Genomic DNA, 72089 nt, shown 5'->3' on the forward strand with positions numbered 1-72089 from the left:
ATTTTCAGCTCGTAAATAAATTCATAGAAATGAATGGATTCAAATGCTTCAAAAGAGAAATAAACTAATCCTTCAAAATAAAATAACCATGCAACAGTGTCAAAAGAGAAAAACAAATTGTGTAACGGATAAATCAACTATGTTGTACCTTAAACTGATGGTATAGTTGTGTCTATAGAGATCAATACTTTTATAGACTTAGCAACAGCAAAAACTATATCATGGAATCATTAGAAAGTAATTGGAAAAAGTATAGAGGACTAATCCAAGTTGATAAGTCTACAGTATGCACCTTTCAACTGCTACAATTCATCAATCAAGTTTGCTACAAAATTCAATAAAAAAAGGCAGCAAAATAGAGAAAAACCAGCTTAATGAACTAGTAACTCAAGTGATACTTAAAATAGAGAAAAACAGAGCATTAACAACTAAATCTATCCAAACACTAAATGAATTCATGAAAATAAATGCAATCAATTAAAAAATAATGACAAAACATGTAAAACTAAGAATGTAAAGTATGAGAGAATCAAATTGAACACTTAGAAGGAGAGAGGATCATCGTTCATCAAGTTCTCATGCATGGATCATTTTTGCCTTCTGGATTCAACTTTAATTTTGAAGATTTAACTATACTGTACAGATGGAATTTGAAGCTGAATTTTTACTAGATTGTAGCCTTTTGAACTAGGAATCTAGGAAAAATTTTTGAAGTAAATCAAGGTAGAATTCATTAAGTTTTGATCAAAAGACTGAAGATAGGTCAGGTGTGCGATTTTGAAACTATATTTGAGTTCAATGTGAATTTTACAGATTTTGAAAAGGAATCCATGAGAATTTGTAAATTTCATTATGAAAATCTTAAAAAACATTCAAAAAAAGGATAGGAAACCTAAAATTGTAACAAAATTCAATTAAAAAAATTAAAATTAAAAGCTGTTTGGTTGGAGAGAAAATGAAAATGATAGCAGATCAGGTTCTGATAAGAAAAATTAAAGGTAAAATATCAGTTTGTGCTCTAAGTTGCATCAGGAAAGATATATGAAAAGCATAAACTTCTTATAAAATAATTGATTGATCATAAAATATGACTTAAACAAGGTTCAGGAAAGTACAAACAAGCATCAACAAATATTATACAGATATTCATGTGAAACCATAGCCTCCCACCCCAAAACCCCTCAGCTTCTGACGAATTATTAAAAGAAGTTTTTTTTGCAATAGAATACAAGATTCAAGTACATTCAGTTATCATGAATTTATACTTTTATACAGTTCTCTTGATTCGAAAGATTTTCTTTCAAAACAATTCTGTTTCTCACTTCCTCTCATACTCACCCAAGCATATTCAACACGTTAAATCGAACAGCAAGCAAAGATTTCTATATTAAACCAACAAAGATAGAGTAAGAATCAAGGCAAAGCATTCACATGTAAATATGAGATAAGTGAGAGCAACCTTGTGCTGGAGTACTCAAACCATTTTCTAGTGGCTGAAAAGAGTAGAAAAGCTATCTTAGCATTGCAAAGAGTGGAAAGCTCATGAGCTTTCTTGAAAAGTCCTCAATTCCTCTTTGAGAAAGTCACCTGCCTCATTGCTACATTGTCAATCTTCTTGATTTGAATTTTCTTTCTCGCTATTCTCTTCCAAGAAAAAAGCTGAGGAAAGAAAGGAAATTACAAAGAAGAAAAAGGGGGTTTAAATTTTGAGGAAAAATTTTAGGCGCATCATTTTTTCACAATAGCGACGTTTACTTAAAAAAATATCACTATTTACAAAAAAATATTATTAAAGGTGTTTTAAACAAAAAATACCTTTAATAATCCTCTTAAATTTTTTAGAGAGGATATATTGATGGTGTTTTCTGCAAAAAAATACCTTCAATAATACCTTAAAATTTTGATAAAAAGATTATTAAAGGTATTTTTTTGTAAAAAAAATACCTTCAATAATCCCCTTAAATTTTGATGAGGAGATTATTGAAGGTATTTTTTTATCAAAAATGCCTTCAATAATCCCTTTTTATTTTTTAGAGAAGATTATTGATAGCGTTTTTTGGCCAAAAATGCCTTCAATAATTTCATCTAATTTTTTAGAAGGGATTATTGAAAGCATTTTCTATATATAAAAAAAAAGCTTTCAATAATCCCCTTCATTTTTTATGAGTGTATTATTGAAGGTGTTTTGTGCAGAAAATACCTTCAATAATCCATTGTAATTTTTTATGAGAGATTATTGAAGGCATTTCAAACAAAAAACACTTTGAATAATCTGCTCATAAAAAATAGAGACGATTATTGAATGTGTTTTTGGTCAAAAACGCCTTCAATAAATCTTTTTGTCAATGAATTTATCAAAAATAAAGTAGCATTTTCAGTTAGAACATACGATTATTAATCATAAGGTTGTAAGTTTGATCATTCTCTTCAGCATTTTTTAGATTTTTTAAGTATTATTGAAGGCGTTTCTGGCCAGAAATGCCTTCAATAATCTCTTAAAAAATTCATAAAATGCTAAAAGAAAGGATCAAACCTACGACCTTATGGTTAACAATTATATACTTTAACCAACAACAGTATTCTATTTTTTATTAATTTATTGACAAAGAGATTTATTAAAAGCATTTTTAGTAAAAAAATACCTTCAATAATCTTCTACAATTTTTTAAAAAAATTATTGAAGGTATTTTTTTTATAGAAAATACCTTTAATAATCACTTCTATTTTTTATGAGCAGATTATTCAAAGCTTTTTTTGCCTAAAACACCTTTAATAATCCTTCATAAAAAATTGAAGGGAATTATTAAAAGTATTTTTTTTACACAAAATACCTTTAATAATCCCCTCATAAAAATGAAGGAGATTATTAAAAGTGTTTTTTGATCAAAAATACCTTTAATAATCCTCTACAATTTTTTAGGGGAATTATTGAAGGTATTTTTAGTAGAAAACGCATCAATAATTGCTTCTATTTTTTATGAGAGGATTATTCAATACGTTTTTTGTAAAAACAAAATACCTTTAATAATCATTCTAATTTTTTAGAAAGGATTATTCAAGGCATTTTAGTCAATAAACGCTGTTAATTTTTGTCTTTATTGACGTTTATAAGTAATAATACTGCTATTTGAATATTTAGTGACGTTTTGATAATAAACACCTTAAGTTTTATAAAAACACAGAAGCTAGCGACGTTTGTAAGTGAAAAACCGCTACAAAACTGTTGCTAATACACCATTTTCTTGTACTGAATTGAGTAAGAAATTGAACTTGCACATTTCATGATCATATTAATCCATCTGTCCTTAAAGCTTACTTTTTTCATCACCAATTCAAGGAAAGGCCATTCCACTTTGCCATATGCCTTACTCATGTCGAGTTTAAGAGCTGCATACCCTATCTTGCCTGTCTTTTTCAATTCAAGGAATGTAATCATTTATAAGCAATTAGCACATTATTACTTATCAGCTACCAGGGATGAACGCGCGCTTTGGTTTCCACTTACACAATGAGGTAAAATATTTTTTAGCCTATTAGCAATGAGTATTAGCTATAATTTTATAACTAACATTACACAAGCTAATCGGTCTAAAGTTAGTAATGGATCTAGGATTTTTCACTTTCAGGATGAGAACTATATTGGTTAAGTTAATACCCTAAAAGTTATGTTGGCCATTCAAAGATGATAAACATAAATCAATAATGAGAACTATATAATGTGCCAGTATTTTTTATAGAAAAGTGAGGGCATAACATTAAACCTTAGAGTTTTGGAATGATGCATATGTCTGATAGCCTCCCTGATATCTTCTACTTGGAATTCTACAATCAATGCACCATTCATTTCATCAGTTATAATTGTATCCACAGCTTCTAAGACCTCACTATAATTAGACTGGCACTGCTCTCAAACAATTCCCTAAAATATTTCACTGTAATATCTTCTAACTCACTAGGATCTTCACACCAAAGCTCTACTTCATTTTCTAGGTATAAAATTATTTCTTTTCCTACTGGCGACCTGTGCATGAAAAAATTATGTATTTTTGTCTTCCTCCTTAGGCCACATAACCTGCAACCTTTGTTGCCAGAATACATCCTCCATTTCTAGTAGCTTATTTAGCTTATCACTTGTTAGGGAATGAGGTAGGCTTTTTAAAATTAAATCATTGACTCAAAAAAAATTTAATTTTGGGTAATTATAAATAAATTACTCTATATTTTTATTAAATTCAATCAACTTTTTAGTAGGCTTATAAGATAACTAACAAAGTAAAAAACTCAAACTGTTAACAGATAATGGGAAAGTGGAGAAAGTGACTGAATATTAAGAATCACCCAGCCATGTATAACAACTACTACTAACTATATCCTAAAAACCAACGTCTACTACCAACTATATCTTAAAAACTAGGACATTAAGTCCAAATGTGAACTCAATTTTAAATCATTTTTCAATACTTCCCTTTGGTTCAAAATCACATACTCCAATACGTAATCTAAAGTAGAAAAATTCTCTTTTGAAAATACTTTGGTGGGAAGATTTACTAGCTGCTCGTCCATTCCACAATGCTCTATTTTGATTATGCCATCTACAACTAAGTCATGAATAAAATGAAAGCGAATGTCGATATACTTTGTTCTCCTATGACATACTGGATTCTTTGTCATAGCAATTGCTGACTTGTTGTCATAAAAAGTTTAGTTACTCTATCTTGAACCTGACAAAGATCTGTTAGAAGTATACTAATTCAAATTGCTTGACAAGTTGCTTAAATTACTACTACATACTCAACTTCTAAAGATGATAAAGTTGTTGTAGCTTGTTTTTTTGAACTCCATGTGATGGCACTTGATCCAAGAGTGAAAACATTTGCCTAAGTACTCTTTCTATCATCCAATGAACTTGCCCAATCACTATTTGTGAATCCATATAACCTAAAGTTTGTAATTTACCAATACTAAATTCCAAAATCACTAGTTCTAGTAATATAATGTAAGACTCTTTTTGTCACTCCAAAATAATGTTTTGTAAGACTTTGCATAAACTTGGATACTACACCAACAGAAAATGCAATATCTAGTCTAGTATGGGTCAAATAAATCAAACCTCTTACTAAGCTTCTAAAAGTCTTTGCATCAGCCTTTTCTGAACCATTTTTAAGTTGTAACTTATCATTCATGTTCATGGGTGTGGCAGCTGGATTGCAATTAAGCAAATTAAATCTTATAAATAGATCCATTGCATACTTCTTTTGTGAAATGAAAATTCCATCCTCGCCTTGCTTCACTTCAAGCCCTAAAAAATAATGCAACAAACCCATGTCTAACATTTCAAATTCCTTCATCATGTTAGCTTTAAATTCAATAACAAGAGAATCACATGAGCCCATATAAAGAATATCATCAACGTAAACCAAACAATTATAAATTCATCTTTTTTTTTTTTATAATAAAGAGTAGGCCCATTCTCACTCCTTGTGAAGCCATTATGATAAAAATAGCTATCAATCCTACTATACCATGCCCATGTGGCTTGTTTCAGCTTGTAAAGTGCTTTCTTTAGCTTTTACACCTTTGTCTCCTTGCCTTTGATCACAATCCCTTCAAGTTGACTAACATACACATTTTTTTTTAAGTCTTCATTTAAAAAGGTAGACTTGACATCAAATTGATAAATAGGCCAATGAAGTTGTGCAACCAAAGCTAAAATAATTCTCACAGTTTTAAATTGAGCAATTGGAGAAAAAGTTTCTTTAAAATCAATACCTTGTTGTTGCGAGTATCCTTTCGTCACCAACTGGACTTTGTGCTTTTATATGATTCCATCAGTGTGGTATTTCGTTTTGAACACCCATTTAACGCCAATTGCATTCTTGTCTTTAGGTAAATCTACCATATTTTATGTTTCATTTTTTTGGATTGCCATCATCTCTTATTGTATTGCATTATGCTATTCTTCTTGGTTTGCCACTTTTTTAAAAGTTATAGAATCTGAAACAAGGATAGCAAATTGACAAGTTTCATAAATATCATTCAAAGATCTAAACTTTCTTAGAGGTGTTTCATCCAATAATTCTTTCAAGAAAAGTGAACTACTGTGTCATAAAGTTGGAAGTGAGAAGTGAGATGAGGAAGCCAATGAATAAAAATTGCTTAGAGAATTCGTGATGCTTGATTCAACATCTTCATTTGCTGCATTCTCACTTGGATTCTCACTTTCACTTGAAATCATAATTTGAGTTGTCTCATTTATGCCATTCCACTCCCAACTTGTATCTTCATCAAAGACCATATTTTTGCTAATAATCACCTTACAATTAAGAGGATTATATAGAAGATATGCTTTAGATTAAGTGCAATATTATACAAAAATACATTTTTTAGATTTTTCTTTAAGTTTGTGACAAGCCTAAGAATTAACCAAAGTATATGCAACACAACAAAAAATCTTTAAATGGCTTACTGTTAGCCTTGTACCTTTTCAAGCTTTATAAGGTGTCTGATTGATGATTATTTTGTAAGAAAAATATTTAGCAAGTAAATAGCAATTGCCACAATTTTAATCCAAGAATAATTCGGTAGTCTTTTCGCTTGTAATAAGCTTTTGGCCATTTCCACAACAGTATGATTCTTTCTTTCAACTATACCGTTTTGCTCTAGAGTGTAAGGTGCAATCATTTCCCTGTGAATGCCATTTTTTTCATAAAAAAGTTTGAACTCATTAGATAAAAATTCTCTTCCTTGATCAATATAAAGAGTCTTTATGAAAGCTCCATTTTGTTTTTCCACAAAAGCCTTAAATTTTTTGAAACTCTCAAAAGTCTCTGACTAATTGGTTAGAAAATAAACCTAACTCATTCGACTACAATCATCAGTAAAAAACAAAAAATACTTACTTTCACAAAGTGATGTAATTTTCATAGGCCCACATAGATCGACATGTATCAATTCAAGACATTCAAAGGCTTTCCATGACTGTCCACTTGGAAATAACTTTCTTGCTTATTTCTTATAAATACACCCTTCACATAAATCAAGAGATCCCATTTTAGACAATCCAAGAACCATACCTTTCTTACTTAGTAACAGCAAGCTTTTGATATTAAGATGTCCATATCATAGATGCCACAATTTTGATTTATCCTTCCTACTAACAATAAGAGCTAACTTTTTCATGTTAGAAATTTTAAGTGGAAACATCTTATTTTCTATCATATGCACATTCACCATATGTTGCCCAAATTTATCTTTAATCACACATACTCCATTTTTAAACATAAATGCACATCCATCAGCCATTAGTTGTCCAACATTCAACAAACTATGTGCCAAATTAGGAACGTAAAAGACATTAAAACGTAATTTTATTTTACCATTGCTTACTTCCACTGTAACGGTACCTTTTCCTTAAACTTACATCTACTTGTTATCTTCAAGTCTGACTTACAATTTTTTTTGACTCATCAAGATCCTTAAACAACGATCTATTGGGGGTCATATGGTTCGAGCACCCATTATCAACAAATCAAACATCATTTGGAACTTCATTAGTAGGTAAATGGGTAATGAATAACTTACTCTCTTTGCTTTCTTCCTCCACATAGCTTACTTAGTTCTAATAATTTACCTTTACATGCTTAAATTTCTTACAATTGTAACACTGGATAGCGCCCTTGTTCCTTTTTGCTCATCAATAAATTACCTCTCTTATCCATTAGAATGGATTCTTTTTTTTACCTTTGCCATGTCTTCTTCTATGAAAGCCTCCTCTACCACATCTTTTGCCAATAGACACTTTCTTTTCTAGTTTCTTCCCTTTTCACTTGAAATGTTTTCTTATCAATTTTTTCTTGTGATCTGTTTAGCCTTACCTCATAAGCTTACAGAGAACCCATTAGTTCATCAAAGGAAAAAATAGATAAATCCTTAGACTCTTCTATTACTGCAACTATATGATCAAACTTTGGAGTTAGGTTTTGTAAAACTTTAAAAATAACTATATTGTCAATAATCTTGTCACTATAAGATCTCAGTTGAGTAACAATAGAAATTACTCTAGAAAAAAAATTTTACACTGTTTTCTTACTTCTTATCATCAAAGTTTCAAACTCATGCCGAAGAGTTTAGAGTTTCACAACAATAACTTTTGAAGAACCTTGAAACTCTTTTTACAAGGTTTTTCAAGCTTCTTTGAAAATGTTGACCGCTACAATCCTGGAAAAAAGTGTCTTATGAACTACCTGTTGAATGATAAATTGGGCTTTGAAATCTTTTTTCTTATTGTCTTTCAGCCACCCTTCATCATTATCATTCTCGTTGTATCCGATGTCTACAAAATCTCAAAGATCTTGAGATTTGAAGAGTGTCTTCATTTTAATGCTTCAGAAGTCATAACATTTTCCATTGAACATAGGAATGAGAGGTTGGGCTACATTTGAACTATCATTCACTACAAATTTAGTGATACAAAAAATAGGTATTGATCTTAAGGTTATGATACCATATTGAGAAAGGAGGTAGGCTTTCTAAAATTAAATCATCGACTCAAAAAAAATAACTAATTTTGGGTAATTGTAAATAAATTACTCTACATTTCTATTAAATTCAATTAGCTTTTTAATAAGTTTACAAAATAACTAACAAAATAAAAAAAAAAAACTCAAACAGTTAACAGATAATGAGAAAATGGAAAAAGTGGCTAAATATTAGGAATCACCCATCCACGTATAATAGCTACTACCAACTATATCCTAAAAATCAATGTCTATTACTAACTATATCCTAAAAATCAGGACATTGAGCCTAAACGTGAACTTAATTTTGAATCATTCTTCAATAGCCACATAAATTCCTTGCTTGCAAGCTTGTTTCGATGCTTGGTTCTAGTGCTTTAACCTTTTCATATGCTTGTGCTATCCTATCAATGTCATTATGGAGAGTCCTAAAAGTTTTTTAGTGCCATGTTCTCAACGTTTTCTTCACGGTTTCTAGCTTTGCATGAAAATCTGCATGGTTGCTACTTTTTCTTCTTCCACGTATGATTGGTTCACATGTACTCTCCTTAGTCTATATGGCCTCAAAGAAAAATCTCCTCATTTGTTTACGTCCCTTCCTCTTTTTGCTTCATTTTATGTCAACTAGGACTAGATTATGATATGATACAATGCATGTTAAGTTTCACACGATGTACAAAGGAAATAGCCCATTCCAACTTTTATCCTTCAAAGCCCGATCCAATCTCTTGTGAATCATATATGGTCCTTCACCCTTTCCCAGGTATACCAGAGTCTCGTGTATCCAAAATCCTCAAGACCCATATCTTCTACCACTTTTTCGAAAATCTCACATTTGCCACTCAACCCCATTGTCGACCTCTTACCTTTTTGTCATCCCATATAATTTCATTAAAGTCCCTCAAGCAAAGCTATGGTTTCCCAGAAGTGGGTGTTAGTGTTTTCAATATGTCTACACATCATTCCTCATTCTTACATTGGGGTTACCATAAAATTCTATCAATCTCCACTCCCTACCCTGTATGTCCACAACGTTCATAATGATATGGTGTTTCGACTAACTTATTAGACCGAGTGTCACCTCCTCTTTCCATAATATAGCCAGATTTTTGCTTGTTCCAATAACACTTACCTCGAATTCTAATTTCGTTTTAAGTAGGATCGGCAATCCAATTCGTCCCTGACGGGTTCTGACCCGACCCTATAAGGTCGGGTTTTTTTTTAATTTGGGTTTCGGGTCGGGTAAGGTTAGGAAACAATCGGGGTCGGGTCGGGTTCGGATTTTAGGCAAACCTGATCCGACCCGAATCAATATTATATAAAAAATTATTTTTTAATTAATTATTTAATTTTTTATTTATATATATATTTATATAATGATATTTTTAAATATTTATATTTAAAAAATAATATTTTATATTTAAAAAAATAATATTTTATTAATTTTAGGTCGGGTCGGGTATGATTTATATAGTATTGGGTCGAGGTCAGATTCGAGTATGAAAAAACAAAAAAAATTTTAGATAAGATCGAATTTGAATTTAATAACACATAAAGTTGAGTCAGATTTGAAGCAAGCAAAATCTGTCCCGAACCCGACCCGATGCCAATCCTACTTCGAAGGCTCTCTACCTTTGTTTTTAGTACATTTTATTTAAAATTTTTCCTTGGTTTACGTGATTCTTGATTCCCTTATCAACTCCGCGCATTTCTCTTTCAATATCATTACGATCTAGGATCTCTGCTCCATATGAGAAACTTTCGTAATTATCCTTTGTTTTTCTTTTTCTGTTTTCGATCACTTGATGAGAACCAGCCGCCTTGATTCGATCACTCCCTTCGTTCATACAAGTCAAATCAAGAGCTTTTTCATGGTGCATTGCCTTCTTTGTAAGCATAAACATCTTATTTGACTGAGTCCCTACGTTTTTTGTTTTCAAGGGAGACATCTATAACTAATCACTGTATTGTGTTCTCCCTTTGGGCTTAAGCAATAGTGTTTGATTATTTTCACAATCAGTGTCAACATGTCCTAGCAAGCCACACGACTAACAGAAATTTGGTAATCATTCGTAATTTATTTTTTCCCATATATCGGGTACTCCATTACCACCTTTAACCAACACTGCCCTTCTTAATGGTTTGGTTATATCAATATCCACCTAGAATCTGATAAACTCCGACCATCTTCATTCCTCCAGACTGTCATCTGTGGATACTAAGAATCCTATCTTCCTTTTAATACTTTTAGCAATCTCCTGGGATCTCATTCCCAATGGGAGCCCTTAAACTTTAACCCAAAACCATACCCGAACAAACCGGTAGTCTTGTAACCTTAAAATTGCCTTTTATGGCTCCATCAGCAAGATTTTCTTCTCGAAGTACCATGGTGAACCTCCAACGACTTTGTTCTTATCCGTTTTTGAATGGAATTTAAATAGGAAAGGTTTTCTTCAAGAACAACTATCTCCACCGATTTGCTAACCTCCAAACTATTTTAACGTACTCATCATAGCCTTTTTGTTGAAAGGCCTTGATGTGTGAATCCTCCTAACCATCCATCTTTGTTCCTCTCCATTTGAATCAATCAAGCCATTGTCTTCTGGTATCACCCCTTCCAGCTCCTCCTCCGTGAGGATAGATTTCCCTACATGTCTTCTATGTCGTCCACCATGATGTTCTACACCTGTACTGAACTCGAAGCACTAACTTAAGTCTACTATTCCTTAGAGATCCACAAAGAGTTGATCTCAAAGAGGTAACTTTTGTATCTTACAAGACTAAGGCTATTCCCATAGAGAGACTTTAATGTTGGAATCAAATTTAAAATTTAAGCCAGTGCAAAAACAAAATCAATTTAAAAATAATTACAATAAAATTACACTAAATTAGCCAAAAAATATTTTAAGTAAATAGCATTTAAAATACCAATTAAGGCTTAAGCTTGATTGCATGGAAATAAGCCAGTTCTAATCTTCCACTATTCTAGTGGGCATCAATTTTAGAATTTACTGCGATGTTTGAAGTAGTTTCAAATCTTAAAAATATTTATGGTTCGTGTAAAGGAAAAATAAAGGCAAGGAGATGAAGAGGGAAAACAATGTGCTGGATTTGGTTAGATAGGAAAAAGACAATTTTGTGCCGTTGGATCTAAATCGATTTCGTCAAATCTTACATCCATCGTTGATCTTGTTGCTTGTGTTTCAATCTACTGAGAGGTTATGGGAAGAAAATTTTTTTATAAATTTATTAAATCCTATGTAAATAAACCTGCTTAGACTTACCTGAAAAAGGTATATACTGGATAAAACCCAAAAAGCCTTTATAGTTAGATAAAAAAAAAAGGATCAACTATCAAGGGACTAATGGGTGTAAATAATGGAGAGCAAAAAGGGAAAAAGAAAGAGTAAAAAGATTAGAAAAGGAAAATGCAGGCTGTTGGGATGGCAGATGCGATTGGGAGAAAAAGGATACAAGCATCGCTTGAATTGGGATAGGGAGAGAAAGGAATCAAATAAGAAGAAATGAGTTAAAAATTAGTGTTGAGTAGTTCTAAATGCAGCAAGTTTTTGCTCACTACAACGAAAAAAGGCCTTCTAAATGCATCCTACCTTTTTTTCTCTCTACACCTCAATTTTTTTTTTCAAAATTTTTTATAACTAAAATTACTTAAATATCATTCTTAAAAGTTTTTGAATATTTACCATTTTTGAGAAGTCATAACATTTCTTAAAATACATTTTCGAAAGTGAAAAATTAAATTTTATTAAAAATTATAAAAAAGAAAATTTTGTTAAAATTATTTATAAATTAATGTAATGAAAAAGTTATAATTAGAAAAAAAATCATAAATTTTAAAATTAATAAAAAAATTATTTTTATTGTTTTGATTTTAGAAATGCATAGGGGACATCTACATTTTTTAGCTAATTAAGCACTCTAAAATTTTAATGAAGATAATCATCCATCTAGTTGTTGAAAATGCAAATGAATTCTTCAAGCCATTGATTGGTGGAAGCATAACTAGTTGAGTTAAATAATGAACTTGGTCAACATCCTTGAATATGATTATTATATGTTTGTTGTGTTTTTTTATAACGATTCAACAAGTACGAAAAATAAGGAAAAATCATCATTACCATGTTTTTAACCTCGTATGAATTTGAGAACTAGTGGGAAGGGTGTTGGAAAAAGTAGAACTAACTCAAATTAAAGATTTTTTTGACCCGCATTGCATGAAGAAAGAGATAATATAAGTAATATTATTGAATATTATATAATTTTATCAAGATTATTATAGGTTAATTGGAAAAATTTATTGTGACAAGTAGATGAAGAGATTTTTCAAAGAAGTTCAGTTTAATTAAAATTATTATAAAATTTTAATAATCAATACAAAAAAATACTTATTAAAAAATGATAAATTTTAAATTTATAAAAAATATTTGTTTGCTATTTTATCTTTAATTTAATTAGGGTCTCATAATATATTATTTGTTATCTAAGATGAAAATAGTAAAAGTAACTTTTAATTAATTTTAAATTTTATTATTTTTTTAATAATAATTTTTTCATTACACTTATTTACAAATAATTATTCGTAATTTTTCCTAAAATTTCACTTTAACACTATCGAGAAAATACATTTCGGGGAAGTGTTATAACTTTTCAGAAATATATTTTCAAAACTTATAAAATTTGTGAGAATTGTATTGTAGTAATTTCATTTATAAAAAAATTTTGAAAAAAAAAAAAGTGTATAGAACAAAAACGGGGGTTCATTTAGATTTTCCCCGACAAAAAAACTTATTTTTTTTGACAAAATACCCATTAATAGAATTACTTAATTATTCTTATTGCAATTATATTTTTATTCTTCAATATGACCCACTTATTATTAGTTTATAGTGCATATGAAAATGTATATTTTAAAAGTTTAAAAATTTTTCAGAAATGCATATCCAATTACTTTAAAATATTTTCGAATATACATTTCTAAAAAGTTCTTAGACTTTTCGAATATAAATTTTTGAAAAGTTTATACAATTTTCAGAAGTATTTATTCTGTGAATAGTTAGAGATGAAATTAGGGCGTCTGGCATGGTGAAACATTATAATATAACCTTATCTGGTATGGTGGTTCGGCTTGGGATGCCTGGTTCAGCTGTGTGTCCAATCAAGTACCTTTTTCGATATCCATTACGCAATTATCCTTAACTATCAATTCGTTTCATCATTTTTTCTCTTAAAGGGACAATCTTCTTATTCCGTTTGTTATAGGTGGTGCAAGTGCTGTTGACACTACCTTATTCCTTCTCTTAATTAGGTATGTTGTCAGAAATTTGGTTTAGGTGTTCTATAGACTGATGGGACCTGGGACTATATATCTCATTAGTGTGCTCTATATAGAGTATAGACGTAGGAAGGAGAAGGAGAACGTCAGCTTCAAGAACCATGTCATCCTGTTTGTGTTGCGTGTCCAGAAACCTGAAACCCATCCACCACCATAAAGGTGCAAGTGCTGTTGACACTGCCCTATTCTTTCTCTCAATTAGGTATGCTATTAGGAATTTTGTTTCAAGTATTCTATGGAATGATGGGAAGTTGGACTCTAAACATTTCATTATTGTGCTATATATAAAGTATAGAAGGAAGAAAGAGAAGGAGAACGTTAACTTCGAGACCCATGTCACCGAGGTTTGTGTAACTTGTCAAAAAACCTAAAACCCACCCACCACCACTGATACTTAATCGTCCTTCCACAGCTTTCATATCTGTATGGTTTCAATTTCATATGGACATATCCATATGCCTTTTAAGTCATACAGTTACCCGTCTTCGTTAGGCTTAAAAGATATACGGATATGCATATCCGTATGATTTCAAAGATGTATGGATTTGCATATCTTTATAACTTTTATACCTTACGGAGACAAGTATCCATATGACTTCAAAATCCTATAATGTTTTGCAGCATCGCAATATGTCAACCATATTTGATTTAAAATAGGGAAAAATATACCTCAATCTTGCTTATGATTTGCCGATTTCGTCATAACCAGCCTCAAGATCGGGATTAAGAGTCTGAAATTTTCAATTGAGAGAAACAATGGAAATTGTTGAAAAGAGAAGAGCTAAAGTTTGACAAAAGTGAGACGTGAGAGAGATTAAATGGTTTGAAGGTAATTTTGTTTGAAATGAGCTTTGTTTTAGTTCAAATGAATTTGAAAAGTAGGTGTATTTAGCATATGGGTGTAAAGAGCAAAAATAGAATTGTAAATAAAATTTCTCATTAATGTTTAAGATTTTTTATTTATATATGTAAGGGTAAAATTATAATTTATTAATTAAAATAATAAAAATATATATTAAAATAAAAACTTGATTAAACTTTCAAATCTCTTGAATCATGTATTTAAATATTTGAATTTATCTCGAATCATAAATCAAATTATTTAAGCTCTTGATCAATTCAATAATAATATAATCAAATTCGATGAGTAGCCTGCAAGCAAAGTGTATGATTTACACTTGCATACTTATAGTATGTTTAAATTTTTTTTTGTGCCAAAATTTAAAAGGGAGAATTAGAAAAAATATGGTCTATTATAAATTTTTATCAATTACTACTGTAAGAAAAAATATTTATTAAGAAGGAAATAAATAATTTTAAATTTATTAAAAAGGACTTTTTTTTTACTATTTTGAGCCTAATTAAAAAAAAAAAGAAAAAAAATCTTTTTCTTTCATCTCCCTAGGCACATTCCCCACTCTCAGCTCGTATTTCTTTCCTTGCCTTCCTCAGTTTAATCTTCCAAAGTAAAGGTTTTCAAAAAAGAATAACCATAAAAGAAGGAAAAACTTCAAGAAAATACATCTTCTTTTTTCTTTTCTCTCTCATTTATTTTCTCTTCCATTGTTTTTTGTTGCAAAAATTTAAGCAAACAAAAAAATCTTTATGTTTGTGTTGAGCTCCGAGGGTATTCTTGTAAATACAGAAGGGAAGAATAGTTAGAGGTAAAGGCAGACAGTATTTCCTGCATTTGCACTCTGACGTGTAAGTTAGTAAGGATCAAGTCATAAAAAAAAGTGAGAAAATAGAAAAAGAAAAAAAGAAAAAGATCAATCAGATGAACCAGATTACATGGTGCCTGAGTCTCCATATTTATAGGTAAGTTGAAGGGGACAAAAAGCAGACAATTAGGACAAGGCCGAGCTAAGGTGGCACTGGAGATGTCAAACAACCAAACATGTCAAGTCGACACAAATGACCAAAATACCCTTGATTATTTGTTGAAGACTGAGAGAAAAGAAAAGATCATTATATCTTTTTAACCATTATATGCCCCTAACACTCTGTCTCTCCATCAAGTAGTTTGAGTATCAAATTACTAAATTTATTACGGATGTTCCTGGTGTAAGGTAAGTGGTTGCATATTTCGTTGAAGGTCAACGTTGTAGGGGGAGGTCAGTTCTAGATGATGACTAGTTTTGAGCCACAATCTGACCTAATGGTTATTTGATCTCACATGTGTGTTTTGAGATGAGTGCATAATCGATTTAAAAGTTACTGAGGTGATAATTGTGTTGGATGATTCGAGATTATTGCTGGAGTTCGTATGGCCGTGGTAAAACTTGTGTTTTCTCTTGAAAATTTAGACTTGAGTCTCTGTTTTGAAACCTCGAAGTGAACTGGGCTCTATATTTATTTTTTAAGGTTATTCAATTTAGCCAATCTGATCTGAGGTTCATCCAGTTAAGCTGATCTGATAACATTAAATGAAGAGAAAGACGGTTTGAGCGTGAAGATTTAAAGCAAAAAGATGAAAATAATTCTACCCACTTATACTCTAACACGTGGCAAAGATTATACGTTTATTTGGTTTGCAATACATCTATATATAAGAGTTGGTAGGGTTTCAGCCTTCCACCTTTACTTTTTTTACTCTCAATCTAATCTAAAATTTTTTATCTTAATAGCTTTTTAGACTTTTAAGTTTTTTCTGCTCCACTTTGGTATGTATTTCTAACCATGTCTTCTAGTATAAGTTTTGAAAAGGTTGAGAGTTTTAAAGTAAGGCCAAAGAAAGGTCAGCGAGGGCATCAAGATAACGACTTGATCCCTCATATTATTAGTGGTCGCAACTACAAAAAGATGGCTTATTGGTTCAACCCAATGTTCAAGGAAGGGTAGTGGCATAATGAAGAGAATGCTTAGGCAAGAGGCAAACGAGTTTTGAGCTCTAAAGAGCTATGTGCTTAGATTAACTTCTAGCTTAAAATCCACTAGCTTTCTTTATCTCTCAACTTAGTCCATCTTTTCTTCATTCCTCTTCAGGTATTCTTTTTTCTGAGGTTTAATCTCCTCCACCTCTTGCCATTTCTATTTTTCTCTCTCAATCAATTTTTCTTAACATATCATCTTCTCCTGAAGGGTCTTCACTTTGTCCCTCTATCTCCAAGATCAAGCTACTTTCATCCTCTATTTTTTCTTAGGATCCATCTCCCACCTAAAAGTCAGATTCTTTTATAAAGAGGGTTTCGATGAGGGATAAAAAGAAAAGAGTACCTTGACCAGAAAAAGTGATGATGAGAGAGAGAGTCCTATAAAGTAGGATAATTCATTGTGGTCTCTGTATATACTTCAAGTGACCTCGATGTGATCTTTAAAGATGTGATGAGTGAGCTAAAGAGTAAAACAAATCCCGAAGATTATCCTAACATATACTCGGCTCATCATATTCAAACTTTAGGTATCAATTTTTTTTTCTCAAAAAAAAGTACAGTATAATAACATCGAACTTTTAGACCGAGTCACTAATAGACTAAACTCACATTGACTATACGTATATTAAGATTCTTTCATGGTCGGTTTGAGGTTTTCACTTCATCCTTTATTTATTTCAATTTTTAATTCTTACAATTTAACCATCGCTCAATTTACTCGTAATTTTGTTTGGTATATAGTCTTTTTTTCTTTGTCAATAGTTAAATATTCTTCTTTCTTTCTTTTTATTCAGGGAGTTTTTCTCTCTTAAAAAATATCATAGTGATAGTAAGTGATTTTATATCACAGCTAGGCCAAATAAAAATTATTTTTGTCAATTATTCAAGCTCAATAAAGAATTGAAGGCTCTTCTTCCTATGCCTTGAGAAACAGAAGACTAATAAAGATGGTGAGCCTAAGGTTGAGACTTGAAAAATAAAAAGTGCACCTGATTCTTTTATGGATGTATTGGTGGCCCTCCCTATCTTTGATCTATCAAATCAAGATAAAATTTTAGATTTTACACATAAAGGGGAGCTCGTTATCGACGTTCACATGCTGACCTCTCGGGAAGTAATAAATAAAATAAAGTATTCAAGTAGGTTTGAGGTAACCTTGTCGAATTTTGTTTTAAGTTAATTTTTCATCAATTATTAGCTCGATTTTGCAAATATGGCTAAAGCTAGGGAAGACTTCGACGTTGCCCTATATCAACACGTCTTGAGGCCTAATAGGAGTAAAAAATTCAGCTCGAGGCCCCATCACATAGGAAAGACAAAGTAGTCAACACAATTATACCTCGTACTTTTCCAAGTCAAAAATCAAAGCTAGGGTAGGTCAAGACCTATCCTCTATGTCAACGTTGATGCCACCACTTCCAGCCAAAAAACCACGGGTGGAGATGTTATCTTCTACTCTTAAGAACCCCAAGGCTAAGGTGCTGAGACCTTGCTCAGAAAGAATATCTATGAGGTTAAAGTTTGCTCTAACAAATGACTCTCTAACCCCCAACATTGTTAAAAAAATTTTTAAGGTCATGGTTCCTTATCTTGGTGAGTATCTTTTAACCTCGCTCAGTTTCTTGCTATTATTTTTGTTTTTATTTTTTTAAGTCTAAGGTTTTTCCGTATAATCAAGAAGAAATTCCCTCTTTAGTTAGTAGATAATAGCATTTAGGCCCTCTATTATGCTTATCTAGCCATGAAGAATATGCTGAGGGTTGAAAAAGATATGGCTACCCTCATCGAGGAGCACAAAAAGAGCTTGAAGGCATTGGATAACATCAGATCGAGCCTCATTACATCCCATACGAAAAAGGCAAAGCTAAAGAGAAAAGTAGATAACCTGATAGCGAAACTAGAGGCCGTTTCGGTGGATAAAGCCTCAACTGAATCAATAAAAAAATAGGCTAAGTTGAAAATAAATAATGCTCAAGCTAAATTTGTAAGATTGAGGTCCGAGCTAGAGGCTCAAGATAAAAAAGAGAGAAAGCTAAAGATAAAAGCTGTGAAGAAGTACAAAGCTTCTGATGAGTGTCTATAAGTAAAGGTAAAATTCTATAGGAAGAACGTTCTTGGTGTTTTCTAGCTAACCAAGAAAAAAATGCAATTTAAATTCTCATCTATCAACCAGGACCTCTCTGATACTAATATCAATGATATCATATTGAGGTTTGTTCAGAATTAACCCGATGAAGATGAGAAAATGAAAAAAAAAAAAAAGGAGGAGGAGAATGAAAATGAGGCCCTAAAAAAAGAATTGAAAGTCATTATAAAGATAGAAGAGGAAGATGTGGAGGTGGTTGAATCTGAGGTCATTCTTCCTACTGCTATTGATGAGAGACTCCTCCTACTGTTGCTACTACCGCTAATGAATGAATTTGATGATTTTTGTTTTTGATTTTCTAAATTTTTTGACTTTGAGGTTAGATTTTTGTAAAGACCTCCCATACTTCAACAGATGTACTTTGTTACATTGAAATTAAAAAGAGAATTTTTTAAGTTTCAGCTTGGTTTTACTATTATTCTTTCTTATTTGCATTAGTTCAATAACAGTTTATCGATCAAAAAGCTATAAACTATAAACTTGCATAATTGCTTTAGATTAGATTAACATAATTACAAGTTCTAGGTCATATTTCTTCAAATGACTTCAAATCACTTATACACAAGCTTACTGAAGATAATTCAATTTATGTGTTCACATGTGAAATAATGCAAATGTAAGCTAAATTTGCTCTGATCGACTAGTAATTGAGTTGATTTGTATTTCACATACTTGGGGTGGCAGTGCCATCCATAAAATAGTACAAGTGTGAGCTCAATTTATACCAAGCTATTGATAATAAACCTTTAGGTTGTCTGTATTCCATATCCTTAGGATGACATTGCCATTCAGATCCTATAATTTATAGGTTGTATCATGAACAACCTTTTTAACAATTTATAAGTAATCAAGGTGGGCAACCAACGTGAACCTGAAGTTAATGTAAAAATTTGAGCACCATTCCCTAAACCTCAGATTATCAAATTATTTTTCATTGTCTGTTATTACAGATCAAGGTAGTCTAAATCTGTAGACTATGTTTTTCCATACAAACTTCTTAACTTGTGCTTTTGTAATGGTGGCTAGGGCTTTAACTTTTTGTTAAGTAATTTACTGCCACTAAGATGAATATTCGTTAGCCTGTGGTCTGGAGTGAATGATCTGAGGACATATATTCCTCACATATGAATGGCCATGGACTGATGATAAGAGTGAGCTTGATTGAGGAAAGATGTTGCACATGCATACACTTATTATATTTTTCATCAGTTGGGTCGTATCCCTTCTGATGGTGGGCAACTATAGCCCTACCTTAGCACTTTATAAGCCAAAAGTAGAGGTCCAAGGTGATTTTCACATATTTTTTCATGGATTTCTCTCAAGATGTACTCTACCTTTTCTTAATCAACACATCTCAAGTAAGATAGACTAAAGGATCTCCTGTGTAATTTTTCTTCTATCATTGTATATTGAGAGGCCTTTCTCATCAATGCCTTAGCTTAGACTTTTTCATCGGATAACACTTTCTTTGTCAAGTATGCTTAATTGACGTTATCTAGGTTTTTTTTTTTTATGACCTGTCCTATGAGCTTGTCCTCGGTGCTTTTATCCACTAGTTTCTATACTATGACTTGGTTTAAGCTTCCCATTACTGCTTCTAAAGCCAACTTAGATAATAGTCTATAATTGACTTTTGTAATCTCGGTATCTTTTTCACTTCGATTTTCTTGAAACTAGCTATCAAAGCTAGAGCTTTGTTGAGGTACTTTTGAATTTCATCTTCCTAAGCTGCAAACTTCCTATTTACCTCTACTAGTTAGAAGTCGCTATAAATGGTTATGTATTAAACATTTAACTCAGTTGGCAAACTTAGGCTAACTATCAATGCCTCATATTTACTTTATGTTAGATGCCCTAAACTTGAATCTCAAGACATATAGATATTGTAACCCTTATGGATCGCTTAGAATGAGGTCAGCTCTTTTATTCTAGATTGTAACGAATCCATTGATATAGAGCTTCCAATCATCCTTATCCAATTTTTTTCTCAAGCTATCTTTTCAATTGCACCGAGGTGCACTTTACTATGAAGTCTGTTGGCACTTATGATTTTAATATCGATTTAGGTAAAAGTGTAGATCAGATTTGCTAAGCTTAACTACCTATTTTGATTAGCCTTCTAACATTTTAGGCTTCTGTAAGACTTACCATAATGGCTGATTGATCAAGATATAGATCGTGTGAGTCTGAAAGTATGACCTGAGTTTTTTAGCCAAAGTGACTATAACATAGGCTAATTTTTCTATACTGCTATAGTTAACTTCAGGCCCTATCAATACTTTGCTTACAAAATAGATTGATCACTATTTTTCCTTTTTTTTTCAAACTAAAATCAAGCTAACAGCCTGATTTATACTGGCTAAGTATAAGTACAATATTTTACCAATCATTAATTTTAATAGGACAAATGGAGAGGATAAAAACTCTTTCAGTTTATCAAAAACTTTTTGGTATTAAGGAGTCCGTCTGAAGTTAGAGAAATTCTTAAAAATTTTAAAGAATAGTAGATATCGTTCCGTCGATTTGGACATGAATCAACTAAACGCGACTCTTATACTTATTAACTTTGGTTTCTTTTTTATTAAAGTCGGCACCTTCATTTCTATGATTGCCTGAACCTTTTTTAGGGTTCACCTCTATCCCTTTTTTATTGATCATATAACTGAGAAACTTACTTTATGTAATCCCAAAAGCATATTTGCTTAGATTAAGTCTCATATTATATTTTTTCAAAATGTTGAAAGTTCTTTTGAGGTCTTCTAAATGCTTGATCAAACTCTTACTCTTAACTATCATGTTGTTTAAATATACCTCCATGTTATGGTTGATTTGGTTCTTAAACACCTTATACACCAGTCTCTAATAGGTCATCCTTATATTATTCAATCTGAATGGCATAACCTTGTAGCAATAAAGACCTTTTTTAGTAATAAAAGTTATTTTGTCCTTATTTTGTTTCAATATTTTGATCTAATTATAGTTGAAATAAGTATTCTTGAAGCTAAGGAGGCTATGCTTAGCACTATCATCTACTAGCCAATCTATACTAGAGAGAGAGAAAATGTCTTTCGGATAAGCTTTATTTAGGTTAGTAAAGTCCATACGCATTCTTTATTTTTCATTATGCCTTTTGATCATGACCACATTGGCTATCCATTTGGAATAGCAGACCTCCATAATAAAGTCAGCTCATAATAGTTTATCCTCTTTCTTAATGACCTGCTATTGTTTAGAGCAAAAGTTCTTTTTTTACTCGAACTAGTTTGACCTTGGAATTTGTATATAATCTATGGATCATTACTTCAATATCAATCCTGGACATATCGAATGGTGTCCAAGCAAATGATCAATATTATCTTTTATGAGTTGAATTAATTGGTCCTTATGTTGGAGTTTACTTTGATCTGCATGTATTTTTTAAGAATATTGTTCCAGAATAGAATTGTCATGAGGTCCTCAGTTGGCTCGGGTCAATTTGTATCTAAGTTCAATCTTTGATTGATTATCTCTTTTTGTTCCATTAGGTTATGATCATTTTCTACGAAAATAGGTTTTGACGTGATGATTAGTATATTAAACAACTTGTTGAATGTATTAGTAGAAGTAAAGTATGTTATTCATTTAATGTTGTATTTTGGTCGACATGTTAACTCGATCCATATAACATCAATTTTTTATGTCGGCTTAAAAGCTCGATCGTTTCTATTGTTGTTTTAAAAAATTCAAAAAATAAAACAAAATTAAACTTTTACAAAGCTTAAGAGCTCAGAGAGGCTTAAAAACATGTTTTTTCTAGATTGATCTTACATTCTGTAGTTTTATCAGTTGTTTTTTACTGCTTGCCAATTCTCTGTGTCAGTTTTTCTTTGCTTTCCACATTGATATCGATCGAGTTGCTTGTCTACTTTTTAGTCATACCTTTTATCGTTATGACATAATTTGTCGTATTGTGGATTGGTTTCTTTGTACTTTTTTAACCCCTACAAATGTTGAGAATTTCACTTTCAAATGAGAAGTTAAGCTTATGAGTTGCATAACAGATTGGCTAGATCGACCTAATATCATATTATAGGTAGATATGACATCTACTACTATGAACTCTATGATCAGGGTAATAATCTTTAGCTCTATCCTTAGGGAGATCAAGAGCTTGATAGTTTCTCTTACTGGCATCTATTTATTTCTAAACCCCACTAATGTTGTGGTGATCGACTTCAACTGATCTTCATCAATCTCTATTTTTTTAAAACAGCTATAGTACATAATGTTAATCAAACTCTCATTGTCAAATAAAATTTTTTTGACTACATAATTGTACACTAAGGTTGTGATCACTATGACATCATCATGTGGGTGTTCGATCCCTTATAAATCTTTTGAGTTGAAAAAGATTAGCTCATCTCTCCAGTCTTTTTCTTTCTTAGCCGAAGTGTCTATTGTCATTACTATGCTTGGGTTAAACTTTCTTTTCATCGAGGTGGAGTTACCTCTTGTGATCATGTTAATCATCTCAATGATTAGCCTACTACTATTAGCTTAGCCTTCTTCTTGATTTAGCTCTTCTTGATTTAGCTCTTCTTTTTAGGTATCTCTTTTTCGTTGATCTAATCTTTTTTTTACTCTGAGTAGGTGCTTTGTGGTCATTTCTATAGTCTCTTTTAAACTGATCTTGTCTTTTCTATCCCATAAATTTTTTCAGCTAACCTTACCTTTCAGAGCTTTAATCTCATTTTTCATGTTGACACAATATTCAGTATAATAATCGATGTCTCGATGAAAAACACATTTTTTTGTAAGATCTCATCTTATATTCTATCTCAGTGGCTTAGGCCATCTGAAGTCAAGATTTTTTTTTATTTGTATCAAAATCTTCTCTCGAGAGGTATTCAAAGCAATGTAGCTTTTTTTTATCGAAACTTCTAGCTCTGTGTTACCTCTCTCTTAAAAGAAGATTGTAAAATTTTTTACCTTTTTTACAATCGAAGAGAGGGGATGAGTCTCTTTCATTTCGATCATCGAGGAAGAAGGATGAGTTTCTCTTATCTTGATTTATTTTTATTGTAATTTCAGTATTAATGTATTTCTTTACTATTAGCAAGATGTCGATAAGAGTTTTAGGTGATTTTAGCAACAATGTCAACTTTAAATGGTACTCATTATCATTAAGTCCATTAGTCAGTGCAACAATAGCAACTATCTGTTATAGGTCTTTAACCTATAGAGCTTTCATGTTAAATCATGTGACATAGCTTTTTAGAGTTTTATTCTGCCTTTAGTGAATTGATATCAAGCTTAAAGTCATTTTTTAACTCTTCAGCTTCTTACAAATCTAGATAGGAATGAGTGGATGAGCTTCTTAAATATAGTGATCGATCTTGGCTCTAGATTGCTATACTTGGATTGAGTTACTCCTTTCAGTATAATATCTAGACCTTTACACATCAGAGCCTCATTTACCCCTTGTATCATCATGTTAGTTCTATAAAGTTTTAAATGATCAAAAGGGTTAGAAGTATAATCATATGTCTCCGAGGTTGGCATTTTAAATCCCTTGGAAGGCATGGCTCTATTAATCTCTTTACTAAATGATGAGTTCTCTAGGAACTTGAGCTCATCTTTAAATGTTACTGGTTTCATTTTTAGCTCTTTCTCTATGGCTTACATTTAAGCTTCCAAATCTCTATTCAGTTGATGTTCATAGTCTGTTTATTCATACTTTTGGGTTGTGACATGCGTAGAATTGTAGCTGGGATGGTGAAGAGTTAGATTGGTGTGTTTTTTTTCTTTGAAGGCTGAGAAGGCTTTCGTCTTTTCGTAGCTCAGCTACTGACAATAGCTTTTCGACCCGATGTGACTTAGTCTAGTACTTTGGAGACTTGTGGTGGGGTTATAATTTGCATCATTAGTTTGAAGCCTTGTATTTGCTTGGTTTGGGCTTGAAATTGCTTCATAGTTGGCCTCACCTATGGTTAAGTTGGGTGAACAAAATGGTAATTTTGGTTAGTTTTCGTTCCAGTTGGGGCGGCTACCTCTCATTCCTTTTAGGATTTTTTTCTTGGTGGCATTATTTTATGCTTGGCTAATATAAAATGTTGTCTTCTACCTGGCATGTCAAATGTTGGTGTTAAACTCCAACCTAAAGATATTCCTGTAAATACAAAAAGAAAATATGGTTAGAACCAAAGGCATGGGTTGTTCCTTATGTTTGCACTTTGACATGTAAATCAGTAAAGATCAGGTTAGAAAAAAGTAAAAAAATAAGAAAGAGAGGGAAAGATCAATTAGATAAACCTAGCTTCATGGTGCATAAATATTCATATTTATAGGTAAGTTGAAGGGGATAAAAAGGGGACAATTACGATAGGGTCAAACTAAGGTGGCACTGGAGATGTCAAATTGACTTGACATGTTAGGTCGGCACAAATGACCAAGATACCCCTGGTTGTCTACTGAAGACTAAGAGAGGAAAAAAGATCACTATGCTCTTTTTTACCATTATATGCATCTAATACTTCAAAAGATCATCTCGTCTGTCACCAACATCCTCAAAATCTCATAGACCAATCAAATTAATCCATTTTATAAGAACAAATGAGATCTTCCATCACTATCATCACAACAACCACTAAAGCCATAAAAACATGATAAAAGTGTTAATCATCAATAAGCAATTTAACATGATAAAAGTGTTAATAACAACATGAATTATACACATGATAAGTAGAAAATTTTAGGAAAAAACAGACACAAAGTAAGTAAGCAAATATTCTTACAATCTATGTAAGAATAAAAAGACACAAAGTATGGACAATTCCAAATATCTACTCAGGAAAGGCATAAAAGAAAAATGTTTTATTTTTTTACTTTCTTTACATTAAGAAATGTAGATATAATTGTTATACCTACACTAAAAAAAATTGCTTTATACTGATGCTGAAAAAATCATTAGTGAAACTTAAAAAGCCATCGGTATAGCACAACAATCCTTATACTGATGGTTAAAATATTTATTCCAATGTATATATAACCGTTAGCATATCTCTTGTTGGTGTGGACCTATACTAATGATTTTTAAGTTGTCAAAATATGTAACATATATGTACTGACGGTTTTAGTTCATCACTATATGTATAACTGTTGGTATAGCAACTATTATGTTTTTCGCATTATACCTTTTACCAATGGTTATTCATGTTAGTATAGACTTGTATGTTTTAATTTTTTCAACTTATACTGACATGTCTCCATCAGTATATCTTTTATCAACGGTCAATGCTCATCAGTATAGCCTTATGTGTTTTAACTTTTATCGACGGTCTATGATGTTTGTCAATATAGCATGAGATATTTCAATAGTAAAAAGCGTCAATATAAATTTTAAGGTGTTGATAAAAGCTTTTTTTTTGAATTATATTTTCAATTATTAAAATTAATTTATTTATAATCATAATATGATATGGTTTCATATAAAGTAAAAATACATAAAAAAGTAAAATATTTAATAACATTTGACATAAAACAACAATCAAATTGTTTTATAATCCACAAATTTAAAATAAGTCAAGAATTATTGTCATTGTACCAAATCTAAAAAAAAGAACATTAATATCTATGATTGAATGCCTACAAACATGGTGCTCAAAATAAATAAACAACTCCCTAAAGTAAGATGATGCCATCCCAAGTTGGCCCAAATACTTGTTTAATTAGTAAAACCTAATAAAGAATTTCATGTCAGATTAAGCTTTTACCAGTCAATTAACATAGGAAATGTTTCAAAGGTCAAGTCAAGCATACCAAAAACTATAAACAAATGAATTGTTGACAAGATTTTATCCACTGTTATAAGCTCCCCTTATTTCACCACCCCAAACAACTACTAAAGTTGTTGAATTCTTTATAATTGTTTAAAGGTCTCTAAAGGACTGCTACCCACTATCTAGATAAACTAGATCCAGGATTTTGTTCATAAATTGATTATTATTACCTACATACAAGGAAAATATGTAATTTAGTAACTGAATTTTAGGAAATATTTTTTAAATAATGCAATTTACTATTTTGTTATACCTATACCAAGGTTGTAAATGTGTTGAGTCACTACTTGCAGAGATTTGGGTGTTTTTTGTACAAATTCTTCACAAAACATTCAATCATCAAAGCCAGCACCATTAGAAGAATAAAAAAAATAGGCATGCTTGATAACACAAAATTGAAATGCAAAAAATAAAAAAGACCTTTGAGAAATAACTAGAGTCTTGATGCTTCAACTTTGATTCAGCTTTAAAACAAAATGAGTGCCAATAGATTTAAGTTTGTAGAGTCAGTGAGAGGTGGAAAGAGTTGGTAAGAGATGGAAATTATGCTATAAGTACCGATGAGTAGAGAGAGTTGGTGGGGGGTAGAAATTAAGTATGTAGAGTCAGTGGGAGGTGGAGGAAAAAAAATGATTTAAACATTTTAGGGATTATTCAAGGTATTTTTGGTTAGAAATGCCTTGAATAACCCTATTCAATTTTTCATAAAGGATTATTTAAGGCATTTCTGGTCAAAAACGCCTTGAATAATCCCTTACATTGAATAATCCCCTTTAGTTTTTTATGAGGAGATTTTTTAAGGCATTTTTGGCTAAAAAATGTCTTGAATAATTCCTTACAAAAAATTAAATAGAGTTATTAAAGGTATTTTTTTTACCAAAAATGTCTTAAATAATCTCCAAAAAAATGGGAGGAGATTATATAAGTACTACTTACTTATTATATAAGTATTTTTTTTGTACAAGTGTTTTTGGGATTGACATAGTAAAATATTTTAGAAGATCTTATTAGCCATAAATTCTAATGTTAAAAGTTCTCAAATATCAATAGAATAATTAATATACTTATATTTTTCAAATTTTCATACTTTTAACAACTGAACATACAATTATAGAAGCATGCACATATAATTATAATTTCATTTACATATCATTAACATACATATATACTTATGTCTGTCAATAAAATGTACATATATTTTTTTTCAATGTACATGTACTTATGAGATATTTATATTTGTTATAGTTTTATGTATATGGTTGCATGCTACTTTGTCCATCAACCATAAAAAATTCTTGGGTAGAGTACTTTTCAATGTTGCATCAATGTTTATTATAAATTCCAAAATGGTTAATATCATGAATGACCTCTAAATTATAGTAAAATATTTAATGTGGTATTTGAATTTTAAAAATCTTTAATAGGTATATGAATTATAAATTTATTAACTAATGTGGTACTTAAAAGATTATTTATCCACCATGTGTCATCATTTAAAACTAACCACATAAGGGTGAAGTACCATATTAGTTAACAAATCCATAATTCAAGTATTACATTAAAGATTTTTAAAGTTTAAGTATCACATTAAATATTTCATTATAGTTCAGAGCCATTCATAACATTAACCCATTCCAATATTTAAGATCTCAACATATCAACAATATATAATTAATTTTTTTTATTTCTTTAAAATACATTGCACATACTGAATTACAGGAATCCAAAATCAATTGATTGTTTTCATATGCTTTTCACTCTTTAATTACCAAAAAATTCCTATAATTAGCTAGAAGTAAGCTATACAATGAGAAAAAAAAAAAAGGAAAACTTTACATATAATTGGAAACAAGCTATAATTCTTATGAACTTTAGATATAGCTAGAAGCAAGCTATAATTCTTATGATTTAGCATCAGAATCGTTAAACTTTACAATGAGAAAATAAAAACTTTATTCTTACTATATATGAATCACACACATAGTGTCCCTTTTGCATAAAACTCCATGTTTGTCACAAGAAATACAAGCCTATTACATTAGAATAATGTAATCAAGACAACTTGGAATAAAAGCACTGTGAAGTTTTTCTTTCCTTGAAGTTGAATAATAAATCTCAATTTCCTAGCAGAATTGGCAAGGTACAACTCACACCATAAGAAAAAGAAATTAGGAGATGGAAACCTCTTCGAGCAGTAGAAGTGACACTCAAATTTTTTTTTTGCATATGGAAAAAAGAAAGGAAATGGGGCTACGACCAATTAAATTTTACTGCAATGGATAGGAATTAAGAAACTTAAAAGCAGAAAACATGCTTAGGAATTTGAATACCATCAGAAAGTGTTTACCATATTTCAAATAATTTCATTCTTTAAAAGATAGATTGATGAAACAATCGTATATTATTGATGTCATCCATCTTAAAAAAAAATTGCAGAACTTTTGGCAGCAAGTCAATAAGAAAGAATACCTTTCATCTCTAGCTTCACCTTAAAAAATGTAAAGCTTTTCGCACATTGCTGCAAATAAAATCAAGAATGTGGCTTAAAAACCCATTTATAATCAATAGTTTTAAGAGCACAAATCTAAAGAAGTGAAACTCATTTATAACTCATTGCTAACAATTATTTTGGCATAAAAACAAAGAAACATTGTGAAGACCTTTCAAAACACCATTATGACAAAAAATTACATCATCTATTTAATTCATTTGAGATATTAAGATAATTAAAGCAGTAATCACTAAAAAAAAAAGAGTATTTCATGATAGCTTTTTAAGTAACGTTTCTCAATAAATGTCATTACATTTTATTTTTTTATAAAGTTAATGATGTTTTTATCGTAAAAGCTATTAAATATATATAATAATGTTTATAATAAAAAATATCACTATTTAGTAACAGTAAGGGCGTTTGTTTACAAAAATACCATTAATCATTAAAATAAGTGATGTTTTAGTATAAAAACTTATCAAATGAAATTATCAAAATTAATTACATTTTTTTTTTTTGAAAAAGAGGAACCGTTTTGATTAATTTTAGCTGCGTTTATAAAAATAAATGCTACTATTAATATATTTAGTGGTGTTTATCTTTGTATATGCCACTAATGCTCAAATTTAGTGGCGTTTATTAATACAAACGCCACTGAATTTTCGTAAAATTATTAGCATATCAGTCCAGCCCCGCGTTTTCTCATTCCCCCCCTTTTTCCCTATCCCTGGATTGTTTTCATTTTCATTTCCATTTCATTTATATTTCCTTTTCAATTTTGTTAATTTCTCTTTCATTTCTATGGATTCAAGGGGTCTAGAGGCTATTGAAGAAGAGGTAATCTTTATATTTCACACTTTAGTTTCTCTTGATTTGTAATTTGTGAATACTTCACATCACCAAGCTTGATCTGTCAAGAAAAACCAGCACTTTTTCGAAGGCCTTGGGGCTTTGGGGCTCAAAATCGAAATTAAAAAAAAATTCTATCCATTTTTGTCTCTTCAACAGAAAGCAATCGCACTCATGCTCTCTCTCTTCGCCTCTCTTCAGCTTCGATCTTTTCTTCTCACACTTGGAACGAGATCGCATTCTTTTTCAGAGGACAGTCTTATTCTTCGCTTCTTGATCTCAAGGTTAGGGTTTTTTACGGTAGTTTCGTAAAAGATCTTGCTTTGAATTGGTTTCAATGGTTGATTATATAAACTGTATTAATTTAAAGGTTTGGACTTTATTACTTGCTATCATTTTCTTGAGTAGATAAAAATGAACTCTTTTTTTATCTAAAAAAAAATGAAAACTTGAGGCTATTTATTATAAAATGAGATTAGATGGTTGGCTAATTTTCTGGGATTTGAGGTTTTATTACTTGTTTTTCCAAGGAATTACCATGTAAGAATATGTAGAAATTTGATATTAACCAATGCTTGAATGTCTGGATTTTGTTTTTCAGCAACTTGTCTCAGAGAAAAGATTTGATTGTGGGAAAGGAAGCATGCCGCATTGGTTCACTTTCGGTGGCTTCACAGGATCATACCATGCTCTTAGATGTTTACTAAGAAACCTGAGCAAGAAAGAGACATATGTGAATGTGTAAGTTTGCCATATAAAGCCTAACTTTGTCTTTTTTGTTTTGTTTTGTTTTTAAATGGCCGACTTCCATTAGATGCATATCTCATTGTTGTTTATGCTATGTGATTAGTTGAATAGTTGAAAACTTTGGATGCATTCTAGAGCCTAATTCTATCTTTGACATTGTTTAAGATCATGATGGAACAGAATTTTAGCTGGATTAATTGCGGGGTTGTCTATTTTAGCTTTAGATGAATTTCCTTACATTGACTTTACAATTTGACAAATAGGATTAATCATTGCTTGCTCTGTTTGGACCAATAATACTCTATTTGACTCTTCAAATCCTGAAAAACACTTTTTTGGGTGTTTCACTCAATGTAATTGTGATTTCTTATGCATGTACTTGCTGGCAATGATGCATGGAAGCTTCGTGCTATGTTCTGCTTGTTAGACTTACAGTCATTACTTTCTGTTGGCTCCATAGTATTTCTTTTGTCCTTTTCATTGAAAGAGCAATCATCTTCAAGTGTATATGTGAGTGCCCATGTAGTTAATGAATGTGAGATTCTGGCCTGGAAAAATAAAAGATGGAAGAATATCTACCTCATATGGATATTAAAGCTACTGTATTCTCAGCATTTTAATTTATCAGATAGTATGATACATGGTAAGTTAGACTTGTTATTTTTCTTCAAGGCAACCCATGAGTTTTATGTTCTTGTAGTTATGCCAGATCCATTATGTCTTAGGAAAAAGAGTATTTAATCCACACAGAGATTGGATGAACTTGGAGTGCATCATTCATCAATTTTTTTAAAAAACCAAGCAGCTTGGTTATCCATTACCTAGAACTATGCCCCTTTTTTAAATGTTTGGAAACTGTGTGATTATTCACCTGAGGCATAGTAGTAAACTTCATGATGCTTGATATTTCTCTCGTGCTGTTGAAATCTTTGAATGAGCTGTGCAATTGGCAACATACTCTGTTGGTGTTTCGGTTGACTATTGTGGTTTTGCTATATTAGTTTTTGAAGATGCTAATGATATTCATAGGTAATCTTAATGCTGATATTGGTTTAAGGTAGAAACACATCTATTTAGGCTTAACCTTTACAAATTATTAAATTTTATTCTATTTCTTATATGTTTGTAAACTGATAATAAGATGTGAATAATTTCCTTAAGATACAGAATTTGTGTTTGTTTGTCACTTCATGTAGAGATCAAGAGTATGACATATCAATTAGTTTTCTGAAACATACAGCTCAACTGAACTCAACCAAACCTTAAACCAAACTAGTTGGGTTGTTGTAATAGCATGTAACTTTGTTTTATCTTTCAATATCTGTGCTTCAACTTGATATAATGCTTTACTGATAGAAAGCATTTATCATGGCCCTACCTTGCTGTGATTTCCAAAGTCTTGAATATTCTTGCATTATGATGTATATATGATATATATTATCTTTCTGAAAATTATTGACAGGCTATTTAAAAGAGCCTTGTCCTTTGTTGGAAAGGATTACTTATGTCATATCTTGTGGATGAAGTCTCTACATGTTATACTGATAATAAAATTTCTTGTATCATCAAAGACTTGCTGGATCCTTCCACCAGCATGGATGGTACTAAAGCACTAGAAATGAATGATAGAATTGCTGGATCAAGTGCTATACATTAAGAAATGAATGATAGAATTGCTAGACTTCAATTTGGAAATAAGCTAATAAGCAGCTTTTTCTTTTACCCAAAATTTTGAAGGTGGAAAGAGAGGGCTGACCATTTAATAAAAATCTATGGAATGTGTGAGATCAATTTTTTCATTTTCTGTTCCAATATCTTAGATTCTTCTGAGAAAATAAAAAGATATGATTGTAATAGATTGCATAAAGAGAGTGTGTAATTCATTACCACTAAACCTATTAAGTTAAATTTTTATTAAATGTCTCAATGATTTGGATATAAGTCTTTTAACTTTAAAATTTTGTCACATCCTAATTTTGGATTTAACTCTTTCTATCTTACTCAATTACTGTCTGTATGTATGGTGTGGAAAGCATAAGAGATGGTATGAAAATCTGCCTTGAGTGGTTAATGATTATCAGTGGTTTACTTTAAATTATGAAAACTGATACTTTTGTCTTCCCCATTCCCCTTTTCTTCAGTCCTGAGTTTGTAAATTGTTGTTGTTGTATTCTAATTACATTTCATTTTGAAATAGAGTTTTTTTGGATGGTGAGAATTTAAGGTGGAGTCTAATCAAGGAATCTGATTACCTTGTTAATGGGGAGTTTCATGTTGACAAAGGTGCATCTCCTAAAATGCCGAATTGCCTCATGTAAGGTCTTTTTTTTTTTTTTTTTAAATGTAATTTTTATTAGATCAACTAGTTGAACATTCATTAGAAATAACATCACGGGAGGGGATTCAGCATTCCTCTACCCAGTAACATCACATGGTGCATATTTTGCAAGTCTGTGTGCTGCTCGTGTGAACGGCTTTACTCTTCACTGTGCTTATAATTATGCAAAGTCAAAAAATAAGTTTCACTTATGGGGAAGCCATTGAAGGCATGGTAATTCTTTTCTCTTTGCTTTAGCATGTGCCTAGGTAATACAAAACTCTATTGATTTTTGTGGCTAAATGTTTACTGCAGATTTTTGGACTCTTTTTTTTTTTTCTCTGTACATCAATTAATGATAGTAAAACATTCATAATGCCAGACATTACTTAGTTTGGTCAGTAAAAGGTAGGTAGGAGTATAAAGAAATATCTGAGCCAAACCACATAGGATATAATAGGTAGGACTATAAATGTAATCATAGGCTCTTCATTATCCTAACATTACCTTGTTAGCATATCTTTTCAAGAAAATTGAGTAGAACTTTTAATTCTTGGTTACATGAATGACTAGAGTAACCTTTTCGTTTCCATTTTTTATTAGTATACCTTCATTGCAATCTTAGCTATATTTGCTTCCTTCTCTCTTCAGATTTGCCTTTTATTCCCTTCTAACTCTTAAACTTTCATCTCTGGTTCATAATATCCACACCCATTCTTTCTTTTAATAAAAAATTATTATGGGGTTTTTACTGATGGCAGATCATGATACCTTTTTCTTACTCATAAATCTTAATTTTCTTTTTCATTTTTTAATAACATTAGATTTGGCTTTTGAGACTTAGTCTCAGATCTAAGGTTAGAGATTTAAAATCTAAAACTAAGACTAGAGATTGTCGAATATGAGATTTCTCACCTTTAGGTGAATTTTGTAATTATTTATTCAAGAACAGTGAATTTATAATTTATTTTATAAGTCATATCTGCAGTTGATTATATAATTGTTGTTGCAAAATGTAATTTTTAGTAACCAATTTCAACATAACACTTTTATGCTAAAAAACATGTACCCACTGCAAAAAAAAATTGTTATTGTGGCATCATCACTGCTCAACAATCCATACTTTGTTTAGTTGTCACTTGTCACTACTCTTGTCTATGATTGGTCAAAGATAATATTTAATTTCTTTTCTAAGAAAAAAAAAGAAAGTAAAGAAAATTTAATTCAAATTCAATTTGAAATGGAGGTTGCCAAAAAAAAAAAAAAATCCACTGATAATTAATCATGAGAACAAGAACCTTGTTTGATTTCCATAAACTTGAATTGTTAATTGTTGGTAATTTTTAACCTAAAAAAAAACTTGTAATCATACTGCAACTACTTTCAATATTTTGTAGATAAAACGCTAACACGATTGGCATTTATTGTTTTATATTATTTTTTTTATACATGAGATTGTCAATAATAAAATTTGATTACTAAAATAAATAATTTAACATTTTATCAATAAATCAAATAACTTAGTGGAGTAATAATTTAACATTTTATCAATAGATCATATGAATAGAGATTATAGCTGCTTAATAATCATATCTGCAATTGATATGTGGAATGGAAAATCCAATAAATCGAACCAAAAAACTGAGTAATTTTCACTTAGTTCATGAACTGTTCACTTGGTATTCATTGAAGTTATCCACATTAATAACTTGGGTTAATTTTAAACAGGTGATGACCACCTTTATGACCCCTCCTCCTACAGCCACATTCTAGGCATTTCGTCCCCAATATAATAAAATTATTACCATTGGCATGGAAGATTCCATGATTCAAATTTATAATGTCAGAGTTGATGAAGTGAAGCATATTTTTTAGCTTTAATTAGTAATAGAAACTATTTTGGTTTATATATGGTCAAGTAGGACAACTTTGTTGAAGTAGGAGAATGCTAATTTCTTGCATTTTATCATGCCAACTATATTCTTAGAACTTATTACTAAATTCAAAGGCAACAGGACTTGCCTTTTCCCCTAACACATTTAAAATTTTTGATGTAATTTTTAAAAGTAAAATAAGACATGTAAGTTCAATTTTTTGGATTAAAAATAAATTTTTTTATTTTAAGAGAATTAAATTATCTTATATTAAAATGATGATTAACTCTCCTTGTAATCTCATCTTTTTTTTTTAGATATAAATCAAACATAAGATAGGATGATTATCATTTTGTCATATCTATCATTTTATATACCAAATATGACAAAATTTTTAAGGGATCAAACTACTTCTAAGGTCAAAGAAAAATTAAAAATGAAAAATCCCAATTATGCTTTATATATATATATATACACACACACACACTTTATATTGCTTTGGAAAACAAGGAGGATGTGAATTCTACCGGAATTTTGCTTTCAACTTTTGCTATAGTCAAAATTCTCCTTTAGCAATCTATATTCCCTTCGATCATAAGCAATACACAAGGAAAAACAATATGAATCAAATTTCCAGTGTTGGGATATGCTCAAGACTAAAAGTTTTGAAGAAAAATGAGATGCCAGAGTAGGTTTCTACTGTCACGTTTACCATAAAAAATTCATCTTAGTAAAAAGAAGGGTTAATAGCACTTGTAATCCCCAAATTTTGACACAAATTTTATTTTGATTTCTAATCTTTAAAAAATTTTAATTGGATCCTCAATTGTTCGAAGTTATCTTATTGTGATCTATCTATGGAAGTGTTTAAATTGATGGTAAATACCAATTGATACAAGATTACGATGTCAGTTTGTACTTAGTGACAATGAGAGATCAAAATAGAATTTTTTCAAAATTTAAAAATTAAAGATGAAAGTATATCAAAATTTTATATATTTCATACAATCTTATGAAAATATTAATTATTAAATAATATTTTTATATTTTTTTGTTGTAATATAATTTATTAGTTAGATTTTTTGTTTTAAATAAAAAATAAATGTTCAAAAGTTAAAATTAAGTTAAAATTTTCAAATTCATTTTTTTTTAAATTCAATATATTTTAACATAAAAAATTATTTTCTATTAAAAATTTTTTTACTCATAAATCATAATAAAAAATTTTTTTTTATCTAAAACCTTATTTTTCAAAAATACTAAATATCTTTTATTTTTCCTTTTTAAATATATTTTATAAAATATGTTTTATAAAAAAATAAAAATGTTTTAAATTATATTTTTTATTTTATATAAATATAAAGTTTTTAACAAAAATTAGATTCAAATTGGACTTTTGGGATATAAAATAAATTTTTGAATAGATTAATAAATCTATTTTTCAAAAATGGTATAACAAATTTTACATAATATTTTCACATGATATAGAGTTCTTATTAATTTCTTAAACTGATATAAAAGTTTTTAATTGACTTTTTAAAATGATATGCAATTTTTAAAAATTATTTTTAAATTTTCATCTTAATTTAATTTTTTTTAAAATATTTTCTACTAAAAATGTTATTCTATTAATAAATCATGTCATAATAAAAATTAAAAAATATTTCTAATTATAATATTTTATAAAATATATTTGGAATATATAAAAGTCAAAATTTTCTTAAATTATTTTATTTTTTCCTTTTTTACTTTTTATGAAATATATTTAAAAAGGAAACTAAAAGATATTTAATATTTTAAAAGATGTATATTTTGGGATAGAAAATAATATTTTTATTGTGATTTATGAGTAAAATAATATTTTTAATAGAAATATATATTTTTTGTTTTTAAAATGATATTAAATCTTTAAAAAAAATTTGAATTTTGAATTTAATTTAATTTTTAAAAATTTATTTTCTAAAAATATAATGAGTAAATTATATTGCAACAAAAAAATATAAAATATAATTTAAATTTAATATTTCATAACATATATATGAAATATATAAAATTTTGATATAGTATTATTTTTTGTTCCTAAATTTTGAAAAAGTTTTATTTTGATCCTTACTCTATCAAATAAAATATTAACTGATGTCATATATAACGTCAATTGACATTTATTATAAATTTATATGATTTTATAGATAAAAAAAATTAAAATAAGATAATTTTAAGTAATTAAATATCCAATTAAAACCTTTAAAAATTAAAAATCAAAACAAAATTTGAGTCAAAATAAAATAAAAACATTAGGCTAAATAAAATCAAAACTTTTAAAAACATTAGGCTAAATAAAATAAAAATCCAAAAACCTACTTTTGATAACAAAGATTAAGAGGAAGAGAAGACCTTGAAAAGTTAGCTTGTTGAAAGAAGAGTGATGATCAGATGGAGCGTACCACCCATCAACCTAATTGGAGGATACCTTGGATAAACGGAAATAAGCCTTTTCTTGAAGCTTTTCCTTCTCTAATGGTTATTATTATTTTTAGACCTCCACTTTAGAGGATTAAAGATGATGAAGGCAAGGGAAAAAATAAGGGTTGGGAGATCAAAATAGTAAAAATAATTTTTTTAATAAATTAAAAACCTTTCATTTCTTTCTTGGTAAATACTTTTTCTTAAGATAATAACGAATAAAAATTTATAATACTTTTTTTTTAATTCCCAAAAAAATTACCTTTACTGACGCCAAAGATTCCCACATATTTATTTGGCCGTTAAGGAAAAACCCGCGTGCAGTCGAGCGTAATTATGTAATTGCTCCGTTCTCCGACCTGTTTTTGTTTTTGGTGCCTCCATCACTATTCCTTTCCCAAACTGTAACTGCCCTATTAAAATCTCCCGAAAACCCCAATACTCCCTTCGTTTTCCAAAATTCTTTCAGAAAAAAAAAAATCTCTTTTTACAAAAAGAATAATAATAACAACGAATCTCAAAACTCAAAAAGTCTCAGTTTTTTCTTTTTTTTTTTTTTTTTGGCTTATGCTTCTTTTCTTTATATGATAAACGCCAGGCCCTGGAAGGATCCGGATCTCCTACTGGAACCGACGCTCGATTTGCTTCTGTAGCTTGGGGTTCCCGCTTTGGAAGCCGAAACTGAACTGGCTGTCGTATGAGTGGATGCAGCATATGCAGATGGCGTGGTTCCGGCATATGATCAGCGGTTGCTTCAAGAGCACAGAGCTGCCGCCTAAACAGGGGATCAAAGTCGAAGAAAACAGTGGCGGCCAAGACGTTTTTGACGCTGACGCCATGAACTCCAAGGTTTCGCCTGAACATCTCGTTATCATGGTCAACGGCCTCATGGGGAGGTATCTTCCATCTCATAAGAATTTCATATGAAATTAAATTTTTAAATTCAATAAGAATTCAATTAAACTTATACTAGAAAATTTTGTAATTTGAAAGGTAAGATAATTCTTTTTTTTTTTAAGGAATGTAGTGACAATTATTAATAATATTAAAGCTAACTTTACCAGTACATCTCTTCGTATACACATAACACAAATTTTGTCCAAAGCGTAGTTTAGCAATCAAAAGCTGTTTTTACACAATATTAATGTTAAACATGATCTTTCCGCGTAAAAGTCTGCTTTTCAAACTCAAAAGCTCCGTGTTTAAGTGAAAAAATTTTATTGAAATAAAAAATTATTATATTATTCGTTATTTTTAATATTTATTATGTTATGTATTATTTTTTATATTTCAATTTAAAGAAATATCAAATACTTAAAACTTTTAATTATGCTTTTTCATCATATTTTATGAAGACACATTTTTTAACCGCATTAATAATGTTAAATTAGCCCTAAAGTCGTTTTTGTTTGTATCATAGCTAATTCAACTTTTTGTTAGTTTCTGCTTAATATAACTGTTAAAGATAAAGAGAAATTATAGTTTTTGGCTATATCATTTAAACTTATAGGGAGTAACGTGTAATTACATCAAGCTAAAAAAAGGGGCTGAAGTAACTTGTAATTACCTCAAACCATAAGCATGGTTTCAAATTTCTTGGGGCAAAAGCGTAATTCTACAACGTTCTTGTTTTAAATGTAGTTCTCCAAGTCTTTTCAGCGGGCGTTTGGGAACCTAAATATGGAGTTGGACTTAAAATTTTCGAATTTCACATCCTTTGATTTTTTAAAGTTGATGAATTTGAAACCCTTTGTGTGGATAAATCTACTACTCTAAAATTCAATATTCTAAACTAAACCATCTTAGATTTGAGAAGAGATAGTTCTGAAAGGAAATTTGTAATCTTAGATTGGAACCTCTTACAATTCCATGCGGATTTGGCCCTAATATAAAGATATAGTTCTGAAATATTTATTGGATTTTAAAATTCAAAAAGTTGATTCTGAAATGATTAAAGATCTCAATGGAGGCAGCTGCCTCAATTTGCATAAAACGTAGCCTGAATTTTTTACCTCAATTTTTGAGTAAAGCCTGTTGGAATCTGCATTATGCAACTATCTCGTATTTATGATGTTGTGTGGTTTCTGTCTATTAATACTTCTGCTGTTTAATTTTACCAAGGAGGCTTTTTTAAGCAACAAAAACTGAAACGATATCTATAACCATATATAAGTTTAGGTGCTCCTAAACACCCTTTTGCTTCCTTATGGCATTTGAGTTCAAATATGTTCCAGATATAGTGGGATACTCAGGAGATGTCATTTATAATAGGGATACACCATTAACACACTCCTGGACACGTTAGATGAAATAAAATTGAATTTTGTTTTTTGTTATAATTGTCCATTTAGGGGAGATACATAAGGATAGAAATCCATGATGTATACATCTAAAACAAGCACGGAAGGTTAAATATATTGTCATTAGACATTTTCCACACCTTTGATAGAGAAACAGAGTGGGGGAGAATAAGACAGAGAAAGATCAAAGCACCCAACTGACCTGTAGAAGCACCTTGATTGATGATGTGGAATTGGTTGTATTGCTCCATTCATGATATTCATGGTGGCTTTGTAATTGTTAAAGATGTGCTAGATTGCTAGTGCTTAGGTGAAAGAGGTTGAACGCAAATTGGAAAATGAAGACGCGAAAGACTCTGGTATCTTTTTCCGTACCAGTTTCTTGATTTTTTTACCCATTTGACATTAAAACAATTAGAAGAAAAAACTATTTTATACGGGGACATATTTATACTATGGAGATTGGATTTTTCTTTTGTTAAAGCCTTGGATTTTGGATTTTTCTTTGTTTTTCCTCAGTATGTAAGAATTGAGCTTCAAACTAATTTATGTACTTGATAATCAATAATCTCTTTTTTTAGGAAAATCATTTATATCAAATGTGCTTCTGTATAACTGTTTTTGGCCATAGATGCTCTTTGCAAATATGTTCATCAAATCTAATTATTTTTGGTTCTGAAAACTTTTTAGGGCTTTTTATTTATATGTATCTCTAGGATAAATTTTGGATTATGTTTATTTGTATAAATATATATATTTGTGTGTTTTATTAATATATCCTTGTCGTCTCATATTGTTTTCTAAAAGTTGAATGCACATTTGTATCTTATGTCACATCTGTCCATTTAACCTGGAAGATCAACATCCAAAAGAAGGGGTAGAAAGACTTTTATTTAAGAATAATTATTCAGTGCATTGTTTTGTCAAAATATTTTTTTACCCTTCTCATTTCATTATACGAAAGGGATAATATTTAAAAATTGTTAAAATTTTGGGTTTGAGTGGGTGCCTGACAAGAATTTTGTGAAGTTTTTGAACTCTACTAGCATTGTGTTGGATAGTGGTTCTTTGCTTAATCATACCCAAACAGTCAACTTCTCTTTGCATGGTTTAACTGGCTAAGATTTGTTATTGTCCAAGGTCATCTCTTTTGTCCCTCTAGATCCAATCTCTTGATGTGAATAAATTATATGTTCTTTTACTTGTTATTTTGTGCTAGCTTGTGGGAGTCACTAAATTGTTTTTGCTTCAATGCAATTTACACATTCTTCTCCCAAAACAAGATAATAAAATAATCAAAATAATTTTATCCTTGTGTATAGTGCTGCTGATTGGAGATTTGCTGCAGAACAGTTTGTGAAGAAGCTACCTGACAAATTAATAATGCACCGTGAGTTTTCTTTCTCACATTTATTTTGCCTCTTCTCCTTTCTCTTCTGCTACTGTGCATGTTGAGTTATTGATAATCTAGTGGGTGCTGATCAAATATCCAAAACTTAGCAGTGTCCTTAATTTGTATTAGAATTTTCCCCTTCAGTTTAAAGCTCATTTTATGGTTGATTGATAGTTAAAGCGAGTGCTGTACTTTATTTTGATTTTATACTGCGAGATGAAACTTCAATGTTTGGAACTATTAATTAATTTAGAGTCCTTTTTTAAAAGTAAGCATTAGTAAGTTCTCATTTTACTGAATGCTATAAGGTGTCTGCATGTCCTGGAATGATTTATTTGTGTTAATGTGTTTTCTGTTATGCTGTATACAAATATAATGTAGCTGACTGTCCTTTTTGCTGCCTTATTGAATACATACTCATAATATATTTTATTTTGAATTTCATGGTGGTTTTGCCTCTTCTTCTAAAGATCTACCTATGTTCTTATTAATGCTTTTGAGCACTGATTCCTGATTTCTTCTATGAATTGTTTAGCATCCTCCTACTTTACGCCTTGCTTGACGTGTGAATTCCTTGATATAACTAGTTTAAGTCACATTTTCTATAAAACATCTTTTGTCTTGTTTGGGAAGTGGTCATAAATAAATCGTTATTTACCAATTCTTCAAAACAGGGATGAGTTGCATGGTGCTTGCTGCCAATTACCACATGGAAATGAGTCAAAGGGTGAGTTTTTGACCTGAGACAATTGAAAATTTAAAAGTCTTGTGATGATGGATGAAGTTCCTAAGGATGACAATCTTTCCTTGTTTGAGTGCTCAAGCTTTATGAGACAAAAGTTGTAGATATAGCCAATAGTACCTCATTGTACAAGGAAAGATGTGGAAATCTAATCTTCATTATTACTTGATTAGTTGACTTTATCTATTTTAGTTAAGTCTCTTATTTTTAAAATAAGAATGATTTAGGTTAATACACTAAATCTATTAGATATTTTCCTATTACGTGTAGAGAGTAAATTACTCTTTTGATTAGTTGTTTTAATGCATGAAAATCTTGGATTTTAAGGCTGAGAATATTCAGTCTTTAGCCTATATATTTTCATAAAATTCTAGCATTGTAATAAGAAAAATATAGAAAAAAATAGTTTTATTCTAGAGTTTTTTTTTATGGTATCAGAGCACAATTTGAACCTTTGAAAATTTTCACTCGGAATACAACATGGCTACTGGAAAGGAGAGCCAGGCATTGGAAGTTACTTCTAACCCCAGAGTTAGCATTTTTCATTCATTGCAAAACGTTACACTCTTATTAGAACAGGCTCTTTGGCACAAAAAGGTAATTTTCTAAGTGCATTGAGTATAAAACTAGTAGATTGTAAATTCAGGAGCTTCAGACCATATGACTGGAGATGCATCTGTATTTAGTAAATACAACCCATGTCATGAAAACTTCACAGTTCTAATTGCTGATGGGTCAATTTCAAAAGTAACTGGTACAGGTTCTGTTATTATTTAAAAAAAAAAAAACAGTTGATTTTGTTCTATTTGTCTCAAATCTAAGTTGCAATCTACTATCTATAAGTAAACTTACGAGAGACCTTAAGTGTGTTACTAAATTTCTTCCAAATATGTGTGAATTTCAGGATTTGAATTCGAGGAAAATGATTGGCAATGCTAAGATATGTGTAAGACTCTACATCCTAAGAGCTAATGATTCTGAAATACAATATCAAAAGATCTCTTTTGTAGCTTCATCCTCTAGTAATAACAAAGATAGTACAACCATGTTATGGCACTATTGGTTAGGTCATCCAAATTTTTTATACCTCAAAAGGTTGTTTCCCTCATTATTCAATCAAAATTCTAACAACTTTCAGTGTGAAGTCTACCAATTATCCAAACATACTCGTACCACATATCCTAATTAGTTTTACAAACCATCCCATCCTTTTTTAATGATATACAGTGACATTTGGGATCCCTCAAGAGTAAATAATATTACTGACCCAAATGGTTTGTCAAATTTATTGATGATCACACCAAGGTTGCTCGGGTATTCATTATGAAGGAAAAATCAGAAATAGGCCAGCTATTCCAAAACTTCAACAATATGATCCAAACTTAATTCAAAACTAAAATCCAGTTGTTGATAACTGACAATGGGAGAGAATAATACAATTCAATTCTTGGATCATATCAAATAAAGCATGGTATAATTCATTAAAGCTCATGTGTCGACACTTCTCAACAGAATGGTGTTACTGAAAGAGAGAATTGACATTTATTGGAAATTGCAAGATCTCTTATGATAGCTGCCATGTACCTAAGCATTTTTGGGGTGAGGCTGTTCTTATTGCTACATATCTTATAAACAGAATGCTTTCTCGAGTCCTGAAATTTCAAAGCCCTTGCCAATCCTTTCTCAGTTCTTATCTTCACCTTCGAATCATTTTGTCTATTTCCATTAAAGTGTTTAGATGCATTACATTTGTTCTTACCAGCCAACAAAACCAAAGCAAATTAGATCCCAAAACCATCAAATGCATATTTCTCGGATACTCTCCAAATAAAAAAGGATACAAGTGTTACTCACCAATAACAAAGAAATTCTACCATTACATGAATTTTACCCTTTTTGAAAATCAACCTTACTTTCCCAAAACTGCTATTTAGGGAGAGAATCCAATCACAGGGGAATATCATCTTTGGGAAGATCTTATTATGGAACCACCAAACATTTCTCAAACTCCTTTTCACGTTCAAAACATCCAACCAGATCTTCCAATTCCCTTTCAAGTCCAAATCATTCAACCAGATCCTCCAAACCCGAAGTCCATGCAAGGGAAAACAAATAAAGAATTGATTATCTATTTAAGAAGACAAAACTCAGAAGGATATAGGAGAATGTACACCTTCAAAGCAAAACCAAGAATCTAAACTGATTCCAAAGATACTTGAAACCAACGCATGTAACACTCTTACTGAATTTGATTCAATTGAATCTTTTGATGATCTTGATCAACCGATTGCTCTAAGAAAAGGTGTGAGATCATGTACTCAACACCCAGTCTGTAATGTGGTTTCTTATAAAGGTTTATCACCCAGTTATTGGGCTTTTGTTATCACACTAAACGATATGGCAGATTCCCAATAATATTCATGAAGTACTCATGCAACAAAAATGGAAAATGGTTGTTTCGGAAGAAATCAAGGCCCTAGAAAAGAACAAAACATGGGAGATTTCAAAACTATCCAAAGGGAAAAATTCAGTGGGGTGCAAATAGATTTTTATTGTCAAGCACAATGCAGATGGAAGTATTAACAGATTCAAAGCTCACCTTGTTGCAAAAAGATTTACTCAATCTTATGATGTTGATTATGAGGAGACATTTACTCCGGTTGCTAAATTTAATTCAATGCGGGTGTTATTATCATTGGTAGCAAATCTAGATTGGCCATTCCACTAACTAGATGTCAAAAATGCATTTCTTAATGGGGACCTAGAAGAAGAAGTTTACATGAAAATCCCTCAAGGATTCAAAAACTAGGACAATTCTGGCGAGGTATGTAAGCTTCAAAAGTCTTTATATGGTTTCAAACAATCTCCACTGCATGGTTTGATAGACTAACAAAAGTGGTAAAGAAATATGGTTTTTCACAATGCCAGACTGATTACACCATGTTTGTCAAACATTCACCTAAAGAAAAAATAGCCATTCTTATTGTCTATGTGGAAGAAATTAGCAACCTAAAGAATCTTCTAGCCAAAGAATTTGAAATCAAAGATTTGGGATACCTCAAATTTCTTTTGGCATGGAGGTAGCTTGCTCAAGGAATGGCATCTTTGTTTCACAGCGTAAGTATGTCCTAGACTTACTAAAGGAAGCCCAAATGCTTGGATGCAAACCTGTTGACACCCCTATGGACACAATGAATAAGGTAGGAATGGAAAAAGAAAGTCCAACAAATAAGGGCAGATATCAAAGACTTGTTGGGAAACTTAGGTTTTTCAGTTAGTATGGTAAGCAGATTCATGAATAACCCAATCGAGGAACACTTGAGGGCTGTGTATCGAATCTTATAGTACTTAAAGAAGAGTCTTGGCAAAGGGTTATTTTTTAAGAAGACCTCATGTCAAAATGTTGACATTTACACTGATGCTAATTGGGCTGGATCTATTATTGACCGAAGATCAACTACTGATTACTATATCTATGTGTGGGGAAATTTGGTTACTTGGCGAAGCAAAAAGCAATCTGTGGTGGCTAGAAGTAGCGTGGAAGCTGAGTTTAGAGCTATGTCTCGTGGCGCATGTGAGGGAATTTGGCTAAAAAGATTGCTAGGGGAGTTAAAGGTCTTTGCAAAAGAATCCATGAAGATATTTTGTGACAACAAAGCTGCCATAAGTATAGCAAAGAATCTTGTTCATCATGATAGGACTAAACATGTGGATATTGATCGTCACTTCATCAAAGAGAAGATAGAGGAAGGATTATTAGATTAGTTTATACTCCCACATGCCTCCAAACTGCATACATACTAAGGCTTTCTCTCGAAACAATTTCGAGAATTTGAAGTCCAAGCTGGGCATGACTGACATCTACCACTTAGCTTGAGAGGGAGTGTGGAAATCTAATTTTCATTATTACTTGATTAGTTGGCTTTATCTATTTTAGTTAATTCTCTTATTTTTAAAGCAAGAAGTGATTTGGGTAAATACACTAAATCCATTAGATATTTTCTTATTATGTGTAGAGAGTAAATTACTCCTTTAATTAGCTATTTTAACACATGAAAATCTTGGGTTTTAAGGCTGAGAATATTCAGTCTTTAGTCTATATATTTCAATGAAATTCTAGCATTGTAATAAGAAAAATATAGAAAAATAAAATAGTTTTATTCTAGAGATTTCTTCAAAAGAGAATGAGAGAAGGAAACAAAAACAATAACATGATTGAATGAAGATAGTTTTAAATCCTAAGACCACCTTAAAAGCTTCTAATTTGATTCAAATTTGAGATCCATAAGATTTTGATTCCTTCACAGATGAAATTATAGAATGGTAGAGAAAGGGAGAAATAATGGTGAAGTTAATAACAATTCAAAGGAGTTAGAGGAACAAAGAAAGATGCAACTTGAATGACGTTTTCCCTACCTATAAAGTTCTATATACACCGTGGTGGTCATGACTTATAGTTGATGTTGTTCATAATGTTAAAAAAGAAAAATATCATAAAAGGTAAAATAATGAAAATAAATTATACAGGAAAAATGAATATAAAAATTTAAGTTTTGATTTCTCAACGACAGTAAAACTTGTGCAAATAACTGTTTGAGAACATAAATCACAAATGTTGCTCCTACTTGACAGTGTTCTCAATCTCTCTTTTGCTAACTATTTACTAGTACATCTTCTCTGCATACCTGGCAAGAGAAAAAGTTGCTTCTTGTTCTGTTGTGTTATTTATTATAATTTTATTTAAGGTGAACCAGGCCTAGAAGGTTTGCTTGCTATGCCATTAAAATAATTAAGCCTATGATTTTGGTGCAGCAAATCAAGTCTCCAAAAATTAATTTTACTGTGGGTGCCCCATCTGGTTTTTATTCCATAACGTGTGGAATTCTCAGGACTAGAAGATTTTGTATTTAGAAAGTGAAAAATAAATCATTTGTTGCTTTCATGAGTCCTTTAATTTTATAATGGCTTCTTTTCCCTGAAGCAATAGAAGCAGTAGATTGTTGATGCTCATGTCTGCAACTTTTGGTTAGTGGTCTTTGTGCATGCATGATTGGCATGGTAATGGCTAAGAAGGCCAAACTAGAACATGTGCAAAGTAACCAAATTTAAGTCTGGAAACAGACAGGATTATAAATTATAAAAAAAGAAAGAAGATGGAATTCGAGTAAACCAAAAGTTTGCTAATATCATCCCCTTGGTTGAAACGATTCGACAAATACATGGAAAATATGGATAAATTTGGGTGAAAGTGATAATAATGGAATAATAGTGCCTGTCTAAAGCCTGCACAAGCTCAACACATTAAGCAAGTTTGGAGAAATAATTTCCATTACTTCCTTAGCAAATTAGATAGTTCTTTCTCTTTTGCTCAATAAGTCAAATGAGTTGTTTTCTTAAGTAATTTTTCTGTGAAAGTGATGCTAACTTATTATTTAGCTAGCCCTTCTGAATTTTGATATTTACCATCTCTTTGCATGTTTTGCATCTCTTTGGGATATCCTATCATGTATACGTATGCTATAGGTTTTGGCTTGATATTCATGTACAGGCAGTGAATGCAACTACTCAAAATTGACATTTGATGGTGTTGATATGATGGGTGAAAGGCTAGCTCAAGAGGTATTTTGGTAATAAATATTTTTTTATCTTATTTCTTGGTGTTTTTGATTGATAAAAAAGCCGTTTTAATTAGACTTTCCTTGGCCAAAAAAAATCTTTCCCGGTTTTTGTTTTGAAAATTTGTAATTTGTTAACTTCTTGGGGGAGAATATCATAGTTATCTTCATTTACAGACTAATATATGATACAGGTATTGAGTGTTGTCAAACGTAGGCCAGAGATAAAGAAGATTTCTTTTGTGGCTCACTCTTTAGGTGGTCTTGTTGCAAGATATGCTATAGGGAGGCTCTATAAGCATTCTCCAAAGTTAGGTCAATCAGGTCTTTATGCGAACTCTATAACTGAAGAGGTCACAAATTCTTCAATGCAATATCTTAAGCTGCCTTGTGAAGATAGAGTTGCTGGATTGGAACCGATGAATTTTATAACTTTTGCAACACCACATCTTGGTTCAAGGGGACATAAACAGGTAAGTAGCATGCTTTTACATGTTATCTGGACTCAAATTTTTTATTTGCATGCTGTTTTACTTGTTAATGATTTGCAATATTTTCAATATTGAACAAAAATAAAGGGTAAAAAACCAAGTACCTGAGAGCTCTGGTCATTGTCACTCGTCCACCCCAAAAACCTTTCCATCCACAAAGTCCGAAAATAGATGGGGTCATTAAATCTTATTTACTGCTATCTGTGCAAACTCTGAACCTTCCAAGCACACAGTTTCTGCCTGGGTGAATCCTTTACAGCCCAAGAGATGCCCAGCATATAAGCCTTGGATCAAAGCTGTCTCACCAAGTATATGTTAGCAGAAGATGGTGATTTGGATTCTAATAATCTAGTTGGAAGAAAATTTCCTCTTTTGGAGGTTGTCACTTGTCAAAATTCTTCCCAGGATGTTCCCCAAGACAGACTGCTCTCTCTGTAGGGGTCTTTTACTTGCAATATTTTCCTTGCTGCTTTTTTTTTTTTTTTTTTTTTTTTAATTTTTGTAAATTTCTCCTTGCTAAATTTTTTAAAATAGTTTAAGGTAAATCATGATATCTGGACTCTTTTTGAGGTGCTGAAAACATTGGGAAGAATAATGAACAGTTCTTATGGGGAAAAAGGGGGTGGATATGCTGTAATTTTTCCTGCCTTATTCAAGCAGGTTTTCCTGTAAACTCAGACCATAAATTAATGTTAGCTCTGCCTAGTTGGCAATTCCTGGAGTCTGGACATGAATAACTAATAAGTGAAGCTATGTAAGAACCCTTGCTTGAATGCTGACAGTAGAAATTTGAATTTATTTTCTGTACGGCTCTGCATTAAGAGACTTTTTTTTACTGGTTGTTTTATTACCTTCCTGTTCTTGGTTTCTTCTATTTGATGTATGCATAAATTGAGCTGCGCATAACACAGCTGAGGCTGTGGTCTATGTTTTGCAGCTCCCACTTCTTTGTGGTCTTCCTTTTCTTGAGGAAAGAGCATCTCAGACTGCACACTTGGTTGCTGGAAGGTCTGGAAAGCATCTGTTTCTCACTGACAATGATGAGGGAAAACGCCCCCTTCTCCTTAGAATGGTTGATGACAGTGATGACCTGAAATTCATGTTAGTGTTAATTTTCTGATTCCCTATAATCAATTGCCTTAACGCTTATTCTTAATAACTACTGAATGGGTAATGCCCTTTTTTTAATTAACCTGAATAGATCAGCTCTACGTGCATTTAAGCGACGTGTGGCATATGCAAATGCAAATTATGATTGTATCCTTTTTGAGGTTAAAGTTTCTCATCAACTGCATCTAGTTTATACATAATGTTGTGTTTTTGCTTTTTGTACAAAATTATGTTTATCTTGAGTTGTATCTGAGATATGGTTGGCTGGAGAACATCATCAATCCGACGTCAGAATGAACTTCCAAAGGTGATTTTTTTCAATCAATGTGTTACTTTCTTATATTTCTCAGCTCTAAGTCTCACATCACAGCTTAGTTTTATTAATATTTTTTATCTTTATTTCAGTCAAATCTTCTTGTAATAGATGAGAAGTATCCGCATGTTGTATATGTTGAGAGGGAAACTACAAACAACATCCAAAACAAAGCTTCCTTTATTTCTGGAGCCCAAACAAGTGATGTTGAAGGTTTGTTGAGCGTTTATGCTTCTAGTTTATTGTTTAGATTTTGGTATAACAATTGAACATATACTGTTTAGGGATTTGACGGCATTTAGGGTTAATTTGGAAGGGTTGGGAGGGAGGGAGAGGGAGGGAAATCAGTTAGACTTTTCAGGCTTTAGGGAATTGTTATGGCATTTAAGGTTATACATGGTATTTCACTTTAATATTAGGGTAAAGGTGTAGCTTACTATTCTCTATGTTATCTTTCGGCGAGGGGTAGTTTAGAGGGAGGGGTATGGGGAGGGAGAAAGGGAGAGAAAGAAATAGATCAATTATAGTTTGTTGTATTCAGGGAACAGTTATTCCATTTAGCATTAGTTATTTTTAGTATTTCATATTAATATGTTTAGGGTGTAGCCTGTAATTATCTATGTTATTTTAGTTTCTTGTAGCTTTGAGATATTAATATGTTTAGGATAATGTGTATTTCTCCCTTGTTCTATCTCTTCCTTGAGAAATTACTATTTCCCTCCCTTCCATCGAACATCATTCTTTTCTCTATTTTTTTTCTCTTTCCTTCCCATGTTTTGCATCAATATTAAATTATAGTAGCCTCTTGTACATGTATATTAATATATACACACACATAATAATGAAATGTTTCTCAAAACTTTCTCTCAAGCTGGAGCATATACACCATATGCTTCTAGGTTCTAACAAAACAAATTCTTACCTTGGTTACTTCCAAAGAATTTGGTGAACAGATCTGCTAGTTCATTCTCTGATTTCCTGTGAATGACTCTAAGGAGTAGTACTTTTAAAATCCTTTCTATAAACTAAGTGACAGTCAACCTTGTTGTTTTTTTCTTCTACTAAATTACTGGATTAGGTGCAACATGAACTGCTTTTTGATTATATCACACACTAAGTTCAGGAGTTGGGAATGTTCAACTGCTAGCTCTTTGAGCATTGTCTTCATAGAAATCCACTCACAACTAGTATGAGTAATGTTTCTGTAATATGATTCAACACTAAACCTTATCACCATAGTCAGTTTTTTTCTCTTCCAAGATTTTGACTTTCAACCAACAAAGATGATGATGCTTTCCCAATTAGCATGACTCACACATTAAGAAGACATATAATAGGAACTTCTTCAACTTTTCCAATGAGAATTTCCTAGACTGCAGTGAATCTAGAATGGTGAAATGAAACCACATAAGCAGGAGGAGATATCAACAAGGAGAGGCAGCAGAGGTGACCGGGTTTATGTCATTCGCTAATTAGGGGAAATGGTGACTGAGCAATTTAAATGTCTAGTACATTTACTAACAAACATGAGATTAAAAGGAAAACAAGGAAAGTACTAGTTTAGTCAAAGGGGTAAGGTGCCCTCAAAAGCTAGGATCTTTATATTACCTGAAGGGCAATGGGTCCAACAAGGGCTTGCTCTAGTGAAACAAGGCACTAAATTGGTACATATACATGTATAGCCGCAGATTCACATGCATACATACATAGACAGTTTGTACCTAATAAACATAAAATATACTATAATTTTAGTGTATAAACTTTTATAAGTTGATTGTCCATTCTTTTGTTGCATGGTTGCAAAGATCAAACATTATCCTAAATACATAAAGTGTATCCATATTTTCTTCACTTCCATCTTCTCCAGATTGATCATTTTCTACCTCTTCCTTTTTAGTCTCATCTAGCCTTGCCTCATCTTCTTCGAAGTTTGCTTGTGAAGATGAAGTGACTGATCTTGAGTACATCTCCTATTTCTTCCCAATATGGTGGGAGCGTCCAACGATTTTCAGTAGCCTTGCATTTCCTTTTGTGGAACATCCTAGACTTAATTAATTTGAGCGACTTCATTTCAAAGAAATACTTGTATTGTCTTATATTGTAGAAAGCCATGCTTATCCTTTTCATAAAATTAGAAGACTCCGAAAAATCAATGACTAGCATATATTGAAGAAACTTCACTTTGGCAAGTCTTTTGGGTGCCTCAGGCCCTGTGAAAGGCATGTGCTTGAGTAAATGGGCCTTACTCTGAGTCTGATGAGTCACTTTTGCTCTCTGATACCTCACCTTGGGTTCGAGGAGTACTTTATTTCTTTTTAGTTTGTAGTTTTATAGCACGTGCGGGTGCCTCAGGCCCTGTGAAAGGCATGTGCTTGAGTAAATGGGCCTTGCTCTGAGTCTGATGAGTCACTTTTGCTCTCTGATGCCTCACCTTGGGTTCGAGGAGTACTTTATTTCTTTTTAGTTTGTAGTTTTATAGCACTAGGCACGTGCCTTAACCTCACTATGATTAGAGAAATTAAGAATGGGTTTGATTGTTCCTATACCAGTATGAGATAAATGGTTATGATAAAAGAAGAATTGAGTTTGATTGTTCCTATGCATCTTAACTGTTGTAGTGGAGCCATGAACTACAGTGATGGTACCCAAAAATAATGAAAACCTAGAGTGTTTTTAGGAAGTAATTAAGTGGTACTAATGATTAGAAAAAAGGAATATATGTAGCTGACATTTCATCAGTTTGGTTGAATCGATAATGCAAGGTCCATAAGAGAACTGCAGAAGTACTGGATGTAGAAAAAACTGTGTTTCAAAGATTTTACCTTGCTTGGCTGGAACTGTGTAGGAAGAGATTCTTGCTGAGCTTCCTGATATTGAAGAAACTTGAAGTGAACATACCCTGGTAGGGCTGTAGTTTTCTATTCCAAACAACAGGAGATTCATATAAATTAGGGGATGCAGCATTAGAAACTCTGCAGGTCTATGGATAATACCGATCGTCAGAATAGTTCTTGAGCCCACAACAGCACAAATACTAAGTCAACCTTAACTCTTCCTTCTGTCTTCATGATTTCCCCACTAGGACCATGGGTACTCGTATGATCTCTATTATTTTAAGAAGACTTTGCAACTCTCGCAACTCCCTTCCTACCAGGATGAATGAGACGGAATTATCTTGAGAAGAGGCTTGAGTAACTTGTCAATAAGTCTCAGCAAATGCAAAATCTTCTTCCTCCAAAAGCTATGGATTAAATTAGTTCAAACTTTGACTTCAGACTAGCTGAAAGTTTAAGAATTGTAATCGTTCTCTTTGCTTTTATCCTTGACAATCATCAGCAAAATTGGCAGAACAATGTACAATTCCTCATGGAAACTCTTTGAATGTAAATCACCTGGTGAATTTTTGGTCTCCATATTGCAACTCAGTATGCTGAGGGCAACTTGTACAAGCAATTACTAGAGTACAGCAGGTAATGGGTTCATATTCCAGCAAACCATATCTCCATCTTGTTCTATAACTAACCATCGGAGCATCTTTCTGAAACCATGCATTGACCTTTTTTCTTATAATTAGCAGCAAACCATATCTCCATGTGAACTTGTTTTGTTTCCTCTTTATCAGTTAATATAAATTTTAACCATCTTGGAACCCTAGGGCTGCTGCAAATAATTATCGCCTTTCAAATTTTCAGTTGTAAATTGTGGGGAAATGTAGAACATACAACACCTTTCATCCACAGGCTATCCCATTATGCATGGCAGATACTAGTGCATGCTACCAAAGCCACCAATTCATGATCAAACAGTGAAGAAATAAAACATTTTATATAATGAAACGCCAGCTTTGTCACCAAAAGTCAGGCTTTCTAACAAAATTCCAAAACTCAGAAGGCTGAAAGAAGCCAATATATGTCTGCAACCCCTGGTCATCTTTAAACACTGTAGTATATCTGCATGTATTTATGTGGAAAAACTAAGAAATAAATCAGTGTGAAAACTGAATGTATATTGAAAAACTGCTCATTAAGAATTATACAAGAACCTTAGGTTTATATACAACTAACTAGGGGTTAAACTAGGAAACTAAATCTTCCTAACAAACTAATCCTATAATTGAGGGATTGTCTATCCTAATTTTTGTCCTTAATTCTAGGGATACAAATACTTAATTCTAGAGATACAATATAAATATACAAATTACAATATTACAACCAGCTGTAAATAAATGTTTTTCACACTCCCCCTCAAGCTGGTGAATAGGTGTTTTCCATTCTCAGCTTGAAAATAATTTCTTGAAATGTTGCACTGCTGAGACCTTTAGTCAACACATTTGCAAGTTGACCTTTGGTTGATACATAAGGTGTACAAATCAACCCACCATCTAGTTTCTCCTTTATGAAATGCCGGTTTACTTCAATGTGTTTTGTTCTGTCATGTTGCACAAGATTGTATGCAATGCTTATTGCAGAGTTGTTATCACAGTAGAGTCTCATTGGTCTATCCCACTTGATCTTCAAGTCTTCTAGGATAATCTTTAACCATAGTAGTTCACAAATTCCTTGAGCCATTGCTCTAAACTCTGCTTCAGCACTTGATCTTGCCACCACATTTTGTTTTTTACTCTTCTAAGTCACAAGATTACTACTTAAGAAAGTGCAGTAGCCTGATGTGGATCTTCTATCAGTTACTGAACCTGTATAATCAGCATCTGTATATGTTTCTAAAACTAGCTCCGAATTTCTTTTGAATAAGATACTTCTCCCAAGGTTAGCTTTCAAATAGTGTAATATACGGTAGACAGCCTGTAGGTGCACTTCTTTAGGATTATGCATAAATTGACTTACCACACTCACAACATATGCTATATCAGGTCTAGTATGTGAGAGATAAATGAGTCTTCCCACTAATCTTTGGTACATCTCTCTATTTACAGCAACATCTTCATTAGCTTCTCCAATTTTATGATTAGGATCCATAGGGGTATTTGCAGGTTTACATGCGAGCTTCCCAGTTTCCTTCAGAAGATCCATCACATATTTCTGTTGTGAGATGAAGATACCATGCCATGAGTGAGCTACTTCAATTCCTAGGAAGTACTTCAATCTCCCTAGCTCTTTTATCTCAAATTCTCTAGCCAAACACTGTTTTAAAGATTCTCTCTCTTTTTCATCATCTTCAATTACAATTATATCAACATACACTAATAGAACTGTGACTCTCCCTGAATCAAAGTGCTTGATAAATAATTTGTGATCTTCTTGACTCTGTTTATATCTCATTGCTAGCATCACTTTGGCAAATCTCCCGAACCAAGACCTAGGAGACTGTTTAAGGCCATATAAAGCCTTTTTCAGCCTGCATACTTTGTTTGCTTCTAGATGACCTTCAAATCTTGGTGGAACCTTCATATATATTTCTTCTTCCAAATCATCATGTAGAAAAGCATTCTTTACATCAAATTGTTGAAGCTGCCAATTGTAATTTGCAGCCAATGATAACAAAATCCTAATTGTATTCATCTTGACAACTGGAGCAAAGGTTTCCTGATAATCCACTCCATAGGTTTGAGTGTAGCCCTTAGCCACTAACCTAGCTTTATACCTTTCAATAGTACCATTTGCCTTTGTATTTTATAGTGAAAATCTATTTACACACCACTGGATTTTTTCCTTTAGGCAACTCTATCGGTTCCCATGTCTGATTTTTCTCTAAGGCTTCAATTTCTATTTTCATGGCTTGCCTCCATTTCTCACTGGATAATGCCTTGGGTAATGTAGTTGGAACAAAAATAGTGTTTAGGCTCACAAGAAAATTTCTGTGGGATGGTGAGAATTTTTCAAATGACACAAAATTAGAGATTGGGTATAGTGGATGCTTAGTACATTCTTCGGTTCCTTTCCTAATGGCAATAGGCAGATCATAATCACTAGTTATAGTTTTAGGAGATTCATGCTCATTTTGAGAAATAGAGTCAAAAACTGTGGTTACCTCATTTTCAGAGTTAGGATCAGGTTCTTGCACTGGCACTAGTTTAGGATCTGGAACTTTCCTTCTTGAGTACACTTGTAATTCCTTCATAGCATCAAGAACAATATTATCCTTTGTCACATCTTCTGTATTTGGAATGGGTTCAGAGTCAAATTCAGTGTTTGACTTGGGCTCAGCAAAAATAGGTTTCGACTTAGAAGAATTAATGGGTGTAAATGTTGAAGAGGGGGACAAATCAAGCAAAAAAAAGTCTTTATCCTTATCTTCCATGAATGAAGTCTCTCCCTGAAGATAAGGTTGAGTAAAAATAAAAAATGGTTTACTTTCTTCAAAAGTGACATCTACAGACACATAGAATTTTTTGGTAGGAGGATGATAGCACTTATATCCTTTTTGAGTTGAGGAATACCCCACAAAAATACACTTAATCGCTCTTGGATCCAACTTTCCCCTATTATGACTGTGAACATGAACAAATGATGTACAACCAAATATCCTAAGTGTGAGATTGTTTGTGGTATTGAAGTTGGGATAAAATTGTGAGAGTAGTTTCATAGGAGTTTTAAATCCCAAAACCCTTGAAGGTAACCTATTTATAATGTGTGTAGCAGTGAGAATAGCTTCTCCCAGTAAGATTTAGATACATTTGCTTGACAAAGAAAGGCTCGGGTTGTGGCTAGTAAATAGTTGTTTTTCCTCTCTGCCACTCCATTATGCTGTGGAGTATTAACACAAGATGACTCATGGATAATCCCCTATTTTTGGAAATAAGTAGATAGACTCTGGTTAAAGTAGTCTCTTGCATTATCAGACCTAAATCTCTTAATTCTCACTCCAAATTGATTTTGGATCATGTTTTGGAAGCTTAAAAACACAATATTCACATCTGATTTGGATTCAAGTAAAAAAACCCAATAGACCCTGGTACAATCATCTATGAATGAAATAAACCATCTTGCACCAAAAATATTAGGAATTGTACAGGGACCCCAAATGTCACTATGAATCAAGTAAAAGGGAGTAGAACTTCTTTTGTTACTAATTGGAAAAGACACACGTCTATACTTTACAAGTTTGCAAACATCACAATGAAAATCTTCGACATTTAATCCTTTGAACAAAGAAGGAAACATGTTTCTCAAAGTTCCAAAAGAAGGATGTCCAAGACGAAAATGATAAAGCCAGATTTTGTCTTTATTGGAAGATTTTTCAAGAGAAATGACAAAGGTAAACTATTCTTAATATTACTTGTGTTATTTGATGTCTCAAGATAGTATAGTCAATCCTTCTCCTTAGCAAGTCCAATCATCTTCCTTGAACTCTGGTCCGAAAATTCACAATAAGAGGGATAAAAAGTCACTTTGGAATTCATATCTTTGGTAAATTTTTATATAAATATCATATTAGTAGACAATCCAGGAGCATGAAAAACATTTTTTAGAATAAATGAGGGATTAACTTGAACATCTCCTGATCCTGCCACTGTAGTAAGTGAACCATCTGCAACAACAATTTTCTTATTACTAGGACACAGGGTATATGTACTAAACTTCTGTAAGGAATGGGTCATATGGACTGTGGCTCCTAAGTCAATGTCCCAAGAACTCGTAATAGGCTTAACCGAGACATTTAATCCATGAGAACCAGAAGCTTTACCTAAACTAGAGACCTTACCCAAAAAACATACCGCAGTAGGCTTTTCAAGGATTTTCAATAAGTTTCTCAGCTTTTCAATCTCTTCTCTGTCGAACTCTCCTTGTTTTCGAGATATCTGTAGTACTCCAGTGATTTTTTCAGTTGACATTTCCTCAAATTGGGTGGTAGTGATATCTTTCTTTGAAAGGGTTCAGCAATAAAGGCCTAAACAAGATCGGCAATGAAGGCCTAAAATAGAAGTCAGCAATGAAGGTTGAAAAATTTTGCTTCCCAAGAAAAGCCTAAAGCTCTGATACCATGTGGAAAAACTAATAAATAAATTAGTGTAGAAACTGAATGTATATTGAAAAACTGCTCATTAAGAATTATACAAGAACCTTAGGTTATATACAACTAACTAAGGGTTAAACTAGGAAATCAAATTTTCCTAAAAAACTAATCCTATAATTGAGAGATTGTCTATCCTAATTTTTGTCTTTAATTCTAGGGATACAAATACTTAATTCTAGAGATTACAAGATTACAACCAGCTGTAAATAAGTGTTTTCCACAATTTATACTTGTACTCATGCCCTTCCCTAAATGATCTCTCACTGTCAGTGGGTGCATTCCAAGGGTTTCTTTTTTCTTGTTGCCTCCTCAATTTGATTTATGGTTGGGTAAGGCGGGGCTCAAATACCGTATTAATGAAAAAAAAAAGAGAGTTCAGAGATTGATAAACTGGAAGTATACTAAATTGCAGTGGCCTCCTAGAATAAAACATGTCTAGCTACATAGAGAATGTCCTCAACACTATAATACTTCTCAACACCTTTCTATACCAAAATTTAGTTGAATGAGTTTGCTTTATCTTACTATATTTTGTTCTGTTCTTAACCTTGTAAACAGTTATATCTTATATGCATTGCTTTCTTATTATATGTATCCCTTTGTTTTGTTTTGGAGATTGGTCACTTGATGTCAACGTGAATAAGCAGAAGAGTCATTGACTAGGGGAAGGCTTATTTGAAAAGGATGAATTTCTTCCAACAACTTAACTAGAAACTGCACTCTCCCCTTTTATTGCAGCATTAATAAATGTGAGATAAATGCACAGCTTATCTAGTCAAGGTTGAAAATCATTGCAACTAATGAAACTGGTAACTGTCTTGAGTGATAGTCACAACTTTGGAAGGTCCTCTATAAAACAGTAAAGATAAAAGAAAGCTTATCCTCCCTATTACTTGTAATTGTCTATTTAATTTTGCAAAATTTTCCCATTGATTAGTTCTTTTGTTTTTAACTTTTTTTTTTGTTTCTTCCCCATTTTTCTTCAGTTATGTTATTCTTAAAAGATTAAAATCATATATTGTTTATCTTAAAGCAGATTGAAATAGAAAATTTTAGAAACCTGCTACACGTACAAGTAAGATCTGTATCAGATAGTTATAATTGATGGGATAGCTCCAATTGTTACCCTCGTCTTTTCGGTGGTTTTTTTTTTTTTTTTTTTTTTTTTTTTTTTCTGTTTGTTGTGCAGTTACAGTATGTCATATTAGATTTGTGGCATATTGCTGTTATTCATTCTTGACCATTGTGTCTGATCTTTCCACTAGTCAACTTAATTTATCATCATCTTGTTGATTTGTTTAAACTTCTTTGTCTTAGTTTGAGTGTTTTTCCATTAATTTGTAGAGGTGATGATTCAAGGTCTCACTCAAGTACCCTGGGAACGTGTTGATGTTAGCTTTCAAAAAAGTAAACAACGATATGTTGCTCATAATACAATTCAGGCAAGTTCAATTGTGTCATAGATTTTTTTCACTCTGTATGCTTCATTTCTTTTATACAAAATTGAAAAGTTCTTAAGTTGTGTACCTTGTTTCAAATAGGCCAGACATCTCCATTTATGGCAATAATACACTAAAATGTAGCGAAATGCACAAGGCTCCTCCATCATGGGGTCCTTGCAGGGATAAATGTACACATCTGGCTACCTGCTTTACTAAGAGGCCATGTACCAACGATCCAGTGTTATAAAGAAATAAGGGTGTCTAAGAAAACCTTGGCAGTCTCTTATTGCCCCCGAGTCTATAAATATTTTATTATTAGCAGGATTTGCATTTTGTCAAGGATCTCCTTTTATGGTAGCGTACCAACATAGAGAGAAAATTTTGGAGCTCCTTTCTTTTCTCTTAGGCATGGTGTAGAAGGGCGGTTTGAGAAAGAGGTTAATGTCAAATGCATTCAGATGCTAACGGTTAAATTCAAGCAATGCCCATTATTAGTTTACAAATTTAAATGATAATCTGAAAGTGATTCGTATCTGATAATTCACCATTTGTTATGTTATCTTGGTTTATTATTGTGATTTATAAGTATTTGAGTATAACCATCACAATAATTCTATATTAGTGTAGTTGGTGAGTTATCTGTTAAAATATTTAAATGAACTAGAGGCAATCAGTGTCTGAAGATTTAATCACTTGATGGTCATTTATTAGGTTCTTTATTAGTAAGCAATACTACATTTTGTGCTTTCTTATTTTATTGTTATTTATAGCAGTGTGCATTTTATATAAAGTATGTCCTGCAAGTTTGTGTGCACAGATTAATGTTTTCTTTACACCCTACCTTTATTGTTTCACTCATATTTTACATTTTTTAGGTGACGAGCTACTGGTTGAATTCTGATGGAACGGATGTAGTTTTCCATATGATCCACAATTTCCTTGTATAGTCCTGGAAATTTTAGTGTCCGCCTATTGGTGATTCAGCCATGTGTCACTTATTTTTAGGTGTAATATGCACATTTTCCCTCATGAGAGTGTTGCGGTATATATTTTTATGTTAATATGGAAACATTACGAATATTGTAAAGTTGTTTTGACCTCTGTCCGAATAGGTTTGCTTATTCTTATATCTCATATTTATATATATATATATATATATATATATATATATATTAGCTTCTTTTTTTTTTTTTATGATACTTGTAATTTACTTTCTATTTAGAAATTAAAAATTTTTTCCTTCTAACTATATCAATGTTCACATTTTGTACTTTGGTTGTTTTGCCATTGCCTTGTGAGGTAGAAATATACACCTTTGCACAACCAATTGACTATGCCTCATACCATACTGTTCTTACTAATAGTTTTAATGACACATTTTATTCATTGATTGCAATTACATATTCATCGAGATTTATGGTTTTAGTATTCATCAGTTTCCCTTTTTTTTTTCTTTTTTTTTTTTTCTGTTTGGCAACATTTGATTTCTTTGATGTTAATGTGTGATTTGTGGTCTGCGCTACTACATCTTGAGTCACAGATTATGACTTTCTTTTCAATTAAATGGCTCAAGAATTTCAAATTTTTGTTGAAGATCAACTTGTCATATCTTAAAACCATGCAGATGACTGTTGATACCAAAGCATTTCATCCTTAAGTTTTGCAAAGCTGTAAAACTTGTGCATGGAAAAATTGTTGGGGGCTTGAGAATTCCTCCAAAATATGATTATTGTTTCAGACAGCATGTGTAAAAGTTTTCAACTTAGATAATTTGTTAATTGTTGAAGTCTTGGCCCTTGCATTGTGTTGACTATCGATACAGATGCAATAAATATATTGAACCTCAGTTCTTATTTTTGTTTTCTTCATTGACTAGAAAAAGTTTTCCACAAATTCTTATGAATTTGATTAAGAAGATTGGGCTATAGCTTCTAGAATGTTAAAAAAGGAGAAGTTATTTTGATCAAAAGCTGGATTGAGTTATGTGTTGCCTCAATGAGCTGGTCTGAGAAATGGGTAGCTGTCTCATGATTCAGTTTGTGGGATACTGGTTGGTGTGATTATGTCATGCATTTCCTTAGTTGGTCTCCTTTTTTGAACGAACTTGTTCTGGTATTTGACCTGTAAAATACTAGAATGCCTACGTTATCTTGCATTTTACATTGTGATATATTATTCAATTTTTTCTAGTTACTTAAAGAATGTTACCCTCTTCCTATATTGTTATCTTGAGGTTCCCATTTCAATATAGCAATTTAGTTTTTCACTTATATACGACAATCATGAAATCTTGGGATATTTAATGAAATGTATTACGTGTTGGATATTTCATCATATACTTTTTACAGTATTTTATAAGTTTTCCGAGCATCAATATATAACCACTAAGCTGACTGTCACATAAGATGAGAAATCCCATCATCTGTTGACAACAAAAGGATCACCTGCAACTCAGTAAGTGGTATAGTTGAAAAATATTCTCGCAATAAAAAGTTAAGCATGTCAAATTTCTTACAAACTACGTTATGAGTGACATGATTGAGCTAGATCTTGTTAGAATAAGGCTTTAGAAAACAATCCGCTAATCCCTCGATTTAGCTTTTCATTATATAGACAATACTAAGAAAGGAGAATCAATTACAAATTACATATTAATGCTTCTAATTAATCCCTCCTAAACTATGTTTCATGGAATATTCTTATAATATTTCAAATCACACACACGCATACACTAGCACTCTCTCTCAAGTTGGAGCATATATATCAATCATGCTCAGCTTATTACATATATAGTTAACTCAAACTCTTGAATATGATTTCATAAGAATTCAACTAGTTATTCCTCTGTGTGCATATGTTTCAATAATATTGTTCCATTCTACAACTTTTTCTTAATGAAATGATAATAAACTTCTTTATGCTTGGTTCTTTCATGAAATATTATATTGGAAGCAATATGAATCGCCTCCTGATTATCACACCATAACTATGTAAGGGTTCAAATTGAAAGCCCAATTTCATCTAAGAATTGAACCATCCATAATACCTCTATTGTGGCTAAAGCCATGGCTCTATACTCTGCTTCTGCACTAGACCTAGCAACTACTTGTTGCTTCTTACTCTTTCAGGACACGAGATTACTCCTAAAAAAGATAGCATAATCATATGTAGACTTCCTATCTATAGAAGAGCCTACCCAATCTACATCTGCGTAGGCTCGAATACCTCATCACTAGAAGAATTTTAGAGTATTCCTTTTTCAAGATTTCTCAACAAATATCAAAGGATGTGCATCGTTACTCTCCCGTGAGTATTTCTAGGAGCTGTCATGAATTGACTAACCACACTAATTGAAAAGATATATCAAGTTTTGTCAATCAGGTAATTCAGTTTTTCCCACTAGTCTCTTATAAGATGTGGGATCATCAAGTAAAGTGCCATCTTTTGGAGAAAGCTTGATACTTAGATCCATCGATGTGTCACTTTGCTTGGCATGGAACAAGCCTGCATCTCTTATGTGGACATCAATTTGTCCAGAAAAAAATACAAAGTACGTAATATAAGTATAAATACGAAATACAATAAAAAAATACAAACTACAAAAAAATATGAAATAGAAAAAAAAAATAGAACAGAACAAAAAATTAAGGATGGTAGTGGTGTCATCCCCGGCACCACTGCCACCGCCCGTGATCACCAGACCCTACCCTCCACCCCTCTAATTAATCCTCCTGTTGACAAACATCAAATATGGCCAAAAACTAATAAAAGAGGCATGGGGCTCTATCTACATCCTGTGATCGAGCCCCATGCCCTTCCCCCCAAACGCACATGGCTGGAGCTCTATAAATAGAGCTCCTAGCGAAGCCAAAGAAAAAGAGGGAGAAGGAAACAAACGCTGCCAAAAAAAAAACACAAAAAAAAATATACACAGTCCTCCCCGTAGGGAGGAACCCAGCGCCGAGCTTTCTGCACGAAGAAGGAAAAAAAAAGAGTTAGTTTCAAAAAAAAAGAGTCAGAACACTAAAATTTATAGTTTCACCGAAACTTCACCAGTAGATCTACAGATTTTGAGACTCTATTTGGTGAAAAGGACATCGGATCTGTATTCAGGGGGTCGAAAGAATTTTGTGAGAGATTTTTAGAATTTTCCTACACCGTCGACGGCGGTCGGAGCTCGCCGTCAGCAAGGACTGCGGCGGCCGTCGCGACACACGGCCACCAGCCCCAGGTCGGCTGGGAAGAGAGAAACAAAAAAAAAAGAAAAGAGTTTTTTTTACTAAGAAAGGGAAGAAATGAATGAAAAATTTTTTTTTAACTTTTATATAAACTGTCAATAGCCAAAACGACGTCGTTTCAATAAACGCCCAAAACGACGTCGTTTAGACCAAGGAGGATCCGCGTGCCAACCCGCGACCCGAACCAGGGTCCGCGCACCCGACCCGACGACCCGCTACTCCATCAGTCCCGACCGGTCTATCTGAATCGAACCAGACCGCTCAGACCAAACCGGATCGCGCTTGAACCATTGCCAGACCGAGCCGAACCGTCGGACGGAACCGCTCGTTGACCGGACCGTTGACCGACCCAGTTCAGGTAAAAAAAATTTTTTTTTTGAATTTTTCTTATTTTTTATATATTATTTTATTAATATTTATGCATATTAAAATAATTATATTTATTTGATTAAATGATGAAATTGTGGTTAATGTTTTATGTAATTATGTTAATTTTAAAAATAAACTTTAAAAACAATAATATAAAAATAAATTTAATAATAATAATAAACTAATAAAAATGTAGGAAAATGAAATTTTTATCCGACGATAAGATTCAAAGGTATTTTGAGTAGTGATGCCTATGAAATCTCTAGGTGAGAAGATTTTTTGTAAAATATTACCAGTGTATTGGAATATTTATAGAAAATCTTCAATATAATAAAATTTTCATTTTTCTTCAAATAAAAATTTCATTTTTTATAATAATAAATAAAAATTGATTAATATATTAAAAATATACGTAATAAAAATAGGAAGGAAAGAAATTTAATCCAATGATGGGATTCTAAAAGTATTCCGAGTAGAGATGCTTTAAGAAATCTCTAGGTGAGAAGATTTTTTGTAAAATATTACCAGCGTATTGGAATATTTATAGAAAATCTTCAATATAATTAAATTCCTTTTTCTTCAAAATTTTAATTTTAATCAAAAAGTTAATAAAACAATTAATAAAATTTTTCAAAAAGATGTGTGCATCAACATGTTATTATTTGCATTGCATACATGACATAATTTTTTACGAAAAGTAAATTTAAACCTCCCAAAGATGAGATTCTAAAAGTATTCCGAGTAGAGATGTTTTAAGAAATCTCTAGGTAAGAAAGAGTTCTTTTAATGTTACCAACGTACTGGAACATTTTAAGAATTATTTCAATAAAAAGGTTTTAATTTATTTTTTTCTTGAGAATAAATGTTTTTTAACATGACATTTTCTTACGAAAAATAAATTCGAGCCTCCAAGGATGAGATTCTATGGTATTTCGAGAAGCGATGCCTAAGAAATCTCTAGGTGAAAAAAAGTTCTTCTAATTTTACCAACGTACTGGAACATTTTAAGAATTATTTCAATAAAAGGGTTTTGATTTATTTTTCTCAAGAATAATTCTTTTTTTAATGAATAAAAAATCAAGAAAATTATTTTTTTGAATACTGAAAATAAGACTATGTTTATCAAAATCAAAGGATAACACGTTGTTAATTGGTACCGTTTTTTAACGGGCGTTGTGGGGGTGCTGATCCTTCCCCACGCGTAACCGACTCCCGAACCCAGACTGTTTCGTAGATCGTAAAATTATCTTTTTAATAAATTTTAATTAATTTTAAGATTTCATTAAAAGGATATGTTTTAATAGGTGGCCAATCGCACCTAGCCGAAAAAGATTGGTGGCGACTCCATTTTTTTTATTTCGTTTCCAAATTCATCAGACAAACACAAAATCGTTACGACAACTTGGCGACTCCACTGGGAAAGCCTTTTGTTTTCGAGAGTCAGGCCAAAATTAACCACTTGTTATCCTCAAATTTTGATTTAAATAGTCTTAATCAATTTCTTAATTTTTAAATTTTTCATTTTTAGTAAAAAGGTCAAAAAAAAAAAAACAAATAAAAAAAAAAAAAAAAAAATTCACACACATTTCTTTTACTATGCCTCTTATGTCTTATTTTTCCTGTATATATTGCTCTCAATAAATTAAGATATATTTTGCACACAATGGCATGATGCATCTCATACATGAGCTCTATACCCGGGCTCTGTCCTTTATAAGAGGAAGTAAAGTACCTATGCTCTCGTGAAGTGATAACCTCCGCAATGGCAAGCGAAATACTTCCACTCGAATTGAACCATTTTCGTTTGTAGCCTGTAATGGTGAGGATCGGGGTGCCTTACTAGTCCAACATGGACGACAGTGAGGAGCAATTTGGAAACCTTTAGACCCTGTCAATCCAAACCCAGCATATAATAAGCCTATGAACCAGCCTTATGTAGAGCCTTGTCCACCGTTTTGTAGAAAATACCTAAGAATAAAAGTTGTGTATAATACTAAACAAAACAAAACAAACAAAAAATTTCAAAAACACAAAAACAAAACAAAACAAAACAAAAAATGTTTTCTTTTCTTAAACCATATTCTCACACTAACTCAATTTTGTTTCATTTTTTTTTACATTAATCATATCATACAGTTTTGCATCGAGATATTTGCTCTAGGACATTTCTTTCAAGAAATTTTCATGGATCCCATAGAACTACAGATTTGCTCATCCTCAGTCAATGTGCCATGTGAGTCGTATAATGAAGTGCATGTTTGGTCGAAAGAAGCTCAACAAAAGAACGGAGATTGTTTGCCTACCAGTTATGTGTCTGAGTTACCCGAAAAAGTGTATTTAGATCTCACACAGAACGATTTAAAAGAGTTAGCTGCTGTCTGGGGTCAGTTAAGTGAGAAAAGAAAAGAAAGCTTTTGCAAAAAGTATGGGTAAATTGCATCCCTCATTTCAGTAGTGATCAATGAACAGTTGGTCAAAGCAGCTATACAATTTTGGGATCCATCCTATAGATGCTTCACTTTTAATCAGGAAGATTTGGTGCCAACTATCGAGGAGTATTCAATTTTGCTCGGGATAAAACTACAATATCCAAATAAAGTATTTATCCAAAAGCCGAAATCAGGTTATCGTAAAAAGTTAACCAAGCTTATGGGGGTTAGTTAAAGTAGAAACCATTGATTCCTTTACGAAGTTTAAAGGTGAACATCTCGGCATTCGTTGGGACTTTCTCCGAAACTTCATTCAGGAGTATTTGGATGACGATCAAGGTATGGATGTGTTTGCTCTAGCATTGTATGGCATGGTAATCTTTCCGAAAACTTTGGGTTACATTGAGATAATCGTGGTAGACTTTTTTGAGCAAATTAAAACCCAAGCAATTAACCCCGCTCCAGCAGTCCTAGCTGAAACCATCAGGTCATTGAATTTCTGTCGACGAAATGAGAAAGGATGATTCATAGGATGTGCATCTCTATTATATGTATGGGTCAGAAGTCATTTCAAATGTGGGAAGAGTGCATTTTCAAAACCATATCTTTGAAATAAGGCACCACTCGAAGAGTTTTGTAAAAGTCAATGGCCGACATTAAAGACTAAGGAAGAATGGGTCTTTTTCTTGCGAAGGCTTATTGGGGATGAAATCGAATGGATGGCACCTTGGATGCCTCGTGTGCCCTTGTTGTATCGTGGAGGAAATGAGCCATGGATTCCGTTATTAGGGCTATAGGGTGTGGTAAGTTACGCTCCATTGATAGTACTTAGGTAATTTGGTGCAAAACAGTTTATTCCTGCTACTTATGGCCTGGTCCAAATAGAATTCATTTATGGGGATTCGAATCCATCAAGAACCTCGGAGCAGTTGATCCAAGCATGGAAGAGAACACAAAGAATGAGGTTAGGGCCTCTCATCGATAAAGTCACTTTCGATTACCAGATTTGGAAAGTAAAACGGTCTAGAGATATAGTACTCCCTCCTGATGATAGCTCATATCAATTGGTTAATCTTTCTGAAGAAGTGTAATTATCAGAAGTTGAGCTTATCAAGAAAGAATTAGAAGTTGAAAAAAAATAAGAAGGGAAAATTTGAGACTTCGCAAGAAGGTAGGGCAATTGAAATATGAAACGAAAATACAAAGGAGCAAATTAGAAAAAGTCATAAAAGAACGGGATCTGGCTAATATTGATTTGAAAGATCTACACCAAAAAAATAAGAGGTTACGAGTTCAATTCAAAACTGAAAAAGTTACTAAGTATTACCTTAGTCGACAACGAGAAATGGATGAGCTCTGAGAGGGAATAAACTAATGGAAGGACAAAGCTCAAGAAAAGCAAGAGGAAAGCACCAGAATTTCTCAAGAATGTCAGAATTGGAAAGGATTATACTCTACAACCTCAGCAAGATTGGTGGAATGCCAAAATGAAAAGGAAAGGTTGAAAGTCATGCCTGCGAAAGAGAAAAAAAAGCACTTCGAAGTATTGAATGAAAAAGAATCACTTCACCAGATGATCCGAGGGTTAAAGATACAACTACAAGATCACAAGAGCCATATTTCAGTAATGATAGATGAGTGGCATAGAAGGGAAAAAGATTGGATCTTTACATGTGATTCAGAAAGAGATGCCCACATGAGATGGAAGGCAGAAAGCTTAGGGAGGCAACAGTACATAGAGCACTTGACTAATCAAGTTTGCAAGGTAGTGAAGAAAGCATGGGAGATGGTTGAAAAGGTAGAAGCATTAAGAAGAGAAGTCAATCCCATAAAGAGAATATGGACATCGCCTAGTGAACTTTTTAGATGAGGCGAAAGACCATTATGAGCAAGTTAAACGCTTTTATGGATATAACTCTAGAATGGTAAATCCTATGTAATAAAGTTGTATGGGATCAATAAAAATTTTTAATATTGAAATTTGTCCAAAAGCAAATATCTTTCACTTGCATTCATGCATCATAAACATCAATTTTCATAAAATGAGTAAAAAAATAAAATTTTCAACACATAGCATTCTAATTTTTTTTTCTTTCTTCTTTTTTAAAATAAAAACTTTGTGGTAATAAAAGTTCAAGAATAGTTCACCCACTAAAAGTTTCGGCTCAACCTACTCGTCATTCATACAATACCATAATACAGACAAAAACCATGGAACAAGAACATGCCAGTCGATTTGAGAGAATTGAGAAAGCTCAAGAAGAACTAAGAGGGGATCTTAGCACAATAATGGATATGCTCAAGAAACTTGACAAGGGAAAAGCAGTGGAAGAAAATCCTAGCTTTCAAGAGCAATCGTCAGATATGGTAGATCCTGTCTATCCTCCAGGATTTGAGCCACGACTGAACCAACCTTCACAAGAAACTAGAGTATGAATTCTTACTTCCGGTGGATATCCTAATCTTTGTCCAGGAATGACGTCCACACTTGCTCTAGGATAATTTCAAAATTTTGTTAATCCCATTGTGATGGAAAAACCACCTGAGCCAATCTTAGTTCCTGATTTGGATTATCCCAAGGAAAGAGAAAAGCTAAGGATACAGACACTTGAAAAAGTAAAAGATACCAGTGCTCGGGAGAAGATGAAGTTATTAGAAGAAAGCCTTAGAGCTATAGAGGGAATGAATTTTTATGGCTCCACAGATGCGGCTGACCGTTGTTTAGTTTCAGATGTGATAATTCCACCTAAATTCAAAGTCCCTAAATTTGAAAAATATGATGGCATAAAATGTCCAATGACCCACATCACCATGTATTGTCGAAAGATAGTAGCATATGCTCGAGATGAGAAGTTGTTAATGCATATATTTCAAGATAGTCTTACGGGTTCTGTAGCTAGATGGTATGTTCAATTAGATAGGACTCGTATTCATTCTTGGCAAGAGCTTACAAAGGCATTCCTTACACAATATCGACATGTCACGGATATGGTTCCAGATCGTCTATCTCTTCAAAGTATGGAAAAGAAAGCAACTGAAAACTTCAAGAAGTATGCACAAAGATGGAGAGACGTGGCTGCATAAGTTCAACCACCTTTCACTGAGAAAGAAACAATCGTTTTAACACCTTGAAAGCACTGTACTATGAGAGATTGATAGGCAATGCAACCAAGAACTTTACAGATATGGTGATATCAGGTGAGATCATTGAAAATGCCATAAAAAATGGTAAGCTCGATGCAGGAGAGACAAGTGGAGTAAGAAAAAGTGGAGCTCCCAAAAAGAAAGAGAATGAGGCCCAAGCAGTAAACTTTATAGGGCAACAATTCAGAGGTTTCACACCTTACCCTATACCAGTCTATCAAACCCATTATCCTTCTATAAACAATGTTACATCCATCCCTTATCCATATCAGCTATACCAATCACTACAATCACCAACTTATCCATCCTATTTTCTGCCATCTTTTTGGACACCCATCTATTCCTATAACTGTCTTGTTGTACCTACAAGACCAGAATGGAGACCTAATAGTGGTCCAAGAGCCCTAAGAAATACCTAAGAAAAACTCACTTTCGATCCCATTCCTATGACATACACAGATTTGTATCCCTGACTTGTTGAGAAACATCTACTTGCTCCTGTCATTGTTGAACCTATGAAACCTCTATTTCCCAAATGGTATGATCCCAATTCATATTGTGATTATCACTATGGGAATCCAGGTCATTCCACTGAGAACTGTACTGCTTTGAAGCATAAAGTGCAGGGGTTAATCAATGAAGGAGTATTAAATTTTGATACCAGCCAATAAGGGACTCCAAATGTCAATGAAAACCCTTTACCAAATCATACCAGACCATCAATAAATGCTTTGGTTGATGGGCAAACAAGCTATGTGAAAAGAAGAATAGAAGAGGTCAAAACTCCTATGGCTAAAGTGTTTGAAGCCTTAGTCAAAGCTGACATGTTGAAGCCAATAGAACCTCAAAATTACTCTGAAGCGGTTAACTCAACTGAAAACTGTAATTATCATGAAGGTGTTCTAGGGCATTCTATCGAGAATTGTCACCAATTTCATTAAAAGGTGTAAAAATTGATGGATGAGGGTCAAATGGAGTTTTACCAAGAAAGAAAAGAGTTGGTGAAAGCTGAAGTGTCTACCATTGATTCAAAAAATAAGTTTCTACGTAGACTGGTAACTATCTATTATGATGAGAAGCCAACATCAAAGCTAGAAAAACCTGTCTCTCGACCAGTGGTGACAATTAAAGTTCTTGGCCCTTTTCTATATCAGAATGATAAAGTAGTACCTTGGAAGTATGATTATGATGTCGTAGTCAACCCAGATACTGCTAACATAACGGGTGTAGGAGGCATAACTCGAAGTGGTAGGTGCTATACCCCAGAGGCTTTAGGAAAAGCTAGAAAGGAGAAAGCCAAGGTAAGAGAAAAAAATAAAAGTCAGAGTGATCTTGATACAACCCCAAAAAAAGAATGTCAGAAGCCAGTATCTGAAAGTGAAACAGGTGAATTTTTGAAGTTAATAAAACATAACGAGTATAGTGTGGTAGAACAACTTAATAAGATGCCAGCTAGAATTTCGTTATTGTCATTATTGCTCAGTTCAGAATCACACCGTAATGCTTTGCTGAAGGTGCTAAATCAATCATATGTGTCTCACAATGCTTCTGTTGAATATGTGGAACAACTTGTTGGTAATCTGACGATTTCAAACTATATCTCTTTCAATGATGAAGAGATTCCTCCTGAAGGTAGAGGAAGTACCAAGGCTCTTCACATTACTGTGAAATGTAAAAGTCATATAATGACTAAGGTTTTGATTGATAATGGCTCATCTATCAATGTTATACCTGTGACTACTCTGGTAAAACTCCCTGTTGATGGATCTTATATGAAACCTAGTCATATGATAGTGAAAGCCTTTGATGGAACTAGAAGAGAGGTGCTATGAGATATAAAAGTGCCATTACAGATTGGCCCATGCACTTTCAACATGAAATTTCAAGTTATGGACATCTCTCCTTCATACAATTATTTATTGGGTAGACCGTGGATCCATATGACAGGTGCTGTCCCATCTTCATTACATCAAAAAGTTAAATTCATTGTTGAAGGAAAGCTAACATGTGTGGCAGGAGAAGAAGATTTATTGGTAACTCAACCGATAAATACTCCTTATGTGGAATCGGCAGATGAAGCTCTAGAATGCTCTTATAAATCTTTCGAGATTGCCAATGTAACATATATAGCTGAAGGATCTAAATTGTATTCACCACACTTGTCTACAATGACTAAAATGGTAGTTAAACAGCTTACCAAGATGGGATGGTGACCTGAAGTCAGACTTAGGAAGAACCTGCAATGAATCATAAAGCCATTGGTCATATATGAAAAGAGAGACAGATTTGGCGTGGGATATAAGCCAACGAGAGGGGACAGAACAAGAATGGTGAATGAAAAAAAAGATAAGAGGATAGCTAATCTTAAGGGATATGAGCTAGAGTCAGAGCCCATAGTCATTCCATACCTCTATGATTCTTTTCACTCAGGAGGATACATTTATCCAGATTTATCGGGAGCCTCAAATGTAAGATTCGTGAAAAAATTTTCAGAGCTGGCCATTCAAATGGTGGATGATGGAAAAAAGAAGAGTCAAAGTGAAGAGCTGTTCGTGTACCCTTGTCCTTCAGACTTTGAGCTAGATAATTGGAAAGTTATAGAGCTGTCAGTTATTTTTGAAACTTTGGAAAAGTAATGTACTGTGAACTTTAAATCCCTAATTACTTTTTATGAGTATTAGGAGATCTTTTATGGTGTGTTTATATTTATCATTTTAATAAAAAACTTAGAAGATGCATTCACATTTCTTATGTTATTTTTATCTTCATTTTACCTTCCATTTTTTTTCTTACATTTTCTTGCCATTCCATTTTTGTGTGCCAATATTCTTTTTATCTTACCCTTTGCAGGGTCCCAAAAAATGAACATGAAGATAATCATGACAATAATCTCAGATTTGATTTCAAAAACTTAATTCATGTTGACGAACTTGATAATGAGGAAGATTCAGATAACTATACACTGCCTCTTAATTTGTTAAAATTAATAGAACATGAAGATAAGCCAATTGAACCCTACCAAAAAATTACAGAATCAATAAATTTGGGAGATGGTGAGAACAAAAGAGAGATCAAAGTTGGTA

General features: G+C 32.1%; 1 protein-coding gene across 8 annotated transcripts; it reads left to right on the forward strand.

Annotated features, from left to right (window-relative positions):
• The first annotated feature begins 29791 nt into the window (after positions 1–29791).
• Positions 29792–60075, forward strand: LOC111285001 (lipid droplet phospholipase 1-like). Of its 8 annotated transcripts, none has more exons than XM_022874202.2 (15): positions 29792–30033; positions 30247–30329; positions 30647–30786; positions 31493–31595; positions 32988–33106; positions 38045–38342; positions 41069–41136; positions 47430–47500; positions 47691–47969; positions 48925–49088; positions 49189–49244; positions 49352–49404; positions 49503–49623; positions 58729–58826; positions 59702–60075. In XM_022874202.2, exons 5-15 carry the CDS (start codon positions 33052–33054, stop codon positions 59771–59773), a joined length of 1335 nt encoding a protein of 444 aa, XP_022729937.2. In that variant the 5' UTR covers positions 29792–30033; positions 30247–30329; positions 30647–30786; positions 31493–31595; positions 32988–33051; the 3' UTR covers positions 59774–60075. The 8 variants fall into 8 exon arrangements, with proteins under 8 accessions (XP_022729937.2, XP_089618462.1, XP_089618464.1 ...); XM_089762336.1 differs by having other exon boundaries at positions 31518–31595; XM_022874201.2 differs by lacking the exon at positions 31493–31595 and having other exon boundaries at positions 29793–30033; positions 30205–30329; positions 32990–33106.
• The last annotated feature ends 12014 nt before the right edge of the window (positions 60076–72089 follow it).

This window comes from Durio zibethinus, chromosome 6, assembly GCF_047325235.1.
Source record: "Durio zibethinus cultivar Kanyao isolate XHJ-2024 chromosome 6, ASM4732523v1, whole genome shotgun sequence".
In the NCBI taxonomy this organism is placed as follows: Eukaryota; Viridiplantae; Streptophyta; class Magnoliopsida; order Malvales; family Malvaceae; genus Durio; species Durio zibethinus.

What these genes read in the sequence shown, in the direction of transcription:
- LOC111285001 (XM_022874202.2), top strand. Translation starts at nt 33,052, where the DNA reads ATGGGGAGTTTCATGTTGACAAAGGTGCATCTCCTAAAATGCCGAATT. An exon ending in GTGAAAGGCTAGCTCAAGAG is followed by an intron (nt 47,501 to 47,690) that starts GTATTTTGGTAA and finishes TATATGATACAG; the next exon opens with GTATTGAGTGTTGTCAAACG. An exon ending in TGCAAATGCAAATTATGATT is followed by an intron (nt 49,245 to 49,351) that starts GTATCCTTTTTG and finishes GTTGTATCTGAG; the next exon opens with ATATGGTTGGCTGGAGAACA.